Source organism: Leucoraja erinacea, chromosome 37, assembly GCF_028641065.1.
Source record: "Leucoraja erinacea ecotype New England chromosome 37, Leri_hhj_1, whole genome shotgun sequence".
In the NCBI taxonomy this organism is placed as follows: Eukaryota; Metazoa; Chordata; class Chondrichthyes; order Rajiformes; family Rajidae; genus Leucoraja; species Leucoraja erinaceus.
In genome coordinates, this window is record NC_073413.1 from 3,580,997 (window position 1) to 3,644,702 (window position 63,706).

The window sequence follows — 63,706 nt, forward strand, 5'->3', positions numbered from 1 at the left end:
TAAAAGCTGCTGGGATAAGCACTAACATGTACAAATCTCACTCCACCAGGGCAGCATCCACGTCGACGGCCAAAGAATGAACGTGCCTATAGACCACATCCTGGCTACAGCAGGATGTTGGGGGGAAAGAACGTTCAGAACTTTTTATAATAAGCTGTTGGCAAAACCTGCTTTATTTGCAGAAAAAAATTTACAGACTGCAAATATTTAATTTAAGCCCAGGGGAGCAATTTAATTTCTTTGTTGTCATTGTTAAAAAATACCGTTGTGTTTTTCTACAAACAGATTCATTGGTTGATTACGATAACACACTTCCTCCCTCAAGGACTTTGGCAGTGAGTGAAGTAAGAACTGTTACACGGTTTGAAATCACAGAGCTTTAAAATCTTCACGTAGTCACTCACGTGACTCCGAAGTAAAATAGTAAAATTAAACGAGAACTTACCAGTTTGAAGTTTGATCTGTATTTTATGAGGAGTTACGATGAGGGATTACGTGCCCTCCGCTCCCACCTTCAATAATATGGGTCAAACTGATAACTGATGTCTCTTTTTCTTTACTATGTTTATTTCAATAACTGTATCTATCTGTGATTCCACAACGCTGCTTTGAAGTATGCCGCACATGCGTGCTGAGCGGGCTCTTCACATAATCCCTCATCGTAACTCCTCATAAAATACAGATCAAACTTCAAACCGGTAAGTTCTCGTTTAATCTTACTATTTTACAATTATACCAAGCCAGTTAACCTACAATCCTGCACGTCTTTGGAGTGTGGGGGGAAACTGGAGATTGCTGAGAAAACCCCGCAGGTCATGGGAAGAACATACAAACTCCATACAGACAGTACCCGTGGTCAGGATCGAACCGGGGTCTCTGGCACTGTAAGGGGGTGATGGGGAGAGGGGGGAGAGAGAGGAGGGGAGAGAGAGAGAGAGAGAGAAAGGAGAGAGACGGGGGAGGGAGGTGGGAAGAGAGAGGAGGGGAGAGAGAGGGTGCCTTTTTACTTCAAACCAAACAACCATTTGTAGGCAGTGCTTTTTTCCTCAAACTAACCATATTTTCATTTTCAAACCACATGGGTACTAACAGCTGTGGAGACATTTGTTCAGTGTTATTCAGAGCTCTGATTGAGGCACACCACTTGCAGAGACTGATTGAGGCACACCACTTCCTGGTTTTATAGTCCCTCCCCTCCCTCCAGCAGGGGCAGCAGAGAGAATGGAGAATTTTGTAAAAACATTAATACCTTTGTCATTTTTAATCAATGAGAAAAATCCTTGGCACACATGCGGCGGAGGGGGGCTCTGAGCGAGGTGGCCAAAAATGACTGCCATAGGTGGCGGCGTTCTCTTGGAAATCGCAACACAGAAGGTCAAAAGCGGTCAAGAACAGAGATTTAATAATATATAAGAAAGATAGATTGTATGTTGTTTATTATTGTACCGCTGCTGACAAATTCATTTCGCTTGCACTTTATGTGCAATGTGACGAATAAAACTGATTGATTGACTGATTGAAAGGTGTAGATGGTGATATAGAGAGATATGGAACAAATGAATGAAAGACATGCAAAAAAAACGATGATGGGAACAGGCCATTGATAGCTGTTGGCTAGGTGAAAATGAGTTACAGACAATGAGACGACTTTGAAACTAGTACAAAGACATGGATGGGGGAGGGTCGGAGAGAGTGGGGATGTATATGTTGTTTGATATTAATATGTCAAAAGTTGCTGGGTCAGTGAGTCACAATTGTTTTGTGGTGCCTGTAACATGCTGCCTGTGGAAGTCATAGAATCATACAGAACGGAAACAGGCCCTTCAGCCCACACTGACCAACATGTCCCATCTACACTAGTCCCACCTGCCCACGTTTGGCCCGAATCCCTCTAAACCTTTCCTATTCATTTAACTGTCAAAACGTCTTTAAAATCCGATAGTTGTTATAGTTTCTGCCTCAACTACCTCCTCCGGAAGCTTGTTCCATATACCCACCACCCTCTGTGTGAAAATGGTGCACCTCAAATTCCAATTAAATCATTCCCCTCTCACTTTCAACAATGTCCTGTGGTTGTTGATTCAAGGCTCTGTGAATCTGCCTCTATCTGTTCCCCTCGTGATTTTATACGCTGGTATAAGATCATCCCTCATCCTGCTATGGTCCAAGGAATACAGTCCCAGCCTGCCCAACCTCTCCCTATAGCCCAGGGCCACAGGTCCTGGCCATAGAGTTCAAATAACAATTTTCAACAAATAGAAAAGTTGAAATAACAAATTTGAAGAGGTATTTAGACCAACATGTGAAATGGGCAGGGAAGGAGGGATACAGAACATGTGCGGGCAGATGAGATTAGTTATTAGGGCAGCATGGTGGCACAACGGTAGAGCTGCTGCTTTACAGCGCCAAATACTGCTTAAGGGGTTGGACAGGCTAGATGCAGGAAGATTGTTCCCGATGTTGGGGAAAGTCCAGAACAAGGGGTCACAGTTTAAGGATAAGGGGGAAATCTTTTAGGACCGAGATGAGGAAAACATATTTCACACAGAGTGTGGTGAATCTCTGGAATACTCTCCCGCAGAAGGTAGTTGAGGCCAGTTCATTGACTATATTTAAGAGGGAGTTAGATGTGGTCCTTGTGGCTAAAGGGATCAGGGGGTATGGAGAGAAGGCAGGTACAGGATACTGAGTTGGATGATCAGCCATGATCATATTGAATGGCGGTGCAGGCTCGAAGGGCCGAATGGCCTACTCCTGCACCTATTTTTTATGTTTCTATGTTTCTAATACCAGGGTTCGATCCAGACCACGGGTGCTGTCTGTACGGAGTTTGTACGTTCTCCCCGTGACCTGCGTGAGATCTTCTGTTTCCTCCCACACTCCAAAGATGTACAGGTTTGTAGGTTAATTGGCCTGGTTTCGATGTGAAATTGTACCCAGTGTGTGTAAAGTAGTGTTAATGTGCGGGGGATCGCTGGTCGGTGTGGACTCAGTGGGCCGAAGGGCCTGTTTCTCCGCTGCATCTCTAAACTAAACTAAACTAACTTTAGTTGATGAAAAGACACAAAGTGTTGGAGTAACTCAGCTGACTGAATCAGTGTGAGGAAGGGTCCGACGTTGCCTATCCATGTTCTCCAGAGATCCTGACCCACTGAATTACTCCAGCACTTTGTGTCCTTTTGTCTATTAACCACCATCTACAGTCATTGTCCATAACGGACAAAACTTCCCTCCGCTATGGACCATTAACATATAAAACCTTGTCCCCTCGAGGCATGTTAATAGGGGAAACTGGGAACTGGATACACAAAGGCCAGAACTTTACAGGGAGAGAGAGAGACACACATCTGCAGTCAGTGTGGACTGCAATGTAATAAACATTTGGAAGAGTTTCTCCAGCATTTTTGTGTACCTTACAATGTGAGGAACTCCACACAGATCCATGTTAAACATGGTAATTAAAGGAACTGCAGATGCTGGTTTATACCAATGAATGAAACAAAATGTTGGAGTAATTCAGCGGGTCAGGCAGCATCTCTGAAGTAGGGTCTGGACCTGAAATGTCACCAATCCATGTTCTCTAGAGATGACGCCTGACCCGCTGAGTGACTTCACCAATCTGCGACTATCTTTCATGTTGAACTTGAACTCAGTGCTATCTGTAGCAATACATCAAGCTTCCATTATTATCTAAGTAGGAAGGAACTGTAGATGCTGCTTTAAACAAAAATAGACACAAAAAGCAGGAGCAACTCAGCAGGACAGACAGCATCACTAGAGAGAATTAATGGGTGAAGTTTCAGTTCTTCAATTATAATCTCCCAAAACACAAACACTAACGGCCCGTCGCTCCCTATCAAAGCTCATGAACAATGTCGGGGCAGAATGGTTTGCAGACGGACTCTGAACACGGATCCGGTTTCTGACTCCATTTGTCTGGGGTCAGCTCTCTCATACACGGAGGTGGCCTCGTGACCTTCTTCTGGACCGCCTCCAACACTGGCACATCTCTCCTTAAATGAAGGGAGGCCACTAAACCTATGCCCAGCACTCCGGGTACAGACCGACCAACACCCTGTACTGTTGCAACAATATCTCCATATTCCATGTCTCCAGTCCTCACTGTACCTGCCTGCTGATTGTATGGTCATTGATGCACAAGAACAAATAGATCCCTCTCTACTCCACCATTTGATGTTTGTCTACATCTGGATAATAGTCTGTCTAAAAGTACACGTCCCTGCATTTTCCCCACATTGAGTGAAGCTAATGTTATGTTCATCGCTCAGTTGTTGATTGTCCTGGGCTCACAATGGTTGGAAACTTCTGCACCGATTTTGGGCTGGGTTCCTGACACTGATCTCCCCCTTGCTGCCAGATATACTAGATGAATGTATGAATAGAAATTCAGTCAAACAACTTAACATCATATATGTATAACACCCTTCTAAATATAGAAATCCCATTGTCAGAAGCAATTAGAAGAGACTGGGAAGAGGAACTAGGTCTAAAAATTCTAAAGACAGATGGGAAGAAAACCTTTTATATATACACAATTGTTCGATTAACGTTAGACATACGTTAGTTCAATTTAAAATACTGCATAGACTCTACTATTCAAAGTCTAAACTGAATAGGATCTTTCCAAATGTATCTCCTATTTGTGACAAATGTCTCCTTCAAGAAGCAACTTTAACACATTCCTTCACCTCTTGCATAAAATTACATAACTTTTGGAGAGGAATTTTTGAAATTCTCTCAAAAACACACTGGATCCTGACACGGAATTGATTATTCGAGCAACGTCAGAAGCCTGCTCTGAGCTATCAATATTTCAAAGACGTTTCCTCAATTATGGCCTGAAAAACGGCAAAAAAATGAATGCTCAAATTTTGGAAACATACATCTGCCCCTACTCTTAAAATGTGGATTACAAGCATGTCTGAGACGCTACATCTTGAAAATATTAGACTTGTCTTAGCAGAAAAACCAAAGCATTTTTCGAAGACATGGACACCATTCATTGATACATGTATGGCTGCAGGCAACGACATTTCGTTCAGACCGAAAGGTCTGAATGACAAATAAAGGATCTAAGTCTAAGTCACATTCCACTTTTTCTCTCTCTTGCTTTTTCTCTCTTCTTTTCTCTTAACTTTAGCTAAAAATTAAAATTGAAGCTGTACGATAATTGTATTATATCATATGCCGCTGGTTATATTTTTGTACACTTGCTTCTAATAAATTGAAAAACAAAACAAAAACAAAAACAAAGATAGACACAAAAAGCAGAAGCAACTCAGCAGGACAGGCAGCATCACTGGGGAGAATTAATGGGTGAAGTTTCAGTTCTTCAATTATTATCTCACCCAAAACACAAACACAAATGGCCCGTCGCTCCCTGTCAAAGCTCATGAACAATGTCGGGGCAGAATGGTCATAGACGAAGACTGCAGACGTGGTTCGTAGACAAAAGGACACAAAGTGCTGGAGTAATTCAGCGCGTCAGGAGCTCTGGAGAACATGGATAGGTGACGCCGGGACCCTTCCTCACACTGATTCAGTCAGCTGAGTTACTCCAACACTTTGTGTCCTTTCATCAACAAAATTTATTTTAGTGATACAGCGCGAAAACAGTCCCTTTGGCCCACTGAGTCCGCGCCGACCAGCGATCCCCACACATTAACGCTATCCTATACATGCTAGCGACAATTGTACATTGATACCAAGCCAATTAAAACCTGTACGTCTTTGCAGTGTAGGGGGAAACCGAAGATCTCAGAGAAAACGCAGGCAGGTCACGGGGAGAACGTACAAACTCCGTACAGACAGCACCCGTAGTCTGGATCGAACCCTGGTATCAGGTGCTGTAAGGTGGCTCTGCTGCTGCGCCACCGTGTTGCCCTAATAACTAATCCCATCTGCCTGCATATGTTCTGTATCCCTCCTTCCCTGCCCATTTCACATGCCTGTCTAAATACCTCTTCAAATTTGTTATTGCAACTTTTCTAACTCTTTCTAGGACCCGAGACCCTGGGCTATAGGGAGAGGTTGGGCAGGCTGGGACTGTATTCCTTGGACCATAGCAGGATGAGGGATGATCTTATACAAGCATATAAAATCATGAGAAGAACAGATAGGAGCAGATTCACAGAGCCTTGAATCAAGAACCACAGGACATTGTTGAAAGTGAGAAGGGAATGATTTAATAGGAATTTGAGGTGCACCATTTTCACACAGAGGGTGGTGGGTATATCTTCATCTCTTCACCTCTGCCTATCCTTAGCCCCGCGTGCCGTCCCTTTTCATCTGTGCATTAATTGCCTCATACTGTGTTTTGTATTGAATTCTGTATTTACTTTGTGTACTAGTCATGTCTCTACTATTTATTTCATTCCCCTTACATGTTTTTCCTATACCTGCTAAATTTTTGTAAGGTGTCCTTGAGACTCTTGAATGGCGCCCATAAATAAAATTTATTATTATTATTATTATTATATGGAACGAGCTTTTAAGGATTTTAAAGACGTTTTGACAGTTAAATGAATAGGAAAGGTTTAGAGGGATTCGGGCCAAATGTGGGCAGGTGGGGCTAGTATGTATGGGCCATGTTAGTCAGCAAGCTGGGCTGAAGGGCCTGTTTACATGCTGTATGACTATGACTTCCACTGGCAGCATGTTACAGGCACCACAAAACGATTGTGACTCACTGACCCAGCAACCTTTGACATATTAAGATCAAACATATACATCCCCTCTCTCTCCGACCCTCCCCCAACCATGTCTTTGTACTAGTTTCAAAGTCGTCTCATTGTTTGTAACCCGTTTTCACCTAACCCACAGCTATCAATGGCCTGTTCCCATCAAAGTTCTTTTTTTGCATATCTTTCATTCATTTGTTCCATATCTCTCTACATCACCATCTACAGCTTTCATTTCCCATTCTCCTGACTCTCGGTCAAAGAAGGGTCTCGGTCCGAAATATCACCCATTTCTTCTCTCCGGAGATGCTGCCCGACCGGCTGAGTTACTCCAGTATTTTTGCCTATCTCTGGTTTAAACCAGCATCTGCAGTTCCCTCCTACACATATTAACAATCCTTGTCCGCCCAAAGTTTGTCTAACCTTTGGTTGGAAGCTCCAGATTGTGGGGAGATATGAGCGGAAGCCATTGATTGGACATCTTTGAGTCAACCAGATTGGTCGAGATTGCATTTATAAACCATGATTATTGCCGCAGGTTCACGTCCAGGAGCTGATTATTCTTCTAACGTGGAGGAAGGATGGATCCAGATACAAGCGTGGACATGGTGAGTATTGAGTTCCCACCAGCTTCATTCAACTGTGCTGCAACTTGTGATGAATTATTGGCTCATTGAAGCATCCGCCAGCTCGCTTGAACCCATTTTTTAAACTTCTTATCCAAAGCTTTTAACTTGCAGAAGATGTATATCTCAGCAGCTCTCTCAGTGCTGGCAATCCGTGGTAAAGAACTTGATGTACATCAGAGTTCAGTTTCAGTTTAGTTTATTGTCATGTGTACCGAGGTACAGTGAAAAGCTTTTTTGTTGCATGCCAGCCAGCCAGCGGAAAGGCAATACATGATTACAATCAATCCATTGAATACTGTAGATACATGATAAGGGAATAACGTTTAATGCAAAGGTAAAGCCAGCAAAGTCCGGTCAAGGATAGTCTGAGGGACATCAAAGAGGTGGATAGTAGTTCAGCACTGCTCTCTGGTTGTGGTAGGATGGTTCAGTTGCCTGATAACAGCTGGGAAGAAACTGGCCCTGAATGTGGAGGTGTGTATTTTCACACTTCCGTACCTTTTGCCTGATGGCAGAGGGGAGAAGAGGGAGTAGCCAGGGTGCGACTCATCCATGATTATGCTGCTGGGCTTGTCGAGGCAGCGCAAGGTATAATTGGGATCAATAGAAGGGATGTTGGGTTGCGTGAAGACCTTTCTGGAGCACAGGAATTGGTGGTGTTTCTAGTCGAGACTTTTCTTCCTCTCCGGAGAACATAGATAGGTAACGTTATGGGTCGGGAACCTTCTTCTGTGTCTGAATCAGTCTGAAGAGTCAAGAGTGTTTTATTGTGATATGTCCCAGACGGGACAATGCAATTCTTACTTGCTGCAGCACAACAGACTATGTGAATATGTTAACATAGTACATAATGGGGGAAGAGAAAAATGAGAAAAAGATCAATAAGTAACAAATATAGTGCAAATAACAAATAATAATATAGTCTTTTGCAGTTCAGAGCTACGAGCTTATTCGTTGTAGTGTTTAATAGCCTAATGGCTGTAGGGAAGAAGCTGTTCCTGAACCTGGACGTTACAGCCCTCAGGCTCCTGTACCTTCTTCCCGATGGCAATGGTGAAATGAGTGTGTGGCCAGGATGGTATGGGTCCTAGATGATGTTGGCTGCCTTTTTGAGGCAGCGACTACAATAGATCCCTTCGACGGTGGGGAGGTCAAAGCTGGTGATGGACTGGGTAGTGGTCACAACTTTTTATAGTCTTTTTCGCTCCTGGACGTTCAAGTTGCTGAACCAGGCCACGATGCAACTAGTCAGAATGCTCTCTACCATGCACCTGTAGAAGGTTAGGAGAATCCTCTTCGACATGCCGAATCTCCATAATCTTCTCAGGAGTCGCTGATGTGCCTTCTTTATAATTGCATCAGTGAAAGGGTCCAGGAAAGATCTTCGGAAATATGCACGCCCAGGAATTTGAAGGTATTGACCCTTTCCACTATCGTCCCGTTGATATAAACAGGATTGTGGGTCCTCATCCTTCGATTACCAAAGTCCACAATCAGTTCCTTGGTCTTACTGATGTTGAGAGCCAGGTTGTTGTGCTGGCACCATTTGGTCAGTCGGTCGATCTCACTTCTATACTCTTGACTCGTCCCCATCTGTAATTCGTCCAACCACAGTGGTGTCGTCGGCAAAACTTGATGATGGAGTTCGCACTATGACCGGCTACACAGTCATGAGTATAGAGTGAGTACAGCAGGGAGCCGAGGATGCAGCCTTGAGGTGCTCCTGTACTCATTTTTACTGAGGATGGAATGGTTCCTCCAATTCAAATAGACTGTGGTCTGTGGATGAGGAAGTCGGGGATCCAATTGCAGAGGGATGCGCAGAGGCCCAGTTCCCCCACCCCCCCCTTTCCCCTGGCGCTGCATGGACGCTACCAGTACCCCGGCTCATCATCGCCATCAGCGGCCGCCTCTTCACTGCGCTGATGTCGGCTGCTCCCGGCCCTCAGGACGGAGCACAATGTCCCTCTGGACACTGCATACTGGCAGGTGAGGTGTCGCCAGGATTTGATGACCAACCGACGCGTCGCCCCCAGACCAGACACCCCTCCCCCACAGACCAGACACCCCCCCCCCCCACACCAGACCAGCCACACCCCCCCCCCCCCCAGACCAGACCAGACCCTCCCCCCCTCCCCCCCCCCCCCCAGACAGACCAGACAGACCCCCCTCCCCCCCAGACCAGACCAGACACCCCCCCCCCCCCACAGACCAGACACCCCCTCCCCCCCCAGACCAGACACCCCCCCCCCCCAGACACCCCCTCCCCCCAGACCAGACCAAACACCCCCCCTCCCCCCCACCCCACACCCCTCCCCCCCCACAGACCAGACACCCCCCCCCCCCCAGACCAGACACCCCTCCCCCCCAGACCAGACACCCCTCCCCCCCAGACCCCCCCAGACCAGACCCCCTCCCCCCCCAGACCAGACCCCCCCCCCCCCCCCCCAGCACCAGACCCCCCCCCCCCCAGACCAGACACCCCCTCCCCCCACACGACCAGACCACCCCCCCCCCCAGACCAGACACCAGACACCCCCTCCCCCGCCAGACCAGACCAGACCCCTCCCCCGCAGACCAGACACCCCCCAGACCAGACACCCCCAGACCCCCTACCCAGACCAGACACCCACCACCAGACAGGCACTCCCTCCCCTCCAAACCACCCCCCCCCCCAGCTCTGATTCTGACCCCACTCCCCCTAGGCCAGGCACCCCCCCAGACCAGACACCTACCAGGCCAGACACCTACCACAGACCTGACACCCCCCTGACCCCACCCCCAGACACCCCGCCAGACACCCCCCCCTTCCCCCAGACTAGACACCCGCTCATCCTCCCAGACAGGCACTCCCCCTCCCCTCCAAACCAGACACACCCTCCCCCAGACCAGACACCCCCCCAGACCAGACACCCCCCCCAGACCAGACACCCCCCCCCAGACCAGACAGCTCCACCGACCAGACACCCCCCTCCCCCCATTCCAGACAGTCCCCAGACCAGACACCTCTCCATAATAAACATTAAGAAATGCAAACTGAGCTTGCAGCTGACACACAGACATGTAAATAACATTATGATAATCACAACTGTCCAGAAACTGGTCCCTGATGTTGACAGGCTCATTAAAGCTGGTTGTGCAGTGGGCAGGTGCTATAGACCTACACGGGAAGGTAGACGATCCCGCCCCCAAGAGTCTCGGGCAGATGGGGCTCGTCAGCCTGGGAAGGCAGTCCATGTAGGAGAGGGAAAACTCTGATTTAAAACCTCCACTGCCTTGTGGCCACATCCAGTCATGGAAGAGGCTTCTGGAGTAAACCTCAAGAAAATCCGGAGTGGGAGCCCCTAAGGCAGTTTGTCGTTGTCTACAACCCCGCTCTGGCAGCTCCTGCAACGGCGCTGGTGCCAAACTGTAACAGCCCTGCTGTTCCTTTGGATCGATCAGTGACGTGGAGAGGGGGGGGGACGTGCTGCATGGGCAACAGCCTGTCCTCCATATGACATCGATCGCCCAGGCTTGCATCCGGCCACACATCACTCACCTGCAAACCTGCACCTACGGACACTCCAGCTTCGCCATAACATGGGGAGCAACAGTTACTGGTTATAAGTCATCGCTAGATTGGCATAAAGCAAGGCGTCAGGGGTTGCTCCCGACGGTGGGGGGGATTTTCAGATCTCACTGAACAGCTACCACTCACCTCAAGCTGGGCAGCCGCCAGCTAATAAGGTACTGTCCCGCCATGGGCTGCAATCCTCACTGGGTGCACCGGGATTAGGAACCATCCGAACAGCAGATCGCAACATTCGCACATGACAACAGAAGAGACCAGCTCTAAAACTGGGAAATTGGAATGCCTGGACAATGATGACAGCCACAAGCGACGCTGCTCTAGCCGAGGTTTGGAGCAAGCAGCCAACAACTAGGATGCTTCACCATGACCGAGGGGGGGGCTTACGGTTAAAGCCAAGAGATGTCAGGCGTCTGGAAGCAGCAAGTGAAAAATGAGTGACACTGTTCGATGCCCTGAGACATGTAAGTAAAATGCATTATATAATATTGTCATAATATTATGATTTATTCATTTTCTGACTATTCTATTACTGTAAAATAAAATAAATTAAATATTAGAGGCTGACTGTGTTCATTGAGTTCGATTGCAGGCTAATAAACATTAGGTTCAGATGTGTAGTCTACATTTACAATTTGTTTCGTTAGGTCTACATTTGTGCTTGCTAATGTTCGATTTCAAATGGTTTCTTAATGGAAAGGGTGTAGCCCCCAAATCACAACTTTCTTGTAGCTGTAAGTTAATAACAATCATAGAAATACTGCTTGTTTGACAATCTTCTTCTTAAGAAACAGAATTTGTAAAGTGAAAGACTTTGTAGTTATAGCTGGGACTGAGACACATGAGAGCAGCTTGAAAAAAGAAGGCAACGAAAGCTGTGGGAGCGTGCGTACTGATTTTGGATGATCAGCCACGATGATATTGAATGGTGGTGCTGGCTCGATGGGCCGAATGGCCTACACCTGCAACTATTTCTATGTTTCTATGTTAATATTGCCATCTCAGGAAGTTTTTCCTTTCCCACAGGAGCTGACTATGTTGGATATGGTACTGGTACCTCGTGGCTCTCTAGAAATCCATGGAAATATCAAAGTACCGCAGCGGTAAGAGATGAATCATCGTTCTGTTTTCCTCCTTGGACAGGCTAGATGTAGGAAAAATGTTCCCCATAAGTTAGCTCTTAGAGCTAAAGGAATGAAAGAATATGAGGTGAAAGCAGGAGCGGAGTATTGATTTTGGATGATCAGCCATGATCATATTGAATATAGAATGTCAGTGCTGGCTCGAAGGGCTAAATGGCCTACTCGTGCACCCATTTTCTATGTTTGTCCCTCCCCGTCCTGCCAACTCCAGCACTGCCAGGCTTCCGATGCCTACACCCCCTCCCCCGCACCCACAGCAGATACCTGTGGCCTCCATCTCTACCCTTGCCCTGACCAATTCTCCTCTGAACACTGGCACGGTGGCCCAGTGGAACAGTCGCCGCCTCACGGCGCCAGGGTTCCGGGTTCGATCCTGACTATGTGGTACCGTCGGTTTGGAGTTTGTACGTTCTCGCCGCGACCCGCGTGGGTTTTCTCCGGGTGCTCCGGTTTCCTCCCGCACTCCAAAGACGTGCAGGTTTGTAGGTTAATTGGATTTGGTTTTAAAAAATGGTAAATTGTCCCTAGTGTGCGGGGATCGGCGGTCTATGCGGAGTCGGTGGCTGAAGGGCCTGTTTCCATGCTGTATCTCTAAACTAAGTCAAACTAAGCCTTCCCCTACGGTACATGTGACCCCTCGTGTTAGGGGGCATTGCGTCCCAAAGGAAGGTCTCGACTTTTCGCAACGTGACATCGCATCTTCTGCACGAGTGCCAACGCACACGGGCGGAGGGAAAAATTAATTGACATTTTTAAATGTGGATCTTCTTTTCACATAATTCAGTGAGAGCGACTTCTGTTTTGTCCCTCTTTTTTTGAGTAGATTTATGAATTCTGTCCGGGCAAATTTCTGCAACGTAGTTGGTGAGGCCGCATTTAGAGCATTGTGTTCTGTACCTATTTTGTATGTTTCTATGTCCTGCCAACATCCTCGTAAATCTTTTCTGTTATAGGAAAGATGTTGTCAAGCTGGAGAGGTGCAGAAAAGATTTACGAGGATGTTGGCAGGACATAGAAACATACAAAATAGGTGCAGGAGTAGACCATTCGGCCTTTCGAGCCTGCACCGCCATTCAATATGATCATGGTTGATCATCCAACTCAGTATCCTGTACCTGCCTTCTCTCCATTCCCCCTGATCCCTTTAGACACAAGGGCCACATCTAACTCCCTCTTAAATATAGCCAATGAACTGGCCTCAACTACCTTCTGTGGCAGAGAATTCCACAGATTCACCACTCTGTGTGAAAAAAATAATTTTCTCATCTCGGTCCTAAAAGACTTCCCCCTTATCCTTAAACTGTGACCCTTGTTCTGGACTTCCCCAACATCGGGAACAATTTTCCTGCATCTAGCCTGTCCAGCCCCTTAAGAATTTTGTACGTTTCTATAAGATCCCCCCTCAATCTTCTAAATTCTAGCGAGTACAAGCCGAGTCTATTCAGTCTTTCTTCATATGAAAGTCCTGCCATCCCAGGAATCAGTCTGGTGAACCTTCTCTGTACTCCCTCAATGGCAAGAATGCCTTTCCTCAGATTAGGAGACCAAAACTGTACGCAACACTCCAGGTGTGGTCTCACCAAGGCCCTGTACAACTGCAGTAGAACCTCTCTGCTCCTATACTCAAATCCTTGAGAACGAGAGGGTTTGCTGTGAGTGCTAACATACCATTCGCTTTCTTCACTACCTGCTGTACCTGCATGCCTACTTTCAATGACTGATGTACCATGACACCCAGGTCTCGTGCATCTCCCCTTTTCCTAATCAGCCACCGTTCAGATAATAGCCTACTTTCCTGTTTTTGCCACCAAAGTGGATAAACTCACGTTTATCCACATTATACTGCATCTGCCATGCATTTGCCCACTCACCCAACCTATCCAAGTCACCTTGCAGCCTCCTAGCATCCTCCTCACAGCTAACACTACCCCAGCTTCGTGTCATCCGCAAACTTGGAGATGTTGCATTCAATTCCCTCGTCCAAATCATTAATATATATTGTAAGTTACACAAAAAAGCTGGAGAAACTCAGCGGGTGCAGCAGCATCTATGGAGCGAAGGAAATAGGCAACGTTTCGGGCCGAAACCCTTCAGCCTATTTCCTTCGCTCCATAGATGCTGCTGCACCCGCTGAGTTTCTCCAGCTTTTTTGTGTAACTTACAATATATATTAATGATTTGGACGAGGGAATTGAATGCAACATCTCCAAGTTCTTCTCTCCGGAAATCTTAAACAATATATATTGTAAACTAGACTAAGTGGGACCCATTGGTCCCAGCATCACACGGGAGGGCTGGTCACCAACGCAATATTCCACCTCTCCACCAATTCCAATATTGCTCGCCAGTGGTGGGGGGGGGGGGCATTCTGTTGTGCTAGTATGAGTGTTGCGGGTCGAAGGTACTGGTTTCCAGAGTGCTAGTATGGACATTGTGGGCCAAATGGATTCTTGGGCTGGCAGCCAACTTTTGCAACGATTTTAAAAGCCAAGCCAAGGCAAACAATTTGGCTGCAGCCACCCGACAACCAAAATTAATTTTGTGAACACAAACTTTTTTAAAAGGCGAGGCAAACGATTAGGCAGCAGCCACCCGACAACTAAAATTCATTTTGTGAACACAAACTTGTTAAAAAGGCGAGGCAAACATTTGGGCAGCAGCCATCTTACAGCCGCATCGAGGGGACTCACCATGAGTAGACGTGCGTTCAGTGTTATTCGCAGCTCAGAGAGCCGTGACCCTCTCGCTTCCTGGGTCTGGCAGAGACTGAGTGAGGGACTACACTTCCGGGTTTTATAGTCCCTCCCCCCTGCCGCCAGCGGGGGCAGCAGAGAGAATGGGTAATTTTTTTTAAACATTAATATATCTCTGATTTTCATCGATGGGAAACATCCTCTGGTCCCGGAAGGCGGAGGGGGGCTCTGAGCGAGGTGGCCAAAAATGACGGCCGTATGTGGCGGCGTTCTCTCGGAAATCACACCACAGCGAGCCAAAAGCGGTCAAGATCAGACTTTTAGTAATAAAGATAGCTGGGGTCCCAGCACTGAGCCTTGCGGTACCCCACTAGTCACTGCCTGCCATTCTGAAAAGGACGCGTTTACTCCTACTGTTTGCTTCCTGTCTGCCAGCCAGTTCTCTATCCACATCCGTGGATACCGTGTGCTCTAAATTTGCATACTAATCTCTTATTTGGACCTTGTCGAACGCCTTCTGAAAGTCCAGATATAATACATCCACTGGTTCTCCCTTATCTACTCTACTAGTTACATCCTCGAAAAATTCTATAAGATTCGTCAGACATGATTTACCTTTCATAAATCCATGCTAACTTTGTCCAATGATTTCACCACTTTCCAAATGTGCTGCTATCCCACCTTTAATAACTGACTAGCAGTTTCCCCACTACCGATGTTAGACTAACTGGTCTGTAATTCCCCGTTTTCTCTCTCCCTCCCTTTTTAAAAAGTGGGGTTACATTAGCTACCCTCCAATCCTCAGGAACTACTCCAGAATCTAAAGAGTTTTGAAAAATTATCACTAATGCATCCAATATTTCTGGGGTTACTTCCTTAAGTACTCTGGGATGCAGCCTATCTGTCCCTGGGGATTTACCGGCCTTTAATCCATTCAATTTACCTAACACCACTTCCCGACTAACCTGGATTTCACTCAGTTCCTCCATCTCATTTGACCCCCGGTCCCCTGCTATTTCCGGCAGATTATTTATCTTCCTTAGTGAAGACAGAACCAAAGTAGTTATTCAATTGGTCTGCCATGTCCTTGTTCCCCATGATCAATTCACCTGTTTCTGACTGCAAGGGACCTACATTTGTTTTAACTAATCTTTTTCTCTTCACATATCTATAAAAACTTTTGCAGTCAGTTTTTATGTTCCTTACCAGTTTTCTTTCATAATCTATTTTCCCTTTCCTAATTAAGCTCTTTGTCCTCCTCTGTTGGACTCTGAATTTCTCCCAGTCCTCTGGTAGGCTGCTTTTTCTGGCTAATTTGTATGCTTCCCGCCCGTAGCTTGACAGCACCTGTGACGCTGTGAGGCAGCAGCTCTACCGCTGCGCCACTGCAACGCTGTTCTTGGAGCTTTTCGGATAATGGTTGAGCCAAAGTTCTTGTGTTGTGTGGAGGAGGTGGTTAATGAAGTCTGATCTACTTTAGTTGCAGATTTGAAATTAATATTGGACAGGATGCTGATAACCTCGCTCTGCATTTTAACCCTCGGTTTGATGGCACCCCACTTACTGTAGCCATGAACAACCGACATCAGGGCGAATGGGATGAGGAGATCACGACTTGTGACTTTCCGTTTAAGAATCATGATTTAAAGGTAAGAGTGGGTTTTGATGTGAATGGGTTTTAGTTTTAGTTTAGTTTAGGGATACAGTGTCGAAACAGGCCCTTTGGCCCACCGGGTCTGCACCAACCAGCAATCCCCTCACACTAACACCATCCTGCACACACACTAGGGACAGTTTACAATGTGACTAAACTACAGTGCGGAAACTGGCCCATTGACTCGACGCCAACCATCGATCATCCGTTCACATGAGTTTTATGTCATCCCGGTTTGTCGCCCACTCTCTCCACACGAGGAACAATTTTACAGAAGCTAATTAGCCTACAAACCTGTATTTCTTTGGAGTGTGGGAGGAAACCGGAGCACCTGGAGAAAAACCCACGCAGGTCAGGGCAGAAAGTACACACTCCGTACAGACAGTCCCCGTAGTCAGGATCGAACCCGGGTCTCTGGCGCTGTGAGGTGACAACTCTACCGTTGCACCACTGTGCCGCCATTAGAGCTACAGCCTGGAAACAGGCCCATTGACTCCAATGCCAACCAGCGAGCACCCAGTACACTATTCCTATCCTACACACTAGGGACAGTTTACAGAAGCCATGTAACCTACAAACCTGCACATCTTTGGGATGTGCGGGGAAACCAGAGCACCCGGAGGAAACGCACATGGTCACATGGGAGAGTGCAAACTCCACACAGACAGCGCCCGTAGTTTGTGGATAAAGCAGGAAGGGACCTAATGAGGTTCTTGTTATCAAGAACAGGATATGGTGAGGGTCTATAGAAACTCAGTTTGTTCCTGCATTTCATATTCTGCCTCCTAATCCACGTCTGTGTTGCTCGGATGTTGTGGTCCTGGTGAGAGAACAAAGGGGGACCCGGCGTGGTGGGGACCCCCCAAGAACTAAGAGGGACCACAAATGGAATGTGTTTAAATTGGTTTTTGTAAAATGGAAGTTTGTAACTTTTACCGCTGTGCCACCGTGCCGCCCCTAATTTGTTTCCCATTTTTTTCTTTGATAGGTTCTCATCAAATTCGACGGAGATTTGTTTCATATCATCGCCCAGGATCGTCATCACATGACATTTCCCAACCGGTCTGGGAAAAACGTGTTAAACTACCTAACGGTGAAAGGAAATGTCGACCTGCAGCTCATCAAATTGACTAACTGAAGATCCTCCGGGGATTGTATATGATGTTAGGTCTTTAAACGTAGGAGATGAAAGGATTAACATTTCCTGCATTTGGTTTGGGGAGCAGAAGAAAGTAAACATGGGGTTATGTAATGAAGGGGCTTTTTCGCTGAATATTTTGTGTCAATTATTGGAACTCTTTGCTTGTCCATGGGGTGGGTGTGGAGCTGTTTCCACCTTTACTATCCTGTTGCTAGAGGTCAGACTGGGCATCTACAGAGGCAGACAGAAGAAGGTGGTATCGCTCAGGTATAGGAAGGAACTGCAGATATGATATCGATATGATATGCCATTTATTGTCACTATACATGTACAGTGAAACTGAAAGCTGCTCGTACTCAGTGCATACATACAATTTAGCACAAAAAACAAGAAACAGAAAAAACAAAAAACAGAAGGGAGATGGGGGGGGGAATAGGTGCACAAATTCTGCGGCGCTACATACATATATACATATATACAGATGGAAGTCCGTGTTGGGCGGTGTAGTCAGTGCATGTGTGAATTTGAATTTATAGTAGTTATAATTCTCGGAAAGCAACTATTCCTGATAGATGCTGGTTTACACCAAAGTTAGACACAAAATACTGGAGTAATTCAGAGGGACAGGAAGCATCTCTGGAGAGAAGGAATGATGTTGAATTGAGGTGCTGTTCCTCCAATTTGAACCCTTAATGTCATCCATTCCTTCTCTCCAGAGATGCTTCCTCTCCCTCTGAATTACTCCAGTATTTTGAGTCTAACTTTGGTGTAAATCTGCAGTTCCTTCCTCTACCTGACCGATACCACCTTCTTTTTTCCTGATCAGAACTTTAATTTAACTTCAACTTCATGAGGAAGTTTGATGAAGAACTGAAGAAGGGTCTTGACCTGAAACGTCACCCATTCCTTCTCTCCAGAGATGCTGCCTGTCCCGCCGAGTTACCCCAGTTGTTTGTGTCTGCCTCTGTAGATGCGCAGTTCCTTCCTGTACATCTACAGAGGCAGTGCATCGCTCCAGTCAGTGTGAGGCATTGATGCATCTCCCGGCTTTACTATTCTCTCAACTCTGGCCTTACTCCCCAAACTATTCTTCTCTGGGCCTGTGGCTTTCGCTGCCTTTGTTATTCCACTTTCCGGGCTAGTCTCACCAGGAGTGGCTGTTCCAAACATGTAACCCACCAGGCATTGGAGAGGGTCCAGAGGTGGTTTACGAGAAATGATCCCGAGGATGATTGGGTGAACGAATGAGGACCGTTTGACGGCTCTGGGCCTGTACTCGCTGGGGAGGAGAAGGATGAGGGCGGATATCTCACTGCAACTTACCGAATAGTGAACGGGCTAGAGTGGATGCGGAAAGGATGTTTCCACTTGTGGGAGAGTTTAGAACTAGAGGGGACAGCCTCGGGGTGAGGAGGGGGGAGGGAAGAAGGACGGGGGGAAAGAACATATCATTAGTGTAAAGGAAACTAGACGTCGTCCTTAGTCCTTTAACTAAGTCTTTATTAAGATACTACTCACACACGTTCCAGCACTAACCACAACTGGTCTGCACACGTACTGGAACCTACAGGGGAGGGAGCATGCAGATACTACAGTTATACTACAAAGTGTGGGAGGGTCAATATGATAATGAGGTAACTACATATATGGTTTCATGCATAACCATCTACATCCTTTCCCGTAAGATAAACAGTAGCAGGGTAATTATACAGACCTGCAATATAATGACAGTATCAATTATCAAACATCATAAAGCTAAGCATAATCGCCATACCGATCTGGGGTCCGAACAACTCTACCAGAGCGGGTCCGTACGGCACTTGCGAGAAAAAAAACGAGCTCGCTCCAAAATGCGATTCGAAGGAAGGTCGCAAATCTCTGTGAACTTCCTCAATAGACAAGCTGGGTCGTCCGGAGATTCGGCTGGCTCAACAACCTGGTCATCCACATCCAGGACCGCTGGACGGTACTCAAACGAATTAGCCCTCCTCATGGCATCAGGTCCAGCGAGATTCAGTAGCAGAGATGCTCTGAGAGCAGGAGGATCATTGCGGTGTGCAATGTTGACATAGTGATTGTAATCCATGACGAATGTGTCCCATCGCTCCGCGATGTCGGCATCAAAAACTAACGGGGAAGGCTTGCGACAAGACAAAGCCATCCTTGCACACACACACGCAAAAAACAAAATAAAACCCGATGTACAAGAAGCGCAGATTTACAGGTTCTGACACCATGTAAAGGAAACTAGACGTCGTCCTTAGTCCTTTAACTAAGTCTTTATTAAGATACTACTCACACACGTTCCAGCACTAACCACAACTGGTCTGCACACGTACTGGAACCTACAGAGGAGGGAGCATGCAGATACTACAGTTATACTACAAAGTGTGGGAGGGTCAATATGATAATGAGGTAACTACATATATGGTTTCATGCATAACCATCTACAATTAGGATGGAGATTTCTTTCGGCAGTGTAGTGAATCTGTGGCATTCATTGCCACAGGCGATAGTGGAGGCCAAGTCATTGGGTATTTTATAAGCAGAGATTGACAGATTCTTGATTAGTACGGGCATCAAGGGTTTACGGGGAGAAGGCAGGAGTGGGGCTGAAGGGGAGAGATAGATCAGCCATGACCGTAAGGTGGAGCAGACTCAATGGGCTGAATCGCCTAATTCTGCTCCTTTGTCTTACAATCTTATATTTGGCCCGACCAATTACCACCCACCCATCTTCCCCAATTAGGGGAATAATAAAATTGCTTCCCATGGCCACACAAGAGATTTTCAATCTAGTTAGCCAGGACTGCAAATCTAACTGATTACATAGAAACATAGAAAATAGGTGCAGGAGTAGGCCATTCGGCCCTTCGAGCCTGCACCGCCATTCAATATGATCATGATTACCCCTCAAACACTGACAATATTGACCTCAGATATCTTTTTCTATTCTACTTCCTGGACATTAATGAACAATCTTTGCAATCTCTTTGGCCTCATAGTTCCCCTTCTGTGTCCAACAAGGAACAGCGGAAGTCTACACATTACACAACTTTTTCTCTCTCCTGGGAGTCAACATCTTGTCCTCTGGTTAGGGCAGCGTCTCTTCTTCCTGAGAAGACTGAAGAAGTACTGTTCTCCTCAGATCCTGGTGACCGCACCATCGAGGCATCCTTACCAACTGCATCTCAACTGAGAAGGCATTCAGAGGGTGGTGAAAATTGCCCACTTTCCTCCATTGAGTCAAAGCGCGCTTCCAAAGATGCTCTCACAGGACTTTGTAGGTCTCTCCGTTGCCGAATTAGCTTGATGTAAAGGGTAAATCAAAAATATTTTTTTTTTTTTAATTCAAAATCGTTTGCTATGTCCTCTTCAGGAGATGCGTGTAGGATAGTAAAATTGAATCTGTCTGAATCTGAACACTGGGGGGACATCACTGGTCTCTTTATAGTTTCCCCTTCTGTTGTCCAACAAGGAACAGCGGCTACCAACACAACTTTGCTCTCTCTCCTCTTGTCTCTGGTTAGGGCAGCTCATGTACGGAGTTTGTACGTTCTCCCTGTGACCGCGTGGGTTTTCTCTGAGATCTTCACTTTCCTCACACGTTCCAAAGATGCACAGGTTTGTAGGTTAATTAGCTTGATGTAAAGGGTAAATTAAAAATAAAATGTCCCTAGTGCGTGTAGGATAGTATTAGTGTGGGGGATCACTGGTCGGCGTGGACACGGTGGACCGAAGGGCCTGTTTCCGCACTGTATCTCTAAAACAAAAATCCCTTGCCCCTGATATAGGGTGTAGCACCTTCCTAGTGTGTGATGGGGCAGTGTAGAGGGAGATTCACTCTGTACCTGTGCTGCCCTAAAGCTGAGAATAAGGAACTTTTCCCACCCAGAACTCTCCTTTTAAGGAATGGGGTAGGGGTTGCTCCTACATGGAATGCAGAACATCGATTTGTTCCCCCTCTCACGAGGTGTCTGGGAGAGAACTGAGACTAAATCTGCTCAATTCCTAGTCGTTCTGGACCTCACTGATGCACCCAGGCTGCCTCTTCCCCCAGTTTGACCATTGATTCTATGCTCTTGCTGGGGCGTATCTTCCAGATCAAATGACACCAAGATGGCAAACTCAACAATGACTCGCTTTACGCTTGTAATGCAAATAAAAATGTATTCACTTTGTGATGCGTCTTGCCTGATTCCTTTAATCACTTGGTGTGACACTTTCATTCCATCTGAGGGGAGGGGAGGTGGGGTGGCCGCACTGCCGGGAACAAAGGGAGACAGTGGGGGGGGGAAGAGATGCCGAGAACATGGAACGGCGGCACGGTGGTGCAGCGGTAGAGTTGCTGCCTTATAGTGCTTGCAGCGCCAGGGACCTGGGTTCAACCCCGACTATAGGTGCCTCTGTACAGAGTTTGCACGTTCTCCCCGTGACTTGCGAGGGTTTTCTCCGAGATCTTCGGTTTCCTCCCACACTCCAAACACGTGCAGTTACTTAGATTAATTGGCTTGGCGTATGTGTAATTTGTCCCTAGTGTATGTAGGATAATGTTATGGGCCTGTCCCACATGGAAATTTTCAGGCGACTGTCAGAGTGGAACACACACACACACAAATCGCTTCCTTCACCAGCCCGTTATGTAGGCGGGGGACAGGGGAAGCGGGGGGAGCTCTGGGTGAAATTCACACGGTGCAAAGCCAATGTGATACAGACACACACCGCGATGAACAGGAAAGTTGGCGCTGTAATTAAGACGATGAAAGCACAGTGTGCGGGAAGTGTCATGTAAGTCCTTTAAAAGAGGGGTGGGGGGGGGAGAGAAGAAGAGGGAGACAACTTTTAAGAATCCAGAGATACACGGCTCTGAAGCTCAGCGGACATTAACATTACTGGTCGATTATCCTTGGTTCTGAAAACTACTGCATACGTTTTTTTCCCCCCAATGAGCCAATGAATTTCACCAGTCAGCACCTGCTACAACATATACGAAAACCTACGACAACCTTCGACCTCCTGGCAATCCACTACCACTGCACCTACGCCACGAGAATTCTCGCTACTCTCCATGGCGGCTTCATTCTGGTCGGCGCTCATTTTTCAACATGTTGAAAAATTCACGGCGACATAATGAGGTCGCGACTGGCTCCCAGAATGCGGGAACTCCTCATGACCGTGAAGGTGCCTCTCCGGCAGTTTTTTCACTTTTACAGATACAACGCGGAAACAGGTCCTTCGGCCCAATGAGACCGCTCTGACCAGCAATCCACGCAGATTCAATGTGCCAAGTCAAGTCAAGTTTATTCGTCACATACACATACGAGATGTGCAGTGCCTGTCCCACTTAGGCGACATCAGGAACATGTATCCTGCCGTTAGCGTGTCCAAACCCTCAGTCTGAAGAAGGGTTTCGGCCCGAAACGTTACCTATTTCCTTCGCTCCATAGATGCTGCTGCACCCGCTGAGTTTCTCCAGCCTTTTTTTGTACCTTAATAATCTTATATGTTTCTCCCCGTGACTTGCAAGGCAAGGCAAGGCAACTTTATTTATATAGCACATTTCATATACGAGGCAGACTCAAAGTGCTTCACATAAAAACATGTCATACAATAAAATGAAATAATAAAATGAAATAAAATAGAAGAACTAAAAGAAAATAAAGCAAAATTAAAAATGCATTATAAAAAGTGCAAAAGTTAAAAGTGTAATGTAGTTAAGATTTAGCTGAAAGCTAAAGTAAACATAAAAGTTTTCAGTCTTGTTTTAAAAGTGGTCAAAGTTGAGGCAAGTCTTAAATCTTCAGGAAGTTTATTCCAGCTATTTGCTGCGATATCTGTCTCCGACAGGAAAGCACTGCAGAGGGTGGTGAAAACTGCCCAACGCATCACCGGTTCCTCACTCCCCTCCATTGAGTCTGTCCAGAGCAAGCGATGTCTGCGTGGGTTTTCTCCGGGATCTCCGGTTTTCTCCCTCACTCCAAAGACGTACATGTTGGTAGGTTAATTGGCTTGTAAAAATTGTAAATTGTCCTTAGTGGGTAGGATGATGTAAATGTGCAGGGATCGCTGGTCGGCGCGGACTCGAAGGGCCTGTTCCGTGCTGTATCTCTAAACTAAACTTAAAAAAAACCCTCTCTACAGGCACAATTGGACCATTTGTCCTTTTGCATCTTTTGTTCATTTGTTCTTTGTACCTTTTATACCTCTATTTTCCCTCTGTCATGACTCTCCATCTGACGAAGGGTCACAACCCCAAACATCACCTATCCATGTTCTCTAGAGATGATGCCTGACCCGCTGAGTTACTCCAGCACTGTCTATCTTCAGGAAATGTGTAGGAAGGAACTGCAGATGTTGGTTTGCTCCAAAGATAATCACAAATTGCCAGAGAAACTCAGCCGGTCAGGCAGCATCTCTGGAAAGAAGGAATGGGTGACGTTTCAGGTCAGTGAGGCCCAAGCAAATTGGAGGAATAACACCTCATATTTTGCTTGGGCAGCTTACAATCCAGCGGTATGAATATCGATTTCTCGAATTTCAAGTAACCCTTGCATTCCCTCTCCCTCTGTTCTTCCCCCACCCTAGTTTAGGTTAGTTTAGAGAGACAGTGCAGAAACAGGCACTTTGGCCCACAGAGTTCACGGCAACCAGCGATCCCTGCACATTAATACCATTTGCACACACCAGGGACAATTTACATTTATACCAAGCCAATTAACCTACAAACCTGTATGTCTTTGGAGTGTGAGGGGAAACCGGAGCTCCCAGAGAAACCTCACGCAGGTCACGGGGAGAACATACAAACTCCGAGGTCAGGATCGAACCTGTGTCTGTGGTGCTGTGAGGCAGCAACTCTACCGTGGCGCCACTGTCCCGCCAAATTTCAAACTCCGACTAGTTTCACTGTCCACCTGATTCATTTTACTGACTGTGTGCCCCGCTGTCGCCTTCCCCACAGCCAACAATGAACCATTGTGGGCTCCACCTTTCCTTGATCATCCTTGCTGACTTTATTTTGTCCTTCTGCATAACTTCCATCCATTTGTTCTTTGTCCCTCTTCACCTCTCTTGTTTTCCTCTCCCCTGACATAGAAACATAGAAAGTAAGCGCAGGAGTAGGCCATTCAGCCCTTCGAACCATTCAATATGATCATGGCTGATCATCCAACTCAGTATCCCATCCCTGCCTTCTCTCCATACCCCCTGATCCCTTTAGCCACAAGGGCCACATCTCACTCCTTCTTAAATATAGCCAATGAACTGGCCTCGACTACCTTCTGTGGCAGAGAATTCCACAGATTCACCACTCTCTGTGTAAAAAATGATTTTCTCATTTCGGTCCTAAAATACTTCCCTCTTATACTTAAACTGTGACCCCTAGTTCTTGACTACACCAACATCGGGAACAATCTTCCTGCATCTAGCCTGTCCAACCCCTTAAGAATTTTGTACGTTTCTCTAAGATCCCCCCTCAATCTTCTAAATTCTAGCGAGTACAAGCCGAGTCTATCCAGTCTTTCATCATATGAAAGTCCTGCCATCCCAGGAATCAGTCTGGTGAACCTTCTCTGTACTCCCTCTATGGCAACAATGTCTTTCCTCAGATTAGGAGACCAAAACTGTACGCAATAGGGGGGTTGCACGTAAGGTCACCGGGTCATAGGGCTCGACGCACAGAGCCGCTAAATCCAACTGGAAGATATCCGTCATTTCCGGTTTATGTTATTAATGCTAGAAACGCGTACTTTCCTACCTGTTAAAAATCGCCAAAATGGTGAATTTTTGCGCTGAAAAAAATTGTGGAAGTCGGGGTAAGTGTGAGAGACGTGTACCCAACTTCAGAATTCCAAATGTGAAGCGAAATGAAGGTACAGAGAAGCGAGAACTGAAGGACTACAGCAGCTAAAGTGCTTGGTAAACATTGAAAATATTGGGAAATATCGCGTTTGCTCACTGCATTTGATCAAGTAAGGCATTATTTGTGTTTTTTCTTGATTCCTTTGGTATCTAAAAATTCTCAGGTGATATATCTGGCTGTAAATTTTTCTTCAGATGCGTTTTCATTTTGTATGTAAAAACCCACGAGAACCATGGGCGATTTAAAAAAATTTACAGCCAGATTTAGCACTTCTGAAACTTTTTAGATGCCAAAGGAATCACGAAAAAACACAAATAATGCCTTAGTTGATGAAATGCAGTGAGCAAACGGCCAATGTTCGCCAAGCACTCTGGCTGTTGTTGTCCCTTCAGCTCTCACTTCTCTCTACCGTCATTTCTCCTCACGTTTGGAATTCTGAAGTAGGATAAATGTCTCACACGCTTATCCCGATTTCCATAATTATTTACAGCGCAAAAATTGACAATTTCAGCGGGTTTAAACGGGCCCGCTACGCTGGAAACAATGGTAAGTGCCTACTTGCAGTTCATCGCGTGTAATCCATTTGGAGCGTAGCAACAGTACGGGTCATGGGTTGTGACCCGACTGCCGTGAAACCTCCCTATACCAAGCCAATTAACCTACAAACCTGTACGTCTTTGGAGTGTGAGAGGAAACCGGAGCTCCCAGAGAAACCTCACGCAGGTCATGGGGAGAACATACAAACTCCGAGGTCAGGATCGAACCTGTGTCTGTGGTGCTGTGAGGCAGCAACTCCACCGTGGCGCCGCTGTGCCGCCAAAATTTGAAACTCCGACTAGTTTCATTGTCCACCTGATTAATTTTACTGACTGTGTGCCCCGCTGTCACCTTCCCCACAGCCAACAATGAACCATTGTGGGCTCCACCTTTCCTTGATCATCCTTGCTGACTTTATTTTGTCCTTCTGCATAACTTCCATCCGTTTGGTCGTTCTTCTTCTTCTACTTCTTCTTCTTTGTGGAGTTTTACGGCAGCCGGCATCCGCAATGTTGCATTGCTGCCACCTTCTGGCTTCATTCCACAGTACTCATGTCTTTACATTAGATCCTTTTTATAAGCCCAGAGGCCATCAAGAAATCAAACAACAACTTTATTCCTTTTCCTTTCCCTCCACACTCTAGAATGTTCTTTACCGATATTTCTGTCAATCCAATTTTCCTAATTTCAATGATCATAAATCCTCTTTCTGTCTCCTATCTCTAGGTATGTTACAAAACCTACCTGAATCGTGTCTGAGAATCTGCCCCACCCCATGTGTGTGATTTTGGCGCTGTTTAGAGGGGGCGGGTTTAAAACGCGATTTTTACTAGGCTGTTGCAATCGAAAATGTTCAGCCTAGTAAATCATTAACGGAAAATCGCTGAAAGACCCCGTCGCAAAAGGTATTATTAGTTTTTATGGCCTTGTATAATAGTTATAGTAGTTTAAAAACCACTCTCTAAACCCGCGACCTCTCGCAGCCCCAGGGTTTTATAAAGCAAACAATTAAAGGTATGTACCTTATTTTTACATTAAAAGGGGCTTCTTAAGAACCCTGTATATAAAGTTTTCTATAGCGAATAGTTCATTTTGGGCTCATTATATCCCGCAGTATTTTTCTGGGCATTTGAGGGCACAAATCCAGCGCAATGTGAACGTTCTAAACCAGCGCGTTCACAGGAACCCACTAGAAAGCTGATTTAAATTGACTTTAATTTATAGCAATTGAACACTAAATTCCTTCCATTTGGCCTATAAATTGATGTAAATGAGATTTAAAAATCATGTTTTATCGTGAATTATTTGTGAATATTATTTGGACACTTAGGCTATTTAAAAATGTTAATCATTTATTAAGAAATGGATAGATGTTTAGATCTAGTAATTGAAGTTTGAAATTAGCTACAATTGGGTAACTAACTAATTATATGCTTTAATTTCAGGTCCTCCAAGTAAGATTATTTTATATTTGTTTCAGAATGGTTCAATCTAATGATAACTGAAAATTTCATTCAGTTCTCTTAATTTTTAAGAAGGTTATGGGCTTTTGACTGTCCACGATCACAGCTTTTTTGTTATGTCCATAGAAAATCAATAGGGAACAAGATGCTAATTTCCGAGTATGAAAATGGCCATAACTTTTTTATTACTTGAGATATGAAAGTGAATTAGGTGTCAAATTAAACTTATTGTTATGCTTTATCTGATGGGATAAATTGCAGACTTGATTTTTTAAATCTCAAAATTTTGTAACATTGCTACTATCTCCTACATACAACTAGGGCATGCTGAACTGTTTCTCGTTTGTTCGTTGTACTCTCTGTTATTTCCTCTCCCCTGACTCTCAGTCTACCCATATTCTCCACAGATGCTGCCTGACCTTGCTGAGTGACTCCAGTACTTTGTGTCTCATCTTCAGGAGGTGGTTTAGGAGGGCACATCATCTGAGGACGTACACTCCATTGAGTATAAATGGGGATCCTGTGGATAGGGTGAACTGTTTTAAATATCTGGGAGTCGACATCTCTGAGGATATGACATGGTCATCACACGCCTCAGCACTGGTGAGTAAGGCAAGGCAGCGCCTTTACCACCTCAGGCAATTGAGGAAATTCAGAGTGTCTCCGAGGATCCTCCAGTGCTTCTACGCAGCGGCGGTGGAAAGCATCTTGTCCGGGGACATTACCATCTGGTTCGGGAATTGCTCTGCCAAGGACAAGAAGGCTCTGCAGAGAGTAGTGCGTTCGGCCGAACGCACTATGGGAACTTCACTCACCCCCCTGCAGGAACTATACAACAGGAGGTGCAACTCCAGAGCAAACAAAATCATGAGAGACCCCTTCCACCCCTGCAACGGACTGTTCCAGCTGCTACGGTCAGGCAAACGCCTCCGTTGCCATGCGGTGAGAACGGAGAGATTGAGAAGGAGTTTCTTCCCAGAGGCAATTCGGACTGTAAACGCCTTTCTCACCAGGGACTAACTCTACTGAACGTTTTTCCTTCCATTATTTATTATGTAAAATAATATGTGTGTTATGATTGTGTTTATAATTTGTTTGGTTGTTTTGTTGTTCCGCGAGCATTGCCACTTTCATTTCACTGCACATCTCGTATGTGTATGTGACAAATAAACTTGACTTGACTAGACTTGACTTGACTAGCTTAGGCCCGGCCATGAGGGGGACTACAACTCCCAGCAGGCACCGGGGTTCGCGCATGCCCGATGAGAGCCAGCAGAGACAAGATGGCGGACGCGGTGGGTGAGGAGCTGGAGCTGGAGTCGGGGCCGGAGCTGGAGCCGGAGCTGGAGCAGGCCGGAGCCGGAGCCGGAGTCGGGGCCGGAGCTGGAGCCGGAGCTGGAGCCGGGGAGCCCCGGGGCCGCGGCAGACAGGTTGCCGGAGCCGCAGAGTTTCCATGATTTGGTAAATGGCGATGCCGGGAAAGCGGAGGGTCGGGGAGTGGAGCTGGAGCTGGACCTGGACCCCGGGGCACATGGACTGGAGAGACCAGCAGAGGAGAGGATCTGAGGGAAACATAGACACATAGACAATAGGTGCAGGAGTAGAGGCCATTCGGCCCTTCGAGCCTGCACCGCCATTCAATATGATCATGGCTGATCATCCAACTCAGTATCCCGTACCTGCCTTCTCTCCATACCCCCTGATCCCTTTAGCCACAAGATTCAGATTCAGATTCAATTTTAATTGTCATTGTCAGTGTACAGTACAGAGACAACGAAATGCATTTACAATCACAAGGGCCACATCTAACTCCCTCTTAAATATAGCCAATGAACTGGCCTCAACTACCCTCTGTGGCAGAGAGTTCCAGAGATTCACCACTCTCTGCGTGAAAAAAAGTTCTTCTCATCTCGGTTTTAAAGGATTTCCCCTTTATCCTTAAGCTGTGACCCCTTGTACTGGACTTCCCCAACATCGGGAACATCAGGATCTGAGGGAAACATAGACACATAGACAATAGGTGCAGGAGTAGAGGCCATTCGGCCCTTCGAGCCTGTATCTCTTTCTTCCCAATAACCCTTTCTGACTTAATCCCTCCCTTCACCACCTCCAGAGTTTAAATTCCACTTGGAATATTTTGGAGGACCAAGAACCCAAGAACCATGGCTGATTGTCCCCAATCAGCGTGAGTGAGAAGAAGGGATAGAAACATAGACAATAGGTGCAGGAGTAGGCCATTCGGCCCTTCGAGCCTGCACCGCCATTCAATATGATCATGGCTGATCATCCAACTCAGTATTGGATACTGACAAGCTACACTTGTCGCTTTACCTCCCCCCTCGACTCCATTCAAGGACCCAAGCAGTCGTTCCAGGTGCGACAGAGGTTCACCTGCACCTTCTCCAACCTCATCTATTCCTGTACCTGCCTTCTCTCCATACCCCCTGATACCTTTAGCCACAAGGGCCACATCTAACTCCCTCTTAAATATAGGCAATGAACTGTGGCCTCAACTACCTTCTGTGGCAGAGAATTCCACGGATTCACCTCTCTCTTCGTGAGAAAAAAAATGTATTTCTCATCTCGGTCCTAAAATATTTCCCCCTTATCCTTAAACTGTGACCCCTAGTTCTGGACTTTCCCAACATCGGGAATAATCTTCCTGCATCTAGCCTGTCCATTAAGAATGTTATAAGTTTCCATAAGATCCCCCCTCAAGGTGAGAGAGAGGAATAGAGGTCAGATGAGGAAGGGGAGGTAAGATGGATGCTTGTGTAGAAGAACCCTCATGTCACATCCTCCTCGGGTCTCCCCCAAGGAGGAGGAAGAGGGAGGGGAGGGGTGGGGAGTGGCTGCCCCTGCCCCCTGAGGCTCCCTAACTCCTGTTCTAATGGTTTTCCTCCAGCCCCATTGCCTGGAAACCAATTACTTTCTCTCGTCTTCCCATCTCCTCACCTGTCTGCTTTCTACAAAGACCGCTCCCTCCGTAACTCCCTGGTCAATTCTTCCCTTCCCACCGGAACCACCCCCTTCCTGGGCACTTCCCCTTGCAACCGTAAGAGATGCTACACTTGTCGCTTTACCTCCCCCTTCGACTCCATTCAAGGACCCAAGCAGTCGTTCCAGGTGCGACAGAGATTCACCTGCACCTCCTCCAACCTCATCTATTGCATCCCCTGCTCTAGATGACAGCTGATCTACATTGGTGAGACCAAACGTAGGCTTGGTGATCGTTTCGCCGAACACCTCCGCTCGGTCCACAATAACCAACCTGATGTCCCGGTGGCTCAGCACTTCAATTCCTCCCTCCCATTCAGAATCTGATCTTTCTGTTTTGGGCCTCCCCCACGGCCAGAGTGAGCACCACCGGAAATTGGAGGAGCAGCACCTCATATTGGGCAGTTTGCACCCTAGCGGCATAAACTGACCTCCAATTCCCCGTAGCTCTTATTGTCTCCTCCCCTTCTCAGCTCTCCCTCAGCCCTCTGGCTCCTCCTCTTCCTTTCTTCTTCCCTCCCCACCCGACATCAGTCTGAAGAAGGGTTTCGGCCCGAAACGTTGCCTATCTCCTTCACTCCATAGATGCTGCCGAGTTTCACCAGCACTTTTGTCTACCTTCTCTCAACCTCTCCATTCCCCTTTTCAACACCCTTCTTCGCTGTCCCTGCCCAGGTAGTTGGAGGGTTTTTCTACAGATGTATTGATGTTGTTCAATCTTGAATTCTCTTGATCGCTTGTATTAAAGGGCGTGACTGAGGTATTGTGTGAGGCGTGTGAGCAACTGGGATGGAAATCTCCAACCAACATTCAGAAGGAAGCCTTGCCTGTGGCCCTGCAAGGTATGAGCAGTCCTGAACTATTATCTACCACATTGGTGACCCTCGGACTATCTTTGATCTGACTATACTCGCCTTGCCTTATTCCCCTATCATGTATCTATACACTGCAAATGGCTCGATTGTATTGTCGGTTCTCTGATAGACACAAAATGCTGGAGTAACTCAGTGGCTCAGACAGCATCTCTGGAGAAAAGGAATAGATGACGTTTTGGGTCGAGACCCTTCTTCAGACCCGAAACGTCACCTATTCCTTCTCTTCAGAGACGCTGCCTGATCTGCGGAGTTACTCTGGCTATTTGTGTCTACCTTCGGTTTAAACCAGCATCTGCGGTTTCTTCCGACACGTATGTTGGAAAGAACTGGAGATGCAGGTTTAAATAGAAGGTAGATACAAAATGCTGGAGTAACTCAGTGGGACAGGCAGCATCTTTGGAGAGAAGGAATGGGTGATATTTCGGGTCAAAACCCTTTCTTCCTTTTTGGAGGGAAGGAGGAATCGCAGAGGGGGAGCAGTGAGAGAAGATGTTGCTGAACTTTCGTCGGAGAGAGGAGAACTTCTTCAAAGCGAAACTTCGCCCATTCCTTCTCCCCAGAGATGCTGTCAGTCCCACTGAGTTACTCCAGCATAACGGACCTAAACCTAAGTTATGAGCAGATGTTCAGTTTAGTTTAGAGATACAGCACGGAAACAACCCTTCGGCCCACCGAGTCCGCACCGACCAGCGATCCCCATACATTAACACTATCCTTCACACAATTTACACATACATCGAGCCAATTAACCTACATACCTGTTCCTCTTTGGAGTGTGGGAGGCAACCGAAGATCTGGGAGAAAACCCATGCGGTCACGGGGGAGAACGTACAAACTCCGTACAGACAGAATCCGTGGTCAGGATCGAACCCGGGTCTCCGGCGCTGTAAGGCAGCAACTCTACCGCTGCGCCACTGAGACAGATGTGTGCCTCCTGAGCGTGTGTCTCAGGGGTTTTGTGGGTATTCGCATCTCGTTCTGCTCGCGTCTGACGATGTCCTCGTCTGCCTTTTCAGGGCGGGACATCATTGGCCTGGCGGAGACTGGCTCTGGAAAGACGGGCGCCTTTGCCCTGCCCATCCTGCAGGCCTTGCTGGAGAGACCCCAGCGCCTCTTTGCACTCGTCCTGACGCCAACCCGGGAGCTGGCATTCCAGATCTCCGAGCAGTTTGAGGCGCTGGGCTCCTCGATCGGGGTGAAGTCGGGTGAGTATGCGATCGCTCTGCGGGATGGGGAGCGGAGCTGCGGTGGGAAAGGGCAGAGTGGGCGGTTGGAGAGGGGAAGAACGCGAATGAGATGAGGTATGGGCATTGATATGGGACTTGGGATAATGATCCCAGGCATGAGTAGGTTAACATATGATGAGCGTATGATGAACGGCACTGAGCCTGTAATATTCACTGGGGTTTAGAAGGATGAAGGGGAACCTCATTGAAACGTACAGAATAGTGAAAGGCTTGGATAGAGTGGATGTGGAGAGGATGTCTCCACTCATGGGAGAGTCTAGGACTAGAGGCCATCGCCTCTCGGAAAGCAACTATTCCTGAATTAAAGGACTTACTTTTAGGAAGGAGATGAGGAATTGCTTTAGTCAGAGGGTGGTGAATCTGGAATTCTTTACCACAGACGGCTGTGGAGGCCACGTCAGTGGATATTTTTAAGGCAGAGAGAGATAGATTCTTGATTATAGAGAGATATTACGGAGAGATATAGGAAGTCTTGTATACCAGCTGCTATAAGGTTTTATAATGCAAAAAAATAATTTTGGATTTTTTTAGTATTCATTCATTGTATTTTAACATTAAGTATTGAAGCTATCTGAGGAAATGTGTGGTTTTATTTCTGTCTTGAAGCTGTTTTGGCACTGTAATTTCCTGTAAAAAATTATTAAAGGTTATTCAATTCAATTCAATTAGTGCAGGGGTCGGATGTTATGGGGAGAAGGCAGGAGAATGGGGTTAGGTGGGAGAGATAGATCAGCCATGATTGAATGGTGGAGTGGACTTGAATGGCCGAATAGCCTAACTCTACTATCACTTGTGACCTTATCTTCACTTGCCCACCTGAATGCCTTTGCCCGAATGGTAAAGGCCATCTCTTTGGATACCAGCTAGTTTGTGGTTTTGGTGTGTGTTATGGTGAGGGCTTCTCCTTTTCCTATTCTAATGAATCTGCCATTTCCCTTGCAGCGGTGATTGTGGGTGGAATCGATATGATGTCGCAGAGTCTTGCTTTGGCAAAGAAACCTCATGTGGTCATCGGTGAGTTTTAATGGCCTCTACCCCTGTGCTCCTCTTCTTAACTTTAGCCTTTTACTTTAGACTTTGGAGATGCAGTGTGGGAACAGGCCCTTTGTGGCAGTGAGTCCGCACTGGCCAGGAATGCCCTATGTACGCTAGCACTATCCTACACACGCACGTGCAAGACAATTTTTACCAAAGCCAATTACGATACAATACAATACAATCAGTTTTATTCGTCACATTGCACATAAAATGCAAGTGAAATTAATTTGCCAGTAGCGGTACAATGATAAAGAACACACAATATACAATAAAAATTTAACACAAACATCCACCTCAGCATTCATCACTGTGGTGGAAGGCACAAAATTTGGCCAGTCCTCCTCCATTTTCCCCCGTGGTCGGGACCTCAACCCTCCGCAGCCGCCGCTGTGGGCGTCCAGGTGTACAGACAGGTAAAAGTCCAGTTAAGTCCAGAATCAGCTCATCCCCACCGGAGACCGCGGCTTCAGTTGGTGTAGGCCGCAGGCCGGCGGTCAAAGATTTAAAAGTCCCCGCCGCGCCGCAGCCAGAAGCACCGCAGACAACGGGGCCGGCGGTCAGAGCTCCCCTCCAGGGGTCCCCGGCGAGGGACCCCGCTCCTGATGGTAAGTCCACGCCGGGCCCGCGGTAGAGGTAGAATTAACCTACAGACCTGCGCAATTTGGGAATGTGGGAGGAAACCGGAGCACCTGGCGAAAACCCACATGGAGAACGTACAAACTCCGAACAGACAGCACCCGTAGTCGGGATTGAACTGGGGTCTCCGGCGCTGTGTGGCAGCGACTACCGCTGCACTGCCGTACCGGCTTTGGTAAACATTGCAACTTTTACTTAGTGTGTAGGATAGTGCTGGTGTACGGGGTGATCATTGGTCTCGGTGGGCCAAAGGGCCTGTTTCCACGCTGTATCTCTAAAGTCTCATCACAGCTGGGCCTGTGGGCTGGAAGTTTCTCTAGCAGGGCCGCTCTGCTTAATCTGTGATTTTGTTTTCTGGAGGGAGTCCCTGTAAGTGTCTGATTTCTTCTAGCAACCCCAGGCCGTCTGATCGATCACCTGCAGAACACCAAGGGCTTCAATCTGCGATCGCTCAAGTTCCTGGTGATGGACGAGGCCGACAGGATTCTGAACATGGACTTTGAAACCGAAGTGAGTGAACTTGAAACTCTCGCCATTTCTCCTGCTTTTCTTTAGACTCAAGAGATGTAGGATCCTGTGACCCTTTGCTTTTAGTTTTAGTTTAGAGATACAGCGCGGAAACAGGTCCTTCGGCCCACCGAGTCCGCACCGACCAGCGATCCCCGCACATTAACACTATCCTACGCACACTTGGGACAATTTTACATGAATACCAAGCATTACCAACACTACAAACCTGTACTGCTTTGGAGTGCGCAGTAAAAACCCATGCAGGTCACGGGGAGAACGTACAAACTCCATACAGACAGCACCCGTAGTCAGGATTGAACCGGGGGCTCTGGCGCTGTAAGGCAGCAGCGTTACCGCTGCGCCACCGTGCTGATCACAGCTGATCTACCATAATATTATTTTCCAGCATTATGCCAATATCCCTTGATTCCCTTTTAAGCTGTACCTTCAATGATGAATGCAATGATTTAGTTTAGAGATACAGCGTGGGCACAGGCCGGTTGGCTCCAACACCATGTGGTCTAGCTCTCCTGGGTCCTACTGTCCCCCACCCCCTCCAACAGGGACCATTTTCTCCAGGGATGCTGTCTGGCCCGCTCAGTTACTCTAGCACTTTGTCTCTGTCTTTGGTATGTCAGCAGCGGCAATTGTTTGTTTCGACACCTTAGCGACTGTCTATATTTTGATGAGATCTCCCCTCGTTCTTCTAAACTCTAGAGAATAGATTTATTTCAGTGCACGAGTCAGTTATTTGAGGACGACGCCAAGTAACTAGCGTCCCAATATTCTGCAGCGTTGAGTTCTTGTGCAATTTTATACTGTACCAGGTCGCAGGATTGCCCCTCCTTTTGCATTGGGGAATTAAACTGCAAACTGTCTGCCGTCCAGGAGATGGCGGTATTGTCCAAGGGGCTGCAGGAAGCTTTTAGGTTTTCGAGATACAGCGTGGAAACAGGCCCTTCGGCCCACTGAGTTCATGCTGACCAGCGATCAACCCTTGTACTAGCGCTATTTTACACACCTGGGACAATTTACATTTTTACCAAAGCCAATTAATCTACAAACCTGGAGTGTGGGAGGAAACCGGAGCGCCCCGAGAAAACCCATGCGGTCACGGGGGAAACGTGCAAACTCCGTACGGGCAGCACCCGTGGTCTGGATTGAACCTGGGTCTCTGGTGCTGTGAGGCAGCAGCTCTACCACTGCACCACCGTAATATTGCACTTTCATTCCTCCTGTTCATTAGAGCACTGTAATTCCATAGATGATTGGTGAGCAGAGCAAGGAGCAGATGTATTTTAAATAGAGGTTAGTTGTGGGGAACAGCACCGCTCTTTGAAAGACTCAGTGCTAGAGTAACTCATTGGGACCCATCTTCAGACTGGTCCCAACCCGAAACATCACGTAACCATGTTCTCCAGAGGTGCTGCCTGACTTGCTGAGTCCTCCAGCACTTTGTGTCTTTTTTTTGTAAACCAGTATCTGCAGTTCCGTGTCAATGGTGCTTTATTGTCACCTGTGCGAAGAGCAAATGCAGAGTGAAATTGTTTTCCTGCAAGCGGTCCTGTGACGTATCTCCATACCTAAGCACGTCACCGATTAACAAAGTGTACAGAAATAGCCTGCTGAGCCCGCGTGCAAGAGACGCCATTTTCCAAGTCCAGCCCGTGCTCCAGTCGTTACAAGCTCTAGGCAAGCCCCAGGCTGCTGCACGGCCTCCGTCGCCTTCCTTGGCCGTGTGGATCGTCCAGCGAACCGACGCCCCTCTCCTCTCCCATCCACCTTTGTGACCCGGGTGGGGGAGGAGACTCCCACATTCGAGCTCAGGGGTGCGGTAGGACAGCAGTAGGAATGTTGAATTCTCTAATTTTTCGTAACCTCTACTGACACTCTCCTCCTCTATTTCCCCCCCCCCCCATTGCCTCCTTCCTCCACCCATCGTATAACCAGTTCCACAGTTCTCCACATTATATCCCTCCTGAGATCACACCTTCCCCAGGCCATCAACGTGCCCACCAGGGCACCGCCCTGCCTGAGGTAATTTGTTGTCAGCCCAGTTTGGTCCTCATCTCCAAAGATCCTAAAGCGAGCAAGCTAGATCACTCGACGATAAAGACGTAGTACGGTCATGGGCAGATTCGTGGGGAATTTTCGGCCCCATTTCCGTAACAGAGTTCCGTCTCCGCACCAAAGATCCCGTAGCCGAGCGAAGATACTAGTTCGGAGACGGAAGCCGGTTACGGAAACATCCTCGTAAAAATAAATGCTCTTTGGAAAAAATCTTCTCCTCATTTTCAGAATTATGATTTATTAACACAAACTGTTCCCCCGCAACGTTGATTACACTGCGAGTCAGGTCGGGTTACTGAAATGGATGGAAAAAAAGCCCACGTTCCGCTCCGTTGCAGACTACACGTCAGCCCGTTGCATTTAGGAGGAGTGGTCTATCTTGCTCTGCTATAGGATCTTTGCTTGAGATCACACCATCCCCTGGCCATCAACGAGCTCACCAGGGCACCACACTGCCTGAGGTCACTTGTTGTCAGCCCTGCTTGGTCCTGGTCTCTTCTCGCCTCCCCCCCCACCCCAACCTACTAAGTCTGAAGAAGGGTCCCAACCCGAAACATCACCTATCCATGTTCTCCAGAGAAGCTGCCTGGCTTTTCATTGTACCTCGGCAGTACACGTGACAATAAACTAAACTGACCTGAGTTACGCCAGCACGTTCTGTCTATCTTAGGCATTGATCTTTGCAGCCTGCCTTCTTGAGGCAGCTCCTCACACGGAATCCCTTCGATGGCGGGGATATCTGCTTCCTTCTATGACTCAGTGGCTCTTAACCTTTTTGCCACCAGTACGCGCATACGCGAACAAAATACTGTATGTAGTGTGTGTACCTTTGTTAGGTTCCTAAACATGGGCTCAACAAATTGACATGTTATTTGTGTCTCCTTCATGACCCCAGGCAAAGCCCCAAACGACCCCCCAAGGTTAAGAAGCACTGTTATGTCCTTGTCAAGTTTCAATTGACTCCATTGACCCCAGATTTGGTGAACTCACTGTGGTGGATGTTAAATTTGTGTTGATTGTGTGTTTTTGTCATTTTTTATTATATGTATGACTGCAGGGAAAATAAATTTCGTTCAGACCGAAAGGTCTGAATGACAATAAACAAATCTAATCTAATCTAATTTCTTCCGTAGGTCGATAAAATTCTCAAAGTGATTCCTCGAGACCGGAACACCTATCTCTACTCAGCAACAATGACCAAGAAGGTAAGGATGTGCTGCTAGAGTTTTTATTTCATGTTATCTCTGTGCATGTCCCTGGGGGAAAACATCGACCGAGATGGTGATGGTGCAGAGGGTGGGGGATTTAAGAAAAATATAGAGGAGGGGGAGGGGGTGTATTGACGAGGGGTCTGTAATTAATGGACAACCCCTCTTCCAAGGGGAGAGCTTCAGAAACCAACAAAAGTTTGGTTCAAAGTCTAAATATCACGAGCATCTTGTCCTGGACTAGCCATATCGAAGTACTGGTCAAAAAAGCACCGCAAATTGGAGGAGCAGCAACTCATATTTTGCTTGGGCAGTTTACACCCCAGCGGTATGAACATTTCAGGTAGTCCTTGCTTTCTCCCTCCTTCCCCTTCCCTTCCCAGCTCTCCCACAGCCCACTGTCTCCGCCTCTTCCTTTCTTCTTCCCACCTCCCTCGCCTCCACGTCAGTCTGAAGCAGGGTCTCGACCCGAAACGTCACCTATTCCTTAGCTCCATAGATGCTGCCTCACCAGCTGAGTTTCTCCAGCATTTTTCGTCCTCCCATGCCTCTACTTCTTTCGAAGGCGGGAGGAAGTTCGGCATGTCCCCGACAACCCTCACCAACCTTTAGAGGTGGGCCGCAGCAAGCAGCTTGTTGGGGTGCCTCGCAGCATGGACTGGGAGCAGCTCCATCCCACACCGCTGGAAGTTGCAGAAGTGTTGCGGACGCAGCCCAGACCATCACCCGATCCAACCTCCCTTCCATTGACTCCATCTACACTTCACGCTGCCCTAGTAAGGCTACCAGCATAATCAAGGACCAGTCTCACCCTGGACACTCTCTGCTCTGCTCTTCCCTCTCCCATCAGGCTGCAGATACAGAAGTGTAAAAACACACACCTCCAGATTCAGGGACAGTTACTTCCCAGCTGTTATCAGGCAACTGAACCATCCTATCACCAACTGGAGAGCGGTCCTGAGCTACCATCTACCTCATGTGGACCCTCAGACTATTTTTAATCAGACTTTGCTATATCTTACACAAAACGATATTCCCTTTATCCTGTATCTGTGCACAGTGGACAAAATAATTGTAATCATATATATATTGTCTTTCCGCTGACTGGATAGCATGCAACAAAAAGCTTTTCACTGTACCTCAGTACGCGTGACTATAGACTAAACTCCAGTAAACTAGCTGTGATATTGAAAGCTAGTGGGATGAGCGTTTGATGGCACTGGGCCTGTTCTTGCTGGAGTTTAGATGGAGGAGTGTGGACCTCATTGAAATTTACCGAATAGTAAAAGGCTTGTATCGAGTGGATGTGGAGAGGATGTTTCCACAAGTGGCAGAGTCTAGGAGCAGAGGTCACAGCCGCAGGATAAAAGGACGTTCCTTTAGGAAAGAGATGAGGAATTTCTTTTGACTGAGGGCGGTGAATCTGTGGAATTCATTGCCACAGAAGGCTGTGGAGGCCAAGTCAGTGGATAGTTCTAAGGCAGAGATGGATAGATTTTTGATTAGTACGGGTGTCAGGGGTTACGCGGAGAAGGCAGGAGAATGTTAGATAGAGCTCTAGGGGGCTAGTGGAGTCAAGGGTTATGGGGAGAAGGCAGGCACGGGTTATTGATAGGGGACGATCAGCCACGATCACAATGAATGGCAGTGCTGGCTCGAAGGGCCGAATGGCCTCCTCCTGCACCTATTTTCTATGTCTATGTCTCTAATGGGGTTGAGAGGGAGAGATAGATCAGCCATGATTGAACAGCGGAGTAGACTTGATGGGCCTAATTCTGCTCCTATCACTTATGAACCATGTGTTTGCTAAACCCACGTCTCTGCATGTGCCTCGTGCAGCTGCATCTATGCACTCCTCACGTGTGCTTTGTCTCGTTCTCATCTCTACCTCTCTGTCCCTCCTTTGCCCAGGTGCAAAAGCTGCAGCGGGCTGCATTGAAGAACCCGGTGAAATGTGCCGTGTCGACCAAGTACCAGACGGTGGAGAAGCTGCAGCAGCATTACGTGTTCATTCCCTCCAAGTTCAAGGTGAAGCAGTAGAAACAAATAACTGCAGATGCTGGTTCAGACCAAGGGGTGTGGAGACTGCAACCTTCACGCGGTCCGCTCTGTTTCAACGAATGCAATCAATGAATGCACAATCAAATACGATCAAATAGAACAAGTTGTCCTCCAACTTTAGGCTCTGCACGCCATACGCAAGAAGAGGGAGAAGACCGAAGATAGACAATAAGTGCTGGAGTAATTCAGCAGGTCAGGCTGCACATCTCTGGAGAAAAAGGATGGGTGACGTTTCAAGGTCGGGTCTGAAGGAGGCTCTCGCCCTGAAACATTGCCTATCCTTTTTCTCTGGAAATGCTGTGTGAACCGCTGTGTTACTCCAGCACTTTCAGTCCACTCACGGCAGAGCAGTTTAGTGTTGTTTATGTTTAAGAAAGAACTGCAGATGCCGGAAAAATCGACTGGGCAAAAAATGCTGGAGAAACTCAGTGGGTGATGCAGCATCTATGGAGAGAAGGAATTGGCGACGTTTCGGGTCTCCAGACTGAAGGAGTCTACCTTAGTTTAGTTTATTATTGTCAGGTAGACAAGTGTAAGTGGTGCGTGCTAGACCAGTGATAGAAACGGCCAGACATGATCACAATCGAGCTGCCCACAGTGTACAGATAAAGGGCACACAATTTAGTGCAAGATAAAGTCCGAAGATAGTTCATAGTCTCCACTGAGGTAGATGGGAGGTCAGGACCAAAGATCCTATAGCAAGCAAGATAGACCACTCCTGCTAAATGCAATGGGCTGACGTGTAGTACGCAACGGAGCGGAACGTGGGCCTTATTTTCATCCATTTCCGTAACCCGACCCGACTCGCAGTGTAATCAGACTGTTCTTCAGAGAACGTACAAACATCAGTCTGAAGAAGGGTTTCGGCCCAAAACGTTGCCTACTCCCTTCGCTCCATAGATGCTGCTGCACCCGCTGAGTTTCTCCAGCACTTTTGTCTACCTTTGATTTTCCAACATCTGCAGTTCCTTCTTAAACACCTCTAATTCAGGCCTTCAGGCCCTGGATTCCTGGCAACATCCTCGTCAATCTTTTCTGTACTCTCTCCAGTGTACCAGGCGCACGGGGGGAGGTTTGTGCATTGATTGTGTTCAAGATTTCTTGGAGTATTGTGTCGAGTGGCGCAGCGGTAGAGTTGCCTTGCAGCACCAGAGCCCCGGGTTCGATCCTGACCACCGGGTGCCGTCTGAACGGAGTTTTGTATCATCTTCCTGCCCTGCGGGTGCTGCGGTTTCAACCCACACTCCAAAGACATACAGGATTGTAGGTTAATCGGCTTCTGTAAATTGTTTAGGATAGCACGAACGTACGGGAGATTGTCGGTCGGCGTGGACTACTGTGGGCCTGTATTTCTAAACTAGTTCTTTTTTTCTTTCCTTCAGGACTGTTACCTGGTCTACATTCTCAACGAGCTTGCTGGCAACTCCTTCATCATCTTCTGCAGCACGTGTAACAACACCCAGCGCACCGCGCTGCTCCTTCGCAACCTGGGCTTTGCCGCCATTCCCCTACACGGGCAGATGAACCAGGTGGGCCGCGCATCTTCCTCTTCACCCTGTCACATTGTAGAGATTGACCCGGGACTCGTTTTCAAGAGAGAGTTACATTTAGCTCTTAGGGCTAACAGAATCGAGGGATATAAGGGGGGAAGCAGGAACGGGGTACTGATTTTGGATGTTCATATTGAATGGCTATACTGGCTCGAAGAGCCGAATGGCCTACTACTGCACCTATTTTCCATGTGTCTATGACACAGAACCGTTCCAATCAATCAAACACTTTATTGTCATTCAAAAATACAACAACAGATGCAAGTCGGAATGAAATTTTGTTGCATCTGGCTCTCCGTGCAACATCAAATAGCAATAGATAAAATAGATAAAAAGATGAAATAGATAATAGTGGCGGCACATTACATGGAATTCAAGAGTCTGATGGCTCGGGGGAAGAAGCTGTTGCAAAACCTGGCCGTTCTGCTCCTTATACTACAATACCTTTTGCCTGAGGGCAGCAGAGTGAACATGATGGAGATGCGTGTGGTCTTTTATAATGCTGCTGGCCTTGGACAAGCAACGTTTGCACGCAATGTCCCGGATTGAAGGAAGAGAAGTCCCGATGATTTTTTTCAGCCATCCTCACCACTCTCTGCACGGACCTCCAGTCGGAGGCTTAAATCTGTTCCAGTCGGAGATTAAATCTGTTGAAGAAAACTTCAAAACGCACCACAAAGATCGGACAAGGCAATCAAGGGTTTATTTAAGATTCAAGATTCAATTTAATTGTCATTTGGACCCCTTGAGGTCCAAACAAAATGCCGTTTCTGCAGCCATCCATTACAAACAAATAGACCCAAGACGCAACATAGTTTACATAAACATCCATCACATCGCTGTGATGGAAGGCCAAAAAAACTTATCTCTCCACGGGCGTCAAATACAATGGCCTTTGGGAACCGTCAAACTAGACTGTTCCCTGAACAAAGATTAATGTGATATTAATACAGTTTTCATTTTAGTTTTAGTTTCAGAGATACTGCACAGAAACAGGCACTTTGGCCCACGTAAGGCAATAGACAATAGGTGCAGGAGTAGGCCATTCAACCCTTCGAGCCAGCACGGCCATTCAATATGATCATGGCTGATCATCCCCAATCAGTACCCCGTCCCTGCCTTCTCCCCATATCTCCTGACTCCGCTATCTTTAAGAGTCCAGCGAACCTCATACACGGGCACTATGCTGCACGCTCTGGACCATTTACAATCTTTACTGAAGCCAATTAACCTACAAACCTGCATGTCTTTGGAGTGTGGGGGAAACTGGAGCATCCGGGGAAAACCCCACGGGGGGTCACAGGGAGAACATACAAACTCCGCACAGACAGCACCCGTAGTCGGTCTCGGGTCTCTGGCGCTGTGAGGCAGCAACTCCACTGCTGTCGTCCGTTGTTGCTGTTGACACTATTAACCTGACAGATTTCACACAGGCACTTCAGCATTTCCTGTCTCCAGAACATTTGCAACAGTTGTAAATCGTGCATCTCCGACAGACACAAGAGCTCATAAAGAGTTCAACCCCCATGGCTGCTGAACAGGCGGCACGATGGCGCAGCGGTAGAGTTGCTGCCTTAAAGCGCCAGATCCCCAGATTCGATCCTGACTACGGGCGCTCTCTGTACGGAGTTTGTACTTTCTCCCCGTGACCTGCGTCTTTATTCTCCGGTGGCTCCGGTTTCCTCCCACACTCCAAAGTCCCCGTAGCGGTGACTGCGGAGGCCTCAATAGGCCCGACTATGGGTGGACAAGGGGATGTCGACTGGACTTTGTGCCTTCCCTCACAGTGGGAACCATTGTGGGGGGATGTTTTATGTTAACTTTCTTTAAAATGTTATGTTGTATTCTTATTAATGTGCTGCAATGGCAACTTGAATTTCACTACACCAATTGGTGTATGTAACAATAAATGAACCTTTAAACCTTTGTGTGATCACATTGAATGCGGTGCTGGCTCGAAGGGCCGAATGGCCTACTCCTGCACCTATTGTCTATTGCAGGTTAATTCGCTTGGTAAAAATTTAGTCCCTTTTTTAGATTAGATTAGATCCTTTATTTGTCATTCAGACCTTTCAGTCTGAACGAAATGTCGGGTTAATAGTGTGTGTAGGATAGTGGTAGTGTACGGGGATCACTGGTCTGAGCGGACTCGGTGGGCCGAAGGGCCTGTTTCCTTCTAAACTAAACTATAAGATGTCCCGTAACTTTCTGACCTAATTTTATATTCCTTTACAACCCTGTCTCCTTGGGTTTTATTTTTAACCAGCAGGGACGACAGATGGTGCAATGGGCTAAGTGTTCGGCTGGCGACCGGAAGGTAGCCGGTTCGACTCCCGCTTGGAGTGCATACTGTCGTTGTGTCCTTGGGGCAAGACACTTTGCCCACCTTTGCCTGTGTGTAAATGTAATGTAATTATGTGAAGCACTTTGGGGTCAATGCAAGTTGACTAAAAATGTGCTATATAAATAAGATTATTATTATTATTATTATAGAACAAACGGTTGGGTGCTTTGAACAAGTTCAAGGCCAAGTCTCGGTCGGTCTTGCTGGCGACGGATGTGGCAAGTCGGGGTCTGGATATCCCCCATGTGGATGTGGTTATAAACTTCGATATCCCCACGCATTCTAAGGTAAGGCTGGGGCCGGGCGATAGAAAATAGCCGCCGCTCGATTGTGGAAACAAAGAACCGCGGGTGCTGTTCAATTCACAAAAGTTGGATTCGGTGTTGAAGTAACTCAGCGGGACAGGCTGCACCGCAGGAGAGACGGAATGGGTGACGTTTCGGGTCGAGACCCTTCTTCAGACCTCCACCACCGTTGGCAGCACGTTCCAGACACTCACTCAGGGCCTCGACCTGAAACGTCGCCTATCAGAACGATCCCGACCCAAAGCCATGTTTCCATGTTCCATGTTTTCTCCAGGGATGCTGTTGTACAGAAATCAGCCGATACAATTGTGGAAGCTAAGAACTGCAGATGCTGGCTAACCCATCAAAGCGACACAGTGTGCTGGAGTAACTCAGTGGGTCAGACAGCATCTCTGGAGAACAAGGATAGGTGACAATTCAGCTCGAGACCTTTCTGATGGGGTGACGCCATTTCTGAGGGGGTAAACGTCACCTATCCATGTTCTCCAGAGCTGCTGCCTGACCCGCTGAGTTACTCCAGCACTCTGTATCCTTGTGACAATCCCGTGCACTAGAGTCATATATGATGTTTGTAGTGATATGATGTCTAGGATTAAGATAAATGAATGGTAAGAGATGTCGCCTTTGATCTGCAAAAATAAGTTGAGCTTGAAGGATTTAGAGTTATTGAGGCATACGGAGTGGAAACAGGCCCTTCGGCCCAACTTGCCCACACTGACCAACATGTCCCATCTATGCTAGTCCCACCTGCCTGCGATTGACCCATATCCCTCTAAACCCATCCTATCCATGTACCTCTCCAAATGTTTATTAAACGTCCTACTAGCCGATATTCTGAAGGATAAACTAAGGGCAACTTTTGAACCTCCACTGACCCCATACCCCTGCCATTGTCACACTGCTTATTCCGTCGCTGCTGCCAGTCATGTTTCAAACGTTCATAAGTTATCGGAGTAGAATTAGGCCATTCGGCCCATCGAGTCCACTCCGCCATTCAATCATGGCTGATCTCAAATCCCATTTTCCAACCTTCTCCCCATAACCATTGACACCTGTTCTAATCAAGAATTTGCCTAACCCTGCCTTAAAAATATCCACTGACTTGGCCTCCATGGCCCTCTGTGGCAATGAGAGCCACAGATTCACCACCCTCTGACTGAAGAAGTTCCTCCTCACCTCCTTTCCAAAAGAGTGCCTTTTAATTCTGAGGCTATGACCTCTGGTCCTAGACTCTCCCACCAGTGGAAACATCCTCTCCACATCCACTCATGATTCTGTAAGTTTCAATGGGGTCCCCCCCCCCCCCCCCCCCCTCAACCTTCTAAACTCCAGCGAGTACAGGCCCAGTGCTGTCAAACGCTCATCATAGGCTGATTCCTGGAATCATTCTTGTAAACCCCCTCTGGACCCTCTCCAGAGCCAGCACATCCTTCCTCAGATATGGGACCCAAATTTGCTCACGGTACTCCAAATGCGGCCTGACCAGTGCCTTATAGAACCTCAGCATCGAGTCTGAAGAAGGGGTCTTGATCCAAACGTTACCTATTCCCTGTCTCCAGAGATGCTATCTGTCCCGCTGAGTTACTCCAGTTACTCCAGCATTTTTGTCTATCCTCTTGATATAAATGCTACCATTGAATTTGCCTTCCTCACTACCGATTCCTTGCTATGTTTCCTCAATCCGAGATTCATGTGAACTTGCCTGTGTGATCCGATGCACTGCTCTAACACGGCCTGATGTTTACCTTGCAGGATTACATCCATCGGGTGGGTCGCACGGCCAGAGCAGGCCGCTCGGGGAAGTCCATCACGTTTGTAACCCAGTGAGTCTTTCTCGTTCAGATACAGCGTCTCTGTGCACTTCATTCCCTTTTCCCACCCTTGTTCAACTAGTTACTAGAGCGGAGCATCAGGCATGGAATGGGCGTGGGGGAAAGAATAGTCTTGGACGCACGGGGGAAGAATAGTCTTGGACACACGGGGGAAGAATAGTCTTGGACACACGGGGGAAGAATAGTCTTGGACACACGGGGGAAGAATAGTCTTCGACACACGGGGAAGAATAGTCTTGGACACGGGGGGAAGAATAGTCGTGGGCACAGATGAAGAATAGTCTTGGACACGGGGGAATGATTAGTCTTGGAAACGGGGGAAGAATAGTCTTGGACACGGGTGGAAGAATAGTCTTGGACACGGGGGAAGATTAGTCTTGGACACGGGGGAAGAATAGTCTTGGACACATGGGGGAAGAATAGTCTTGGACACATGGGGAGAAGAATAGTCTTGGACACACGGGGGAAGAATAGTCTTGGACACACGGGGGGAAGAATAGTCTTGGACACAGATGAAGAATAGTCTTGGACACACGGGGGAAGAATAGTCTTGGACACACGGGGGAAGAATAGTCTTGGACACACGGGGGAAGAATAGTCTTGGACACACGGGGGAAGAATAGTCTTGGACACAGATGAAGAATACGGGGGAAGAATAGTCTTGGACACACGGGGAGAAGAATAGTCTTGGACACACGGGGGAAGAATAGTCTTGGACACACGGGGGAAGAATAGTCTTGGACACACGGGGAGAAGAATAGTCTTGGACACACGGGGGAAGAATAGTCTTGGACACACACGGGGGAAGAATAGTCTTGGAAACAGATGAAGAATAGTCGTGGACACACGGGGAAGAATAGTCTTGGACACACGGGGGAAGAATAGTCTTGGACACACGGGGGAAGAATAGTCTTGGACACACGGGGGAAGAATAGTCTTGGACACAGATGAAGAATAGTCTTGGACACGGGGGGGGGGGAGGAGAATGGTCAATGGGGAAATTTAATGGGGTTGCCCCGAATATGTGCGGGAATCGCCTGCTCTGGACCCGTACAGTGCCCTGGGCTCTGAACACTCAGTGCCCATACAAAGGGGCTTCACTCTGTCTGACTTAGGGGACAGAGGAGTGGGGAGACAAGAGGCCACCTTCATAATGAGGTATTGAAACAAAGCTTGTTTTATCAGATGGAGATGAAAGATCCCAGGGAACACTCTAAATCAGAGCAGAGGGAGATTTTCCTGGTGTTCTATACCAATAATATCGCTAAATGAAACGGCACCAACATTCAACATGATCATGGCAGATCATCCACAATCCTGCTTTCTCCCCATATCCCTTGATTCCGTTAGCCCTAAGAGCTAAATGTAACTCGTTCTTGAAAACATCCAGTGAATTGGCCTCCACTGCCTTCTGTGGCAGAGAATTCCACAGACGGACAACTGTGAGGATGTTGTCTGTGCCGCGACGTTGAGCAGCTGGTTTTGGGTTCCCGTCTGTTCGACGCCGCCCTGTTTCCACCACACGCTGCAGGTTGAAGAGTTTCAGAGCCTTTCTCAGTTCGCTTGTGACTTGGCAAGAGGCTGCACTGTTATGTCTCCTCATCTTGGACTTCCCTTTGATGTCCTGGCCGAGCTCAAAGATGGAAACCCTGCATTGTACGCCCCCCTTCTCTCCACAATAATCAGCAAAGGATAATATCAACTCGGCGCCAACAAATTGGCGTTGGTGGTTTTGATCAGTGCCTTTGCCCCGGGGCAGCGAGAGCGGATCAAAAACAGACTTGTTTTCAAAGTAGCTCCAGCTCCAGTTTGACCTGGTGTTTGTCGAAGCTGGTAATCGGCCATAGTACAAGTGGTCTCGTGTTCCCAGGGCTCTTGTTTCTTTTGAAACGGACACCAGTCTGGAAGATAATGAGGCCAGAACAAATGTAGTCTGGTTTCTTTGAGACCGGGTTACCCAGGGTCATGGACGATCGGCCTCGCTGGAAGGCAGCTGAGCGACAAAGCTAGTGCGGTGCTAGGGACTGAACGACTGAACTTGTCACCAGGACTCGAGGGTGTGAGCTACAGGGAGAGGTTGAGCAGGCTGGGACTCTATTCGCTGGAGCGCAGGAGGATGAGGGGTAATATTATAGAGGTGTATAAAATCATGAGAGGAATAGCTCGGGTAAACGCACAGAGTCTCTTGCCCAGAGTTGATGAATCAAGAACCAGAGGATATAGGTTTAAGGTGAAGGGGAAAAGATTTAATAGGAATCTGAGGGGTAACTTTTTCACACAAAGGGTGGTAGGTGTATGGAACAAGCAGATGAGGTAGTTGAGGCTGGGACTATCCCAACGTTTCAGAAACAGTTAGACAGGTACATGGATAGGACAGGTTTGGAGGGATATGGGACAAACGCAGGCAGGTGGGACTAGTGGAGGTGGGACATGTTCGCCGGTGTGGGCACGTTGGGCCAAAGGTCCTGTTTCCACGCTGTATCACTCTGAATCTATGATTGAAGTTTAGAAGGATGAAGGGGATGCTCATTGAAACTTACCGAATAGTGAAGGGGTTGGATAGAGTGGATGTGGAGAGGATGTTTCCACTAGTGGGAGAGCCTAGGACCAGAGGGAATTAAAGGACGTACCTTTAAGAAGGAGATGAGGAGGAATTACTTTAGCCAGAGGATGGTGAATCTGTGGAATCCATTGCCACAGACAGCTGTGGAGGCTGCCTTTGGGTATTTTTATGGCAGAGATTGACAGATTGTTGATTAGTACAGGGGTTAAAGTACTGTTGCACCAAATGGATGGTTGTTGAAAGTGCCACGATTATTTAACACTGTAAAACCGGCGGCTTTTATTGTTCTCACGGATTTCAGATATGACGTGGAGTTGTTCCAGAGGATCGAGCATCTGATCGGGAAGAAGCTCCCGGCGTACCCCACGCAAGACGAGGAGGTGATGCTGTTGGCGGAGCGCGTGTCGGAAGCACAGAGATTCGCACGGCTGGTACGTGGGGCACTCATACATTGGCTCATATTACAAGGAGGGAGATTTAATCTTCATAACATGACTACCCGATCTTTGGGATAACATCCAGTGATGCAACAAGGGATACTACACACACACACACACATTTCGACTTTAGAGATGTTTAAGAAAGAACTGCAGATGCTGGAAAAATCGAAGGAAGATTAAAAAAACTGGAGAAACTCAGCGGGTGAGGCAGCATCTGTGGAGCGAAGAAATAGGTGAAGTTCCTTCGCTCTATAGATGCTGCCTCACCCGCTGAGTTTCTCCAGCATTTTTGTCTACTTTTAGACTTCAGAGGCTCAGTTTTGGAGGCCCTTGCGTAGAAACATAGAAAATAGATGCAGGAGGAAGCCTTTCGGCCTTTTGAGCCAGCACCGCCATTTATTGTAATCATGGCTGATCGTCCCCAATCAATAACCCGTGCCTGCCTTCTCCCCATATCCCTTGTTTCCACTAGCCCCTAGAGCTCTATCTAACTCTCTCTTAAATCCATCCAGTGATTTGGCCTCCACTGCCCACTGTGGCAGGGAATTCCACAAATTCACAACTCTCTGGGTGAAAACGTTTTTTTCTCACCTCAGTCTTAAATGACCTCCCCTTTATTCTAAGACTGTGTGGCCCCTGGTTCTAGACTCGCCCAACATTGGGAACATTTTTCCTGCATCTAGCTTGTCCAGTCCTTTTATAATTTTTTATTTTTCTATAAGATCGCCCCCTCATCCTTCTAAACTCCAGTGAATACAAGCCTAGTCTTTTCAATCTTTCCTCATATGACAGTCCCGCCATCCCAGGGATCAATCTGGTGAACCTACGCTGCACTGCCTCTTTTTCTTCTTTCGTGTGGCGTGCACAGCCTAAAGTTGTTGGACAACTTGTTCTATTTGATCTTCCGTTTGTGCACGTCGAGTTGATTGCATTAGTTGAAACAGGGCGGACCACGTGAAGGTTGCAATCTTCCACCCCTGCACTGCCTCAATCACAAGGATGTTCTTCCTCAAATTAGGGTGCCCTTCCTCAAATCCCTTCTTCATACTCTGCCTGTTCACAAGTGATAGGAGCAGAATTAGACTCAGTCTGAAGAAGAGTGTCGACACGAAACGTCACCCATTCCTTTTCTCCAGAGATGCTGCCTGTCCTTCTGAGTTACTCCAGCTTTTTGTGCCTATCTTCGGTTTAAACCGGCCTCTGCAGTTCCTTCCTACACATTCTGAACCCGTGCAGCCACTTTGTGTGGGGAAAGGTGCCAGTGGGCACAATGGCAGCTTGAGTGAAGCGATCGTCATCCTGGTATTCAGTGCCTGTCCAAACAGGATCGATGCCAAGTTGATGTTGCCAGCTTACATAGCCTGCGCTGGGCGACATACCAATCTGAGATTGAATTAACAAAAGCTACACAATAGGGCCTCTTTCATTCCTGGCAACCCCCCCCCCCCAACGCCAGGTCCCCTCTATTAACAGCCTCATGTGGTGAAAAGCTGAGGGGCCTGAAAAGTGGAATTGCTGACCCGTGCAACTGTAGGTGGCGCAGCGGGAGAGTAGCTGCCTCACAGCGTCAGAGACCCGGGTTCCATCCTAACCACGGGTGCTGTCTGTACGCCATTTGTACGTCCTTTCCGTGCCCCTCGAGGGTTTTCTCCAGGTGCTCCGGTTTCCTTCCACATCCCAAAGACGTGCAGGATTGTAGCCTAATTGGCTTCGGCAAAGGGCCAGTTTTCACGCTGTACAGGTGCACAACCTTTTATCCGAAAGCCTTGGGACCAGCCACTTTTCGTAATTCAGAATTTGTCGGTCTTCGGAATGGAAATTTTTTTGCGTAGATTTTAACGGCTGGCTCAGTGGTAGAGTGTTCGGCTCATATCCGCAAGGTCGCGAGTTTGCGCCTTGATCCCGGCAGTTACTCGGTCGTGAGTTTGAGTCTTCAATGTGGTTTTTTTTTTGCAGAATAAATGTTTGTATGAAATGCAGTGTAGGAGAGGTGTACTGACTGTGTGGGCAGAACTTTGGAAGTGATTGCCCACCAGTCTAAAAAGCCGCTGTGTCTCCCTGTCCCTGGGATAGCAGGGGGCGATCAAACAGCACAATACCCCCCTCCCCCTCCAACTCCAGAGGAATTCGCTCCCCGATGGGCCGCTACGGCGACAAGTGGCAGTTTGCCCACAGACCGAGCTGCGCCACCCCAAGAACACCTTGCACACCATCAGCTTCTGCCCCTACGTTTTCCTCTGGAGTTGGAGCGGGGCTGGGCTGGAGTTGCTGCTGGTTGTGGGTCTCTGAGATCTCCATGCTTGCAGTGGGCCTGGGGGTCGCTGTCCCGTTGGTCCTGACGTCTCCGGCCACCCCCCTGGACTGGAGCTGAGACTGGGAACTGTACCGCCCTTGCCCCCTCCCTCTGCAACTGCAAACAACCCCACTCTCCTGCAAGGGCGGTACAGTTCCCGGAGGATAGCAGGTGGCTGGAGACGTCAGGACCAACAGGAACCCGCTCCCCAATGGGCCCCTACGACGACCCGAGCTGCGCCCCGTCATCCGCAACCCAGGTTCCTCTGTAGTTGGAGCGGGGCTGGGCTGCTGCAGGCTGTGGGTCTCTGGGATCTCCGTGCTTGCGGTGGGCCGGGTGGTCGACGTCCAATTGGTCCTGACGTCTCCGGTGACTGCGCTGACCTGCAGCCATCGCCGACTTGAAGACAGTACAAAGCCCCCGCGCCGGTGCAATGAGCGGGGAGCTGGAGAGGGGAGGGAAGGGGTCACACACATGGCCGGGGAGCAGAGGGGTGTAGGTGGGGTGAAACTGAAGGGAGCGACAATCTGCTGCTGCCTACACTGTGTATCGTGTCTACCGTGGGAACTTTTAACTCAGCGGGCAGACAGCAGCATATTGTCAATTATTAACCCTCCCGCGCAATATACCCTCACCTCTTTTATGGATGGGGATTTAGTTCCCCTTTCTTCGAGGACCGACCGGAGGTTCCGCTGTCACCTCTGCGGGCCGCCCTCGGTGAACGTCCTGTCTCCCTGTCCCTGGAATAGTAGGGGGCGATCAAACAGCACAATACCCCCCTCCAACTCCAGAGGAATCCGCTCCCCGATGGGCCGGTATGGCGACGTGGCAGTTCGCCCACAGCCTGAGCCGCGCGACCCAAGAACAAGACGTACCCCTTGCACACCATCAGCTTCTGCCCATACGGGGAGCGTGTTCTTCTGGAGTTGGAACGGGGCTGGGCTGGAGTTGCTGATCTGGGATCTCCGTGCTTGCAGTGGGCCTGGGGGTCGGTGTTCCGTTGGTCCTGACGTCTCCGGTGACTGGCACTGTGCTGCTAGCATCGCGACGTGAAGACAGTACAAAGCCCCCGCGCCGGTGCAATGAGCGGGGAGCTGGAGAGGGGAGGGAAGGGGTCACACACATGGCCGGGAAGCAGAGGGGTGTAGGTGGGGTGAAACTGAAGGGAGCGACAATCTACTGCTGCCTGCACGCTGAGTTAAAAAGTTCCCACGCAAGACTCACGATACACTGTGTATCGTGTCTACCGTGGGAACTTTTTAACGCAGCTGGCAGGTAGCAGCATATTGTCAATTATTAACCCTCCCGCGCAATATACCCTCATCTTCTCTTTTATGAATGGGGATTTAGTTCCCCTTTCTTCGAGGACCGACCGGAGGTTCCGCTGTCACCTCTGCGGGCCGCCCTCAGTGAACGTTTTCAAGGACCTTTCTTCAAGGACCGAAAAAACGTCGCTATTCGGAGGTTTTCGTTATTTGGATCGTCGGATAAAAGGTTGTGCACCTGTATCTCTAAACTCAACTACACTAAAGATGCTGCCTCACAGCGCCTGAGACCTGGGTTTGAGTCTGACTGCAGGTGCTGTCTGTACGGTGTTTGCACGTTCTCCCTATGACTGTGTGGATTTCCTCCCACATTCCGAAGCAGTGTAGGTTTTGCAGGTTAATTGGCTTCTGTAACGTGTGTAGGGGAGAACTAGCGTTAACAGGTGACCGCTGGTCGGCACGGCCTTAGGGGAGCAAAGATTTGGCGGGCAGCGCAGCGGTAGAGTTGCTGCCTCACAGCGCCAGAGACCCGAGCTCGATCCTTACAACGGGTGTTGCCTGTACTGAGCTTGCACGTTCTCCCCGTGACCGCGTGGGTTTCCTCCCACGTCCCAAAGACGTGCAGGTTTGTAGGTTAATCGGCTTTTACATAGAAACATAGAAAAAATAGGTGCAGGAGTAGGCCATTCGGCCCTTCGAGCCTGCACCGCCATTCAATATGATCATGGCTGATCATCCAACTCAGTATCCTGTACCTGCCTTCTCTCCATACCCCCTGATCCCTTTAGCCACAAGGGCCACATCTAACTCCCTCTTAAATATAGCCAATGAACTGTGGCCTCAACTACCTTCTGTGGCAGAGAATTCCACAGATTCACCACTCTTTGTGTGAAAAATGTTTTCTCATCTCGGTCCTAAAAGATTTCCCCCTTATCCTTAAACTGTGACCCCTTGTTCTGGACTTCCCCAACATCGGGAACAATCTTCCTGCATTTTGTATCTCTAAACTAAACAATTCACAGATGCACTGATTCTCTTGCCCAGAGTCGGGGAATCGAGGACCAGAGGACAAAGGCTTGAGGTGAAGGGGAAAAAAATGTAATTGGAATCTGGGGGGTAACTTTTTCACTCACAGGGTGGTGGGTGTGTGGAATGAGCTGCCAGGGGAGGTAGTTGAGGCTGGGACTATCCCAACGTTGAAGAATCAGTTACACGGGTACATGGGTAGGACAGGTTCAACGTCGGCAGCCGGGACATCAAGTCAAGTTTATTTGTCACACATACAAGATGTGCAGTGAAATGAAAGTGGCAATGCCTGCGGATTGTGCAAAAACGACAGAACAGAATCAGTATTTACATGTTGGGCGGTGTGGACAAGTTGGGCCGAAGGGCCTGTTTCCACGCTGTGTCACTCCATGGCTGTAATCCGGTGCCAAGCCCGGGAGCAGCAGCCCAGATTGCTGGGATGGATCAGTGGGCCCACGCCTGCTGCTTGGGGCTTTGCCACATTCCCAACTGGGTCCAAAACAACATTTTTTGGGGTTTGCGTCTCCTGCACAAGTTCATTCGGGGACAAAGTGCAGACACTGTGCCCGTTATGTAACTCGATTCTCCTGCTCGTGTTGACTGTTGAAAAACATGCTGGTGAATTCTCTATCAACCGAGACACGAGCCTCCCCACAGTGGCCAGAAGCGGGGCTCTGACATCATGTCGGTCTGTCAGTCCATTAGTTGTTGCTCACTGATTAACTCTCCTTGTTTTGACAACTCATTTTCTAATTTTAACTCCCTCCCCGACAACGTTTAAATTGTTCCAATTATCCACTCAATTCAGGCAACTGAGGAATGAGCTTCAGTGTTGCCAGTGATTCTTTACACTCTGTGAAGGAATACGGGACGCGTGTAAGGAAAGGAACGGCAGATGCCGGTTTAGCCTGAAGATCGGCGCACAAAGCTGGAGTAACTCAGCGGGACAGGCAGCATCTCTGGAGAGAAGGAATGGGTGACGTTTAGGGTCGAATCTGAAGAAGGGTCCTGACCCGAAACGTCTCTCCAGAGAGGCTGCCTGTCCCGCTGAAGGGCCAGTCCCACTTTCACGACCAATTCACGACCTTTTTTTACTCGTGGACATTTTTCATCCGGCTAGGAAAACGCCCCGACCTACTTAATGCCACGAGTACCTACGACTAGCATCACGACCTACCTACGAGCTCCCTACGACCTCGTGACGACCATGCTACGAGTATGAGTGTAGGGGAAACTCGGCAGAGGTCGTGAAAGTGGGACGGGCCCTTAAGTTACTCCAGCATTTTGTGTCCTTACGAGAAGCGGTTGAAGTTTAGTTTTGTGTCACGGCTCGGACACGAGCTCCTTCGGCCCGCCAAGGGAGGCACGGTGGCGCAGCGGTAGAGTTGAAAATAGATAGCCTTTTATTGTCATTCAGACTTAGTCTGAATGAAATTGCAGCAGTCATACATATAATACAATAAAACAACAATAAACACACATTAACATCCACCACAGTGAGTCCACCCAGCATCTCCTCACTGTGATGGAGGCAAAAGTCTTAGGTCGCAGTCTCTTCCCTTACTTGTCTCTTACAGTCTCTTGCTGCCTTACAGCGCCGGAGACCCAGGTTGGATCCCGGCGTCGGGTGCTGTCTGTACGGAGTTTGTATGTTCTCCCCCTGACCTGCGTGGGTTTTCTCCGGGGCGCTCCGATTTCCCCCTTCCCCCTCCAAAGACATACAGGTTTAGAGAGGAATCGGCTTCTATATTTTGTAAATTGTCCCTCGTGTATAGAATGGTGCTAGTGCACGGGGTGATCGCCAGTCGGCACGGACTCGGTGGGCCGATGGGCCTGTATCTAAAGTCCAAAGTCCATCGATCACATGGTCACACCAGTTCTACGCCACCCCACTTTCCCCTTCTCCCCCCCCTACACACGAGGGGCGAATTTGCAGTAACCAATTAACCCTTTGTGATGTGGGAGGAACCCGTAGCACCCAGAGGAAACCCCACGCGCTCGCGGGGAGAACGTCCCCAGCCCACGCAAACAGCAACAGAGGTCGGGATCGAACCGGGATCTCTGGCGCCATAAGGCAGCAACACCAGCTGGTAGCTATTTCCCCCCATTATGAATGAAGACAGCAAACAAGCTTTTTTATTTTAGTGATAGGAAATGTATTTCTGTTTTGAGGTAGAGTACGTGTGTGTGTGTGTGGAAAGACAAGTGTGTGTGTGTGTATTTTTGTCCGTAACGCTGGAGGTTTTGGCTGCTCTGGCTATATATATATACTGACAAGAGGAGGCAGGACAGGTACAATGTGTGCTGCAGGAGCAGGAATGTTTTCAGCCCTTGTTTGTACCAGTCATACTTGTGGCTGTACAGAATGTTTTTAATTAAATCTCTTCACTAGTTATGTAGAGTATTGACGGAATTGGTTGCCTTTTAGGGAACCATCAGAAGAGTTGATTCACGTTTGAGTACTTTAAATGGCACTGAGTTCGTAGGGAAGGTGATTTTTTTTTTTTTTTTTTTCTCCCCTTCTTGCGTGGGCCTGCGTTTAATAACAAGATTTTTTGTTATCTGAATTTTATACAAATCCTTGTTTATCCCCACATCAGCCGCCTGTGTCGTGCCTGTAGTTAGCTGGAGCAGTTCGGTGATCATCAGATACAATAGACAATAGGTGCAGGAGTAGGCCATTTGGCCCATCGAGCCAGCACCGCCATTCAATGTGATCATGGCTGATCATCCCCAATCAGTACCCCGTTCCTGCCTTCTCCCCATACCTTCATAAGTTGTTGGAGCAGAATTAGGCCATTCGGCCCATCGCGTCTACTCCGCCATTCAATCACAGCTGATCTATCTTCCCCTCTCAACCCCATTCTCCTGCCTTCTCCCCATAAGCTGTACTAATCAAGGATCTGTAGATTTCCTCTTTTAGAATACGCATTGACGTGGCTATGTCATAAGTAATAAGAGCAGAATTAGGCCATTCGGCCCATTGAGTCTACTCCGCCATTCAATCATGGCTGATCTATCTTCCCCTCCCAACCCCACTCTCCTGCCTTCTCCACATAAGCCCTGACGCCTGCACTAATCAAGAATCTTATCACTCCCCGCCTTAAAAATACCCACTGACTTGGCCTCCACAGCTGTCTGTGGCAATGAACTCCACACATTCACCACCCTCTGACTAGAGAAATTCCTCCTCATCTCTCTAAAGGTTTGCCCTTTTATCCTGAGGCTGTGCCCTCTGGTCCACGAGTGGAAACATCTTCTCCACATCCACTCAATCCAGGGTTGAAATTAAAATCCACTGTGACATGCTGAGCGATGTTAATTCATCAACGCCAACAATTCCACTTGCAGATCGAAACGACGTGATACCTGCGGGTCGTGCAGGAGGTCACGTCACAGGTAGCTCAAAGTGGCCGATCATCCACCAACTGGTTCACGTCAGAACCAGCGGTTGCATTAAGGAGCAAGTGACTACTTAGCTCAGCAGGTCAGACAGCATCTCTGGAGAAAAGGAATAGGTGATGTTTCTCCAGAGACGCCGTCTGACCCGCTGAGTTACTCCAGTTTTTTTTAATGTCTCTCTAGTTTAAACCAGCATCTGCAGTTCCTTCCTACGCGGGTGGCTGTTTTGTTTAGTTTAGAGATACAGTGCGGAACCATTCACACTATCCGACACACACACTGGGGACAATTTACACTTGCACCCAGCCAATTCATCTACAAACCTGTGCGTCTTTGGAGTGTGGGAGGAAACCGGAGCGCCCGGAGTAAAGGGCCTGTGTCCCACTTTCACCACCTTTTTTACTCGTGGACATTTTTCATCAGGCTAGAAAAACGCCCCGACCTACTTGATGCCACGAGTACCTACGACCTCGTGACGACCATGCTGCGAGTCACGGGCAAACTCGGCAGAGGTCGTGAATTAGGTGGTGAAAGTGGGACAGGCCCTTAATGCAGCAACTCTACCGGGCTAGAAAAACAACCTGCCCCGACCTCATTGTAGACTTCAGCCACGGCAGTAGCTCCACGACCGGAGCAACGTGTTTCTACACGGGAGTCCATCGTGACGACCCATGCTGCGAGGCTATGAGCGTCTCTTCTTCCTGAGGAGCAAAAGGTCCATCGGCAGGTGAGGTCGTGATCATTAGGTGCTCTGTGAAAGTGGGACAGGCCCTTTCCATTGATGCCAAAGCAACTCTACCGCTCGCCAGGACCACCGTGTTTACCGCACGAAATGTTGTAACAGCAGGTGATGTTGATTTCGTTGTCCAATGCATTTCGTTGTCTCTGTACTGTACACTGACAATGACAATTAAAATTGAATCTGAATCTGATCCCACTTGATGTTGATCCCTTTCTCCAGGAGCTGAGAGAACAAGGGGACAAGAGGAAGCGGAGACACGACGATGATGATGATACGGAACAGTCGCTGGGCATCAGGAGAAAAGTGGTAGGAGGCAGAGCGAGGAAAAAGCTACATTAAGCTTCAGTACTCATGGACAGTGCCTCGAAAATAGTGAACTGGCTGGATATGATATTGAAGATGGACAGAAAATGCTGGAGTAACTCAGCGGGACAGGCAGCATCTCTGGAGAGAAGGAATGGGTGATGTTTCGGGTCGCGACCCTTCTTCAGACTGAGAGTCACCAGAGACATGGAAGATTTAATCTGGCGTTTTCACACCTTACCCTTCCATATCTCTCGTCTCCCCCTGCCCTGACTCTCAGTCTGAAGAAGGTCTCGATCCGAATCGTCGCCCTATCCTTCAAAGGCTCCAGAGATGCTGCCCGTCATGCTGAGTTACTCCAGCATTTTGTGTCGTATCTTTGGCGTAAACCAGCATCTGCGGTTCCTCCCTACACAATATGATATTTATATTTTGTATACAAGCCGCAGCTGCAATGCACCAGTGTTTAGGAAGGAACTGTAGATGCTGGTCTGACGAAGGGTCTCGACCCGAAACGCCACCCATTCCTTCCCTCCAGAGACGCTGCCTGTCCCACTGAGTTGCCCCAGCATTTTGTGCCTGTGTACCAGTCAATCTATTCACTTGGGTCTTCCGTGAGGCCTTTACTGTTGCTTCATCAAGAGGAGGAAGACCTGCCAATTGTTGAGCTGCACGGCCGCTCCAAGCAAACCATCCCAATGTTCTCTCCAGCCATTTCCGAGCAGAAAAATCTGTAAAGTTATGTTGTTGTTTCAACGAGAATTTTGACTTGAGAGTGTTATTTGAGAAATGTTTCAAGCTCCATCACAATTAACCGAGTGTTCTCATGTAAAAGCAGAAAGTTTATATGCGTGCCGTGAATGGTTTTTGTGGCTTTTCTGCTTGGTGTGTGCTGGATGTGACATTCGTGTAGGCGTGAAACCATGGGGTCTGGAAGTCATCTGCATTCGGCCTTTTTAAAAAATGTTTGTGTTCCCTCTATGGCCCAGCTCTTTCCTTTCACTGCAACCACCGCCCCTAGTCAAGGGTGTTTTATTGGCATTTGTCCCAAACACAGCAATTAAGCTCATTCTTGCAGCAGCACGACAGAATATGTAAGCCTGGTACTCTGTAAACAGTGTAATAAACGGAGAGTTCTGCACACACAGACACAGACGCACACACACACATGCAGACGCACACACGCGCGCGCACACAGACGCACGCACGTGGAAACACGTATGCATGCACCTGCATACACTCTTACATACATGTATGCACACATACGCACAGGGTTGTGGAAACACATATGCATGCGCTTGCATACACATTTACACACTTACATACATATGTGCACACATACACGTGCACGTACACACAGACACAAGGATGTGGAAACACATATGCATGCACTTGCATACACATTTACATACATATGTGCACACATACACGCGCACGCACACACAGACACAAGGATGTGGAAACACGTATGCATGCGCTTGCATACACATTTACACACTTGCATACATATGTGCACACATACACGCGCACACAGACACAGGGATGTGGAAACACGTATGCATGCACTTGCACACGCATTTATAAACATCCACGTGTGCACACGTTTATGCGCGCACACAAATGGTGCAAAACGACACAACCACTGCATCCAAGTCGATGTGCTTCAGAGCTTATTTGGTGGTTGTAGTGTTTTATAGCCTGATGGTTGTACGGAAGAAACTGCTCCTGAACCTGGACGTTCCAGTTTTCAGGCTCCTGTCCTTTCTTCCCGATGGCAGGGGTGGTGTGGGTCTCTGACGATGCTGGCTGCCTCTCTGCACCTTTTCATACCTCTAGTTTCCCTATCCCCTGACTTTGTCTGATGAAGGGTCTCAACCCAAAAAACATCACATATTCCTTTTTCTCCGGAGATGCTGCCTGACCCGCTGAGTTACTCCATCATTTTGTGTCTATCTTTGGTGTAAACCAGCATCTGCTGTACCTTCCCACACAGGACCAGCTGATGTTGGAGGCGATGGATTGCAGCTGTTAGCTGGGCTTGCCAATGCCTCGGAATAAACATGGTTATATTTTCCACCTATTTGCTTTGTATCTTGTTGCCACATCGTGATATGCGTGACATTTGTCTTGTTATGTCTCTATTTCTTGCCGGGTGCAATCAATAGGTTTTAAAATAATACCTATTGACTTGGGCACCACCCACAAAAACAGAAATGTGACAAAGGCGGTTTGGCCATTAGAGGTACGCCTTGGAAACGGGCCCCCTCCAGCCCACCAAGTCCCTGGCGACCAGCGTTCACCCTGTGCACTAACACTCTCCGACACACTGGGGACCATTTGCAATTTACAGAATTGTGGGAGGAAACCGGAGCATCCGGATAAACCCACGCGGTCACAGGGAGAACGTACAGACTCAGAATCGAACCCAGGTCTCTGCAGCTGTAAGGCAGCAACTCTTCCGCTGCGCCACCATGCCCCCCTAAAGTTATTGCATGGAGACTGGCTCACTGGGTCAGGCCCCCCGCCCATCAATCAAGATGGGCCGAAGGGCCTGTTTCTGCACTGGATCTCAAAAGTCCAAATTCTCTGAAATCGAAATATCTTTTAAAAAGCCCTTGATGGGCACCACTCATATAGAAGCTTAAATGTCACAAATTCACAACTCTCTGTGTGAAAAGTTTTTTCTCATCTCAGTTTTAAATGGCCTCCAATTTATTCTTAGACTGTGGCCCCCTGGTTCTGGACTCCCCCAACATTGGGAACATTTTTCCTGCATTTAGCTTGTCCAGTCCAGTCTTTTATGTTTCTATAAGATACCCTCTCATCCTTCTAAATTCCAGTGAACACAAGCCCAGTCTTTCCAATCTTTCCTCATATGACAGTGCCGCCATCCCGGGGATTAACCTTGTAAACCTACACTGCATTGCCTCAAGAGCAAGGATGTCCTTCAAGGTAGACAAAAATGTTGGAGAAACTCAGCGGGTGAGGCAGCATCTATGGAGCAAAGGAAATAGGCAGCATTTCGGGTTGAAAACTTCTTCAAGTCCTTCCTCAAATTAGGAGACCAAAACTTCACACAATACTCCAGATGTTGTCTCATCAGGGCCCTGTACAACCTCTTTACTCTTATCCTCAAATCATGTTATGAAGCCCAACATGCAATTAGCTTTCTTCACTGCCTGCAGTACCTGCATGTTTACTTTCAGTGACTGGTGTACATGGACACCCAGGTCCCTTTTTCCTAATCTGACACCATTGAGATAATAGTCTGCCTCCTTGTTCCTGCCGCCAAAGTGGATAACCTCATATTTACCTACATGATTTATCAACAAGCCTACTCCGCCATTCAATCATGGCTGATCTATCTCTCCCTCCTAACCCCATTGCCCTGCCTTCTAACCATAACCCCTGACGCCCGTACTAATCAAGAATCTATCTAACTGCCTTAATGAATATCCATTGACTTGGCCTCCACAACCTTCTGTTTGATTAGAGTCAGTCAGGATATGAAGAACTCTGAAGAATCACTCTTTTATTAAGACACAACCAAATATGATTCATTTAATATTTATTATTATATTCGTAAAATGCAGACATCAAACTATAGGATTTCAGCTGAATTAAAATAAGAAAATACAATGCAATGAATTTAAGTGTGCATATTTTCAGCTTGTGCAATAAAGCAGTGAAACATTGTAAAACATCTAATGGAAGACACCACTAGTCGTCCTTCAACCCCGGAACAGTTTAGTTTAGAGATACAGCGGGGAAACAGGCCCTTCGGCCCACCGGGACCGCGCCGACCAGCGATCCCCGCACACCTAACACTATCCTACACACACTAGGGACAATTTTATACCAAGCCAATTAACCTGCAAACCTGTACGTCTTTGGAGTGAGAGGAAACCGAAGATTCTGCTGGAATGTTTTTGTTTCAAATCAAGGTATTGTCTTTTGTGCTTGTTCTAGTCTATTATCTCATCTGAACTCTTGCAAACCTGTTGGAAATCGGTCCTAACTCACGGTTTACTCAACACAAGATTAACCCCCTTTCTTTTTAGCCCAGTTTAGATTAGAGATACTGAGCGGAAACAGGCCCTTCGGCCCACTGAATCCACACCGACCTGCAATCATCTCCGCACATTAACACTATCCTACGCACACACACACTCCGGGGACCATTTACAATTTTTACCCAAGCCAATTAACCTGCGAACCTGCACGTCTTTGGAGTGTGGGAGGAAACCGGAGCACCCGGAGAAAACCCAGGCGGTCACGGGGAGAACGTGCCAACTCCACACCAACAGCGCACGTGGCCAGGATCGAACCCGGGTCTGCGGAGCTGTGAGGCAGCGACTCTACCACCGCACCGCCTGAGTTTGTTTGCTCTGAAAGATGGAGTGGCCTAATGTCTTTGGGGCTCAAGATGGGGGGTTTTTTTTGAGAGGAAGCAGCTCCGATCCGATCTCTAAACATTTTATTTCCCGCTAAACCTTTATATCAACACAGAATTAATCGAAAGTCAGCCAAAGAGTTTGCTCTGAAATAATTGTCCCCTTCCTGCCCTCAAGCAACTTTTCCAATTCTGTTCCACACTGTGGAGCCAATTTACGGCGTTGGTCTAAACAAATAATTTACAAATCCTTTTAACGCCATCTGTTTCAGCTATGTACAACTAACTGTACAGTAGTGTTCGGGCTTTGTTGGGGGAAGGGCGGTCAAGGGTCTTCCGATGTTTAAATTATGGTACATTTGTGCCTTAAGACATTGAAGTAAACATTGGTGCTTAAAATATATAAAGGTCTCAGCCCAAGACCCAGCTGAAGCAAAGTGCACTACTTCTGAGTACTAGACTAAATATTGGTCTGCATTATATTGCACATAACCTCGACCTTTGGGGAAATGTCCCGTGTTGAAGATACAGTATTATACGTCAACTTGGCATGCTGCGACTGCACAAATTGCTAGTATATAGATCACTTGACTGCGATGGTGGGAAGGGGTTACCCGTTTCCACGAAGCAGCCAACAGATGCTTATAACGTGAAGATAGAAACAGCAACTCAGCGGGTCATACATCACTTTGTTATTACCTCTGACGACAGCCAACAATGGACCATTGTGAGCTCTTTGGCCGTCGGTGCCCGCTATGATTTGTTCTGAACCTCCCCCGACCTTCAGTCCGAAGAAAGGTCTCGAACTGAAAGGTCACCTGTTCCTTTTGCGCAGAGATGCTGCCTGACCCGCTGAGTTCCTCCAGCTATTTGTGTCTATCTTCAGCATCTGCAGTTCTTTCCTACACAGATGCTTATAATATCTCTGGTGCAGTAGTGTAGTGCAGCATTATATACCAGAGTATATGTTTCCCTAATCTCTATTGTTGACTAGTAACCCACTTGCTTATAACATCACACAGTTATACCACACACAATGCTTCCGCAGTCATTTGACCTGCCTGTTGTTTTTTCTCAAAGCACTAATTTGTCTTTTGCTATTTTCAATTTGTCTTTTACTATTTTCAATTTGTCTTTTGTCTTTTTTCAAAGCAATAATTTGTCTTTTGCTTTGATATGTGGGCGGAGACACAAAAATACTGGAGTAACCCAGCGGG

At 47.8% G+C, this 63,706-nt stretch overlaps 1 protein-coding gene and 1 long non-coding RNA gene across 2 annotated transcripts in view; both read left to right on the forward strand.

The window, feature by feature from the left end:
- The window catches only part of LOC129713791 (uncharacterized), a 27,106-nt gene extending 15,110 nt beyond the window's left edge, over nucleotides 1-11,996 (forward strand). Inside the window, exons 2-3 of the long non-coding RNA XR_008726281.1 lie at nucleotides 7,240-7,309; nucleotides 11,928-11,996. This is a non-coding gene — a long non-coding RNA (uncharacterized LOC129713791). The remainder of the gene's footprint in view (nucleotides 1-7,239; nucleotides 7,310-11,927) is intronic.
- A 20,337-nt stretch (nucleotides 11,997-32,333) lies between these two features.
- Nucleotides 32,334-60,176, forward strand: ddx47 (DEAD (Asp-Glu-Ala-Asp) box polypeptide 47). Its single transcript, XM_055663094.1, has 11 exons — nucleotides 32,334-32,466; nucleotides 33,451-33,522; nucleotides 34,574-34,692; nucleotides 37,896-37,967; nucleotides 39,882-39,998; nucleotides 41,414-41,560; nucleotides 44,075-44,212; nucleotides 45,983-46,053; nucleotides 48,927-49,056; nucleotides 58,013-59,369; nucleotides 59,464-60,176. The coding sequence occupies exons 2-10, from the start codon at nucleotides 33,474-33,476 to the stop codon at nucleotides 58,130-58,132; spliced, it is 963 nt and encodes a 320-aa protein (XP_055519069.1). The 5' UTR covers nucleotides 32,334-32,466; nucleotides 33,451-33,473; the 3' UTR covers nucleotides 58,133-59,369; nucleotides 59,464-60,176.
- Nucleotides 60,177-63,706: the final 3,530 nt, after the last annotated feature.

Excerpts from the sequence above, each read along its gene's own strand:
- ddx47 (XM_055663094.1), top strand. The coding sequence starts at position 33,474 with ATGATGTCGCAGAGTCTTGCTTTGGCAAAGAAACCTCATGTGGTCATC. Across the intron at positions 41,561-44,074 it reads TACACGGGCAGATGAACCAG|AACAAACGGTTGGGTGCTTT; the intron begins GTGGGCCGCGCA and ends TTATTATTATAG. Across the intron at positions 44,213-45,982 it reads ATATCCCCACGCATTCTAAG|GATTACATCCATCGGGTGGG; the intron begins GTAAGGCTGGGG and ends TTTACCTTGCAG.